This window comes from Meriones unguiculatus, chromosome 9 (assembly GCF_030254825.1).
Source record: "Meriones unguiculatus strain TT.TT164.6M chromosome 9, Bangor_MerUng_6.1, whole genome shotgun sequence".
Taxonomy (NCBI): domain Eukaryota; kingdom Metazoa; phylum Chordata; class Mammalia; order Rodentia; family Muridae; genus Meriones; species Meriones unguiculatus.
Genome location: NC_083357.1, coordinates 101,869,155 through 101,941,243, shown reverse-complemented (window position 1 = coordinate 101,941,243; position 72,089 = coordinate 101,869,155). Strand labels below are relative to the sequence as shown.

The 72,089-nt window shown below is 39.2% G+C and overlaps 1 long non-coding RNA gene across 1 annotated transcript; it reads left to right on the top strand.

The window, feature by feature from the left end:
- Positions 1-37,005: 37,005 nt before the first annotated feature.
- LOC132656653 (uncharacterized) lies at positions 37,006-63,383 on the top strand. Its single transcript, XR_009594373.1, has 3 exons — positions 37,006-37,253; positions 37,623-37,780; positions 61,497-63,383. It is a non-coding gene; the product is annotated as an uncharacterized LOC132656653 (long non-coding RNA).
- Positions 63,384-72,089: the final 8,706 nt, after the last annotated feature.

Below are 72,089 nucleotides of genomic sequence, written 5' to 3'. Positions count from 1 at the left end.
TCTTCTTTTTCCAGCATGTTTTTTCTAGCTCTTCCTCTGCAGCATTCTCTAGAAATACCTTAACATTATAAGGTTTGCACAAAGGAGAAATAGTTAAGAGGCCTGGGATCCAGTTCTGATGTTTTCTAAAAAAATAGTTGCAAACTACTGGGAACTTAAAAGTTAACCTACAACAGTGTAAATGCCACGGCAGCATAGCAGGTAGCTCTAGAGAGCCAAGAACTATTCAGAATGTACTGAGTTCATATTCTTGTATTGTTGAGGCCAAAGGTTCAGGACTACTTGGGCCCAGTATTGAACTCCAATGTACACAAAAACAGAAGGCAACGAAAATTATTTTTCTTTTGATAGTGTCTAAGAAGATGCACACTGTAAAAAGCTAATGGCAATAGGACTAAGGTCTCATACAGGTAGGTAGGTGGTGAATTCCTCTGCCACACTAACTTAAGGAGATATGCTATATGATCAATGAAGAACCAAGTAAACTAAAGAAAATCATTTCACTGTGGCACTAAGGTTGCTCAAATGTTGGAGAGGATATGATATCCCGCATGGTGTTAACATAGTATGACATTGGTAAGTAAGCTCGTTAAGGCCTGCTTAAATATGGATGACAAGTATGAACAAAACCGTACATTTGGCTTTGTGAAGCATGAATAATGTTTCACATCAAGACCTAAAGTGATGAGGTTGTTATCTCAAATGATGGATTTCAGACATGCTTAATTTATTTGACGGAAGCTATAAAAGTCTGGGGGAGGAAATTATTCTTGAGATTCTGGCTGATGTTGTGGGCTAAAAAAATTTTTTTTAACTAAAATACACACTGAGGTTTTAATTTCTTATATTTATGGTTGTGAGCCTAGCCTTTAACGGCTGAGCCATCTCTCCAGCCCTGAGGTTTTAATTTCTAATACCTCAAAATGTGAGTATGAAGTGTTTATAGAAGGAAAAAAAAAAAAACCAAGGAAATAATTAAAATTGAGATCACTATGGCAGACCTTAATCCAGACTGGCCCTGGTAGGAAACACAGCTTAGAGCTCTGATGGCTACAAACGGAAGAGCACATGAAGAGGCAGAGAAAAGATGAGGACTTGCAGGCCAAAGAGTGAGCCCTGGAAATAATCAGCTGTGCCCACACCTTGATCTTGGATTTCCATCCTTCAGAAAGTGGGAAGAGCTGTTTCTATTGTTTAAAGCAGGACTTCTTTTTAAATTTTATTTATTATTTATACAGTATTTCACCTGCATGTGCACCTGCATGCCAGAAGAGGGCAACAAATCTCATTTTACATGGTGATGAGCCTCCATGTGGTTGCTGGGAATTAAACTCAGGACCTTTAGACGTACAGCCAGTGATCTTAACCTCTGAGCCATCTCTCCAGCCCCCAAAGCAGAACTTCTTAAACTTTTACCACTCATGAACCATTTTCCTAAAAAATGTTTACATGAACTCCAGGTATATATACATGTTAAATATACAAATCAACATTTATTAATTATACATTTTTTAAACCAACTCTGTGGTATACATATGACTTCTACAATTTATTAAAGATGAACACCTGCCTATTATGGCTGAGAGAGACATGCTCTTTTCATTTTCTATAAAGAATTAAATGACGGTGGCTGAACATTTGATACTGTAGGGCCCAGGAGACTGATATTTTTATTTTATGATCATCGATGCTGAAAATGCCACCTTGTATAAATACATAGTATAAAACGGCAGATGTATGTGTAAGTTCGCTCTGAAATTTGCAGGAAGTTCTCTACTAATCCCAACCTGAAGTTCATTTGATGATTTTTTTTTTCTGGAATTTAAGTCAACTCAAAAGCACTTATTAAAGCACAACATAGTCATACAATGCACTCCAAAGGTATATCATTTGGAACTTACATGCTGAGAAATGATGATAGGAAAGGCTCAAAGTCTGCCTTCTGTAGTTAAGCCACTACGCTTTATAAGAAGCTGTGGTTTAACCCACCCAGTTTACGGTACTGCATTGAGGAAGTCTAGCAGCCAGTATCCATCCCCTTTCTTTTCATGGTGATTTAAACTGGTAGAGTATGGTGCCCCATTATAAGCCAGTTATTTATTTAGGAATGGTTCTATCTTTCCTATCTCTTCGTCAAGCACTTCACATCCATCCTGACATTCCTGTGGAGATACTGGAAAAACACACTGAGTAAGATACGGTTTTGTCAAAAAGCTTAAATTCCAGGGGAGAAATGCAGCCATCATCAGTGCTCAGAAGACTCATCACAGAAGACAGAGATTCGTGATTTTTTTTCCTGTAAAAAGCAAAACAATCAATATTTTAGGTTTTCATTACTAAAATATGTCACAAGTACTCAAACTTGAACATCGTGACTCCTTATCTCTGGCATTAAATTGTAGGGCAGCTATGGACAATGTGCAAACAGTGACTTGACTATGGGTGCCAAAATTCAGATTTCATCTCCTTTCCACGCCTTGACATGATCTTGCTTGGTTGTCATCTATTTACATCACAAAAATCACTCTTCGCCAGACATTAGAGATCTACAGAATGAGCATCTACACTTAAATAAAACGAATTCAAGCACAGTCAGAGAGGAGATACGTAAGAGAATTCTCGGTGATGGTCACTGAGGAGTGACAGAAACATTTGTATGAAGATAGCGTGCTTTCTGTGAAGCCGGCTAACAGAATAATGGCTGCTGAGGAGAAACATAAGGGGAAGAACTTTGTACAAATGATGGAACACACAAACATACTTTGTCTTTAGCGGAAGAACTGAGTTCTCTCTTCACAAAGCTGTTTGTCAATATCTCTGCATCATTCACCTATGGGGCTACAAAAGCAGCAAGTGAACCCCTTAGCTTTTGATGCCTTAGCAAGTCCACCCTATCGAAGCAAAAGCCTTCAATCAGAACATTGGGTTAATTTAAGAATGATTTGAGAATAGGTCTTTGCTGCTTTTTAGCTCCACTGGTACCCTCATTTTTCCATTTGAATCTGCTAAATACAAATGACAAGCACCACCAAATTGACCATAGTCCTTTCTCATGGCAAACAATGTTTCAGCATGCATATAAAAATGAAATCTTCAACTTTGGAAGAATAAGATGAATATGTGTCCAAAAATAAACATTAATATTGCCGAAGAAGTGATTTAATACCCAAATTCTGGATTGGTAAAAATGATTGAGTGCGGTGTTGTCTGTTTGAAAACGTGATGCTCTCCATCATCGGGCTGCTGCCAGAACAGGTATATTTAGATGATTTTTTGAAAGGAAACTACGGGAATTTTAGTTTTGTTTTGTTTTACCTGCTATGTATAATAAGACAGACTAGTAGCATTTGAGTTTGTTTAATCAGTTTAAAATAACAATGCAACAAAATAAATGGCATGTCTGCAGTTTAATGTTTGAGAGGAGAAGAGCAAGAAGGTTTTGCTGATGAGCTTAGCCCAGACTCTGTGTCCGCAGCACTGAGAACAAGTATGGCCACTAAGGTGTGAAGTGCAATGGGGCTGAATCCTCAAACTGAGAAAAGGAATGAATAAAGCAACCCTCATGTTCATTAGGAATCACCCCCAGCCTAGGAAAGAGGATCAAGTTCCTAATTTATGAGTAGCCACTAGAACAAAGCAAGACAACACAAAGGCAAAGCTGGCATGGTCATTCATGCAGCTTTCTCCAATGTGGATCTTTCTGGAAAGATAAATTCCTGCAGGACTGTTTGATATTCCAACCAATAAGTTCTACTATACAGCCAGGCCTAAACAAATTAGATGGAGGAGCTATGTTTCACTGTGTCCTCCTGCATAGGAGTGAAGAAACGATTAGGGCAAATTGTTCTGAATAATTGAAATGATTTGTAGAGCACATTATGTAACTGAAAATGCAAAGGGGAAAATGTCAGTAATAAAAGATTAATATTCAAGACAAAGAAGATCATAAAACTTAACAATGAGGCCCTGTGAGCACATTCTCCAGCTGAACCATCTATTTAATATTCATTGCTTCCAACATCGTTGACCAATGGATGGAGATTTACTACAAAAGTTTGGAACGCAATAATTAAATTCTACAACACAATTCTCACATTAGATGCCATGCCATTGACCACAAAACAACTTAGAAGACATAATCTATTTTGCTTCTAATTCTCAAAAGCGAGAGCTCATTTTCTAGTATAAAACTCCCCATTGCAATGACTTTCCATCCTGTTCTCATTGTCTGTTTTCCTTCTGGTTTTCACCCCTCCCCTCCCCTTCTGCTAGCTCTAATTCTAAATTACTCTGGTCTCCTGGCATTGTTCTGACATTTGCCTGGCAGAACATAAAATAACAAACATGTTCAATTTGAGCAGTTTCCTGCATTGTTATCCTATCAAACTGGCAATTTCCAAAAGGATTTACAGTGGAGCATACAATTCCTCAGATGCGAGAAGGCCTGACAGTTACTGCCGAAGCGGCCTCTGCTTCTAATGGGCTTAGTTCCTGGAAGTATGCGAGTGCCCCTCTTCTCAGGTTGCTTCTTGGACTTTACATTCAGACTTTAGAGACTTTTTAGGGGCCACAGAACACAGTATTCAGCACTTTGAAATATGATGTTCAGGACATGTTGCTCTGCGTGGTGCATGGAGATAAAAAACGTTTTTCTGCAGCAGACATATAAAGTAACAAAAAGTTAATCAAGATGTGTAAATTGCAGATGATGGATTGGTAGCCTTGCATAAGGATCACATGGAAAATTCATAAATACAGGCTGTATTTATCCCCTGTATAGCTATTTCTTGCTTCATTACCCACATATGACATTTCCAAGATGGTGGCAGCTTTAGAAACTTTCTGATTTGATTGTGGTTTGGCTTGAATTAAAATTATAGGGTCTGAGATTGATCAAATTAGACATCTAATGCCTCAGGCAGGAACAGTATGTGCCAATGGCAATGGTGGCAAGAGGTACTGTAACCCTAATTTAACACAGAGGGCTGTGCACTCTCAGGGTTCCTGACACGCACTTCAGGGCCAGAAAATGGTAAGGTCCTAAAACCGTAATGAGTGAGTGTGCCCTGATGGTATCAGCACCGCTCTTAGAAGGTCAAAATCTCTCAGTGCAGCAGCACGGGCTTCGTGTGAGTCACTATACGCAGAGAGCAACCAAATCCTTCATGTTCACTTGTCTGCACTAGTGCCGTGCTCAAGGAATAGCCGCAGAACACCTGGGTGATCCTGACTTCTCCTGCAGTTATTACACTCATTCTTCTATTTCAGGTCACATTTTAGCACTGGGTTAAAGATGTTTCGATCTTTTGCTCTAAAAATAAGAGAAATGACTTTATGGTTTATGACTAAGATTATTTGAATAAACATTTACTTTTTTTTTAATACAATGATACAAACCTTTTTTGTTAACTTCCCTTACACATGCTGTCGCATATCCTGAAATCCAGCAAGCAGAAGTTACTTCCAAAACAGCCTTTGGGCTTCATGCAGTGTGACAACATGGCCTTTTGGCAAAACAACCTGGCATCAGACAGTGTCCTCAATAATGCATTGTAAACAGTTGTAAAGTCCTCCGCTCTGGACAGCTTCCCATAAGTCTGTCCTCTCCCAAACTTCTGAGACCCACTGGCTGTTAGAGCAAAGAACAAGCTACTTCCTCTCCTAGTCATGATCCTTATGACACTGGCCTCTAATCTGCTTCTCCTGTTTGACTCTAAAATACATCATTTCATGAGATTGCAAATGAGCAAAAAGTGATGATGTTGGAGGAATTTACAGAATAGGACTCAGCTTGCTGGCAATTCCGTCTGCTTGGCAACTAGCAGCATGCCCTTGAACAAGTCATTCTACCTCTAAAGATTTTGGTTTATTCAACCACTCACCTAAGAAACTACAGCCATAATTTAATAACAGCAGCAAGCTTTGAACTCTCATGCCAAATTTTTTTTTTAAAATTTGAGTTAATACTGTAAGTATCATTGAAATTATGGAGTGGGGTGTCTGTAAATCTAACACAAAACAGTTTCCTTGCCTTCTTGATAGTTTTACAGGCATTGCTTTATTATATGCCTGTGAATTAAAAGATTACTTTTGAAGAGGTCAAAGTTTCATTATTTGCAGATAATAGTATACATGAGCGACCCCAAAAATTCAAGCAGAGAACTCCTCAGCTGTTAAACACTTTCAGCAAAGTGGCTGAAGATTAATCTTTCAGCAAAGATTAACTAAAAAAAAAAAAAAAAAAAAATCAGAAGCCCTCCTGTATACCAAAGACAAAAGGGCCAAGAAAGAAATAAGGGAAACAACACCCTTCACAATAGCCACTAATAACATAAAGTACCTTAGGGTGACTCTAACCAAGCAAGTGAAAGACCTGTTTGAGAAAAGGTTCAAGTCTCTAAAGAAAGAAATTGAAGAAGATATCAGAAGATGGAAAGACCTCCCACGCTCATGTATTGGTAGGATTAACATAGTGAAAATGGACATTCTGCCAAAAGCAATATACAGATTCAATGCAATTCCCATCAAAATACCAATATAATTCTTCACAGATCTTGAGAGAAAAATTCTCAACTTCATATGGAGAAACAAAACAATCCAGAATTTCCAAAACAATCCTATGCAACAACAGATCATCTGGACGTATATCCATCCCTGATCTCAAGCTGTACTACAGAACAATAGTAATAAAAACTGCATGGTATTGGCATAGAAACAGAATATGAGTATGAATGGAATCGAATAGAAGACCCAGAAATAAACCCCCATACCTATGAATACTTGATTTTTGACAAAGAAGCCAAAACCATTCAATAGAAAAAAGACAGCATCTTCAACAAATGGTGCTGATCCAACTGGATGTCTACATGCAGAAAAATGAAAATAAATCCATATTTATCACCCTGCACAAAACTAAAGTCCAAGTGGATCAAAGACATAAAACCAGATACTCTAAATCGGTTAGAAGAAAAAGTGGGGAAGACCCTAGAACTCATTGGCACAGGAGACAACTTCCTGAACAGAACACCAACAGCACAGGCTCTAAGAGCAACAATGAATAAATGGGACCTCATGAAACTGAAAAGCTTCTGTAAAGCAAAGGACACTGTCTTCAGAACAAAACTACAGCCTACAGACTGGGAAAGGATCTTCACCAACCCTATATCTGACAGAGGCCTGATATCCAGAATATATAAAGAACTCAAGAAGTTAAAAAGCAACAAATAAAGTAATCCAATTAAAAAAATGGGGTATGGAGCTAAACAGAAAACTCTATGTAGAGGAGTATAGAATGGCAGAAAAACACTTAAAGAGATGCTCAACATCCTTAGCCATCAGAGAGATGCAAATCAAAATGACCCTGAGATTTCACCTTACACCCATCAGAATGGTTAAGATCAAAAACTCAAGTGATATCACATGCTGAAGAGGTTGTGGAGAAAGGGAAACCCTCCTCCATTGCTGGTGGGAATGTAAACTTGCACAACCACTTTGGAAATCAATCTGGCGGTTTCTCAGACAATTAGGAATAGTGCTTCCTCAAGATCCAGCTATACCACTCCTAGGCATATATCCAAAATATGCTCAAGGACACAACAAGGACATTTGCTCAACCATGTTTATAACAGCTTTATTCAAAACATCCAGAACCTGGAAACAACCCAAGTATCCATCAATGGAGGAATGGAAACAGAAATTGTGGTACTTTTACACAATAGAATACTGCTCAGCAATTAAAAACAAGGAAATCATGAAATTTGCAGGCAAATGGTAGGATATAGAAAAGATCATCCTGAGTGAGGTATCCTAGAAGCAGAATGGCACACACGGTATATACTCACTTATAAGTGGATACTAGACCTATAAGATAGGATTAACATACTAAAATCTGTACACCTAAAGAAGATAAAGAAGACAGAGGACACAGGGTAAGAAGATCAATTCTCACTTAGAAAGAAATGGGATGGACATTGGAAGTAGGAGAAAACTAGTGACTGGACAGGAGCCTACCATAGAGGGCCTCTGAAATACTCTACCTATCAGTGTATCAAAGCAGATACTGAGACTCATAACCAAACCTTCAGCAGAGTACAGGGAATCACATGAAAGATGGGGGAGTTAGTATGATCAAGAGAAGACAGGAGTTCCACAAGGACCAAATATATCTGAGTACAGGGGTCTTTCATGAGACTGTATCTTCAACCAAGGACCATGTATGGATATAATCTAGAACCCCTGCTCTGATGTAGCCCATGGTAGCTCAGTATCCAAGTGGGTTTCCTAGTAAGGGGAACGGAGATTATTTCTGACATGAACTCAATGGCTGGCTCTTTGATCTCTCCTCTCCCCTGCTCCGATGGTGGAGCAACCTTGCTAGGCCACAGAGGAGGACATTACAGCCAGTCCTGAAGATACCTGATATGTTAGGGGCTGATGGAAGGGGAGGAGGACCTCCTCTATCAGTGGACTTGGAAAGGGGCAGAGAGGAGATGAGGGAAGGAAGGTGGAATTGGGAGGGAATGAGGGAGCAGGCTACAGCTGGGATACAAAGTTAATAAACTGTAACTAATATTAAAAAAATAAAATAATTAAAAAATTTTACTTTTGGGAGGTTGGTACTTTATATTGGACTTTGGTGTGCACTAGATCTCAAACGCTTGTGTGAATTCAACAATTGCTCTGAGCCTCGTTTTTTAAAATGTGGAACTGAAGAAGAGCCTCACTTGACCATGTTTCACAAATTGTTCTGCAAATAATTTCTCTCTCCAGTTTAGCAACTTTGGGAAAGTCAGTAAAAGTAAATGTAGAAATATTCACAGCTAAATTCTGCCATTTGCATGGCTACATGCTTCCCTTAAACATGGAAATAAAAAAAAAAATAGAAAACCTCAGAATTGGGTAGCAGGGGAAGTGAGTTAATTATTGTAGATTTGACTTCTCCTTAAGGTATAACCATTTTCATTTATCAGTCTCCACACCAGCAGTATCTCAGATGACTTTAATTGTCTAGCATCCTAAAATGTCTGCCTCCCTGCTCCTTGGGAAAAAACCACCAGCTTTCATCAGCACTACCTGAGCTGCCTTGGGTGTGGTAATGATTTCTGGTATGAGTAAGTGTTCTTCTCTGGTGAAAAAAAGAAAAATAAGACTGTAATGCAGTTTAGCTATAACATTCTATATGCTGCGCTGAGTCAAAGGACAACATTTTTTTTTTTTTTTGGCCCAGTGTAGACAGCTATCAAATCAATTGAACCCCCACACCCAGTTCAGAAATCACCATCCTAAAAGGAGGTGGGGGCTTGGTAGATATAGGTTCATTGGGTCTCTAAGCCTGTGCTACTCCAGCTGGCTTGTTTTTTTGTGCGTTTTTAACCCATCCCATAAATTTAATAAGAAAAACATGCTTCTATTGAAACAATATTGAAGTTGTCTTTCTTTTCATAGGTTTTCTCAGTCTCTGAGTTTGTTTAATTTTTGTAACAAATATTTTGTTTTATTTTTGTAAAAAAAAAAAGAAAACTAAAATGCACAGTTAAACATGATCCCTGAAGTATAAAAAAATCCATCTAAATAAATACATTTCAGAAAAGATTTAAAACAGAGCATTGTGACTAAGAATGCTCAGAAAAAATATTGTTAAACTCTGTATTTCAAATATGTGTCTGTCTATGTCTGTCTATCTGTATATTTATCTATCTACACACACAAGTTATATATATTGGTATATCTACTTTTCAATAAATAGTTGAGCTTTTCTAATCACCTTTGAAAATTGGGATTATAGTTGCCATTTTCTCACAAATATTCTTTTACCTAGGAGACTAAACTTTTTTTAAATATTAATTTTTATTTTTATATTAATCACAGGTTATTTACTTTGTATCCCAGCCATAGCCCCCTCTCTCATTACCTCACAACCCCAGAGACTAAACTTTTTAATGTAATATTTTTACTACATTATTATTTTATTATTCTTTAAGAATTCCATGCAATATATTTTGATATATTTGATGTAACTACTCCCAAATGTACCCCCATCTTTCCATTACACATTTAAAAAAAACTTTTTGTTTGTCAAGAGGCTTGGTTAAAATTGAATCTGTGAAGCATAGCATGACAGTTCATGTCCATAATTCCAGAACCCAAGAGGCTGAGGCAAAGAGGATTGCCACAAGTTCAAGGCTACCCTTGGCTACACAGTAAAGTCTTGTCTCAAAAGTCCTTTCCCAATATACAAAAGTTGAATATGTGTAGTACAGTGATTAAACTATAGCTTTTGTATCATAAAATTTGTAAGCAATATAGATGGTGCTAACTCATGAAGTAAATAAATAAAATGAACATTTATTGAATTCTATATATTTTTAAATATTTAGGATAATTGGATAAGTGATGATATATGTTCAGTAGGCACTTGCCAACACTGCCCTTGAACAGATTGTATAGCTCCATATTTTATACACACTATAAACTTCATAGTTTATGCACACTATCTCCTGAAAGAACTAAAAGTCACTAGCATACAAGACATCATTTTTTTTTTAATTATCACTGTTATATGAGCTACTTTGTCTAGAAATGCCATATGACCTTCCAATTCATGTACAGTTTTACTGCTTATCCCATCTCTGGCCACTAAGCTTGCCTTAAAAATCTAATTTTCTAGACTTCTTACCTCCTCAACAGTAATGTGAGTATAAGTACATGACCCATAAGAAAATACAAGGGGGATTACAGAGTTGAGATGCTGCAGCATGATTGGTGTAGAGGCTATGGGTGCAGCTTCGTGGGTAGAATCCTTGCCTAACATGCAGGAACCCTGGTGACACACACGTGTAATCTCAGCATCTGGTAGGGAGAGACCAGAGAATTATAAGTTGAAAGCCAACCACAGCTGCATGGCAAATTCTAGACCAGCCTGCATTATGTGAGACCCTAAGCTGCAGCAGGCTCTGTTCTCTCAAATGAGGCAGTATTACTGTTACCACAGCCCTGTTTCAAACAGGTCAGAGTGCTTACATTTCATTACATAGCTTCTTACGAGCAGAGTGCAGGCAAAACCATCTCCCCAGTACCTTCTATTTCCCGAGCACAATGCTGGATAGTGCAGATACTCTGAAGAGTAAATGAGATTTCCGCCAACAGAGACCTTAGATGAATTCAAATTTGAAAGTAACTGTATAATCAGGAACTAAAACAGAGGCTAACAGAGCGGCATCATGGGAAAATAAAAGGAGCTGTATGTTGTGTTCCAGAGTACACACTTTGGATTCAGCTGTGTCGGTTTGAATCCCAACCCTGTCACTGGTCAGCTGTGCTTTCAACTGTGCTTTTTCTCCATTAAGGAAAATGGAATCCGTGGTCACACTACACAGCTGGTGCTGGTGGTGAGGAAGCATCTCACGATATATAAGGCACTTGGGATTTAGCACATAACAACTAGGTTGCATGCATGTGGTCTTTCTAATAGAGTCAGTTCTAAGCTTGGGAAAATGATTAGATGATTATAAAGAAATAACTTTGGAGGTGCATGACATTTATTTATTTATCTATTGATTTATTTGAAACAAGGTTCCTCTATGCAGCCCTGACTGGCTTAGAACTCACTATGTAGACGGGGCTGGTGATGAACGCACAGAGATTCACCTACCTCTGCTTCCCAAGTGCTGGGATTAGAGCAGTGTCCCACGTGCCCAGCTAACATGACTGATTTTCAGTGATGAAGAAAGCACCATGTTGCTCATTCTATATGCACTGACTCCATTTTGCTAGAGCCTGACCTGTAGGAATTATTCCATTCAACACAGTAGTTCCACACACAGGTGAAGTTTTTGTCCACAAAACTGTCCAGTAGGTCTAATGCCCTCTTCTGACCTCCTCAGGCACCGGGCATACACAGGTCCACACACAAACATGCAGGTAAACACTTGAACACGTAAAATAAGTAATTCTAATAGAAGAATCTAAATTGACTCAGCCGAAGTACTAATTTGTAAGTGATGTGTGACAGACTTGTAGCAGGACCTTCCTTCTCTCTGGAACCCTAGCTTCTATCCATTCTCCACTGCACACACAGCATTCTGCTTCTCTTTCTCTTCCATCTCTCCACGACTTAACTTGTTCAGATTAGTGTTGGTGCCTGGGGTCTCTCCGGGTCTGGGGTTGTCTTGGGTGTGCTCTGCCAGTCTGTTTCATGTGGAGCCAGCAAAATAGGGATTTTGAACAGTTAATTTTCTGTTCCGGGTGTGTGTGTGTGTGTGTGTGTGTGTGTGTGTGTGTGTGTGAAACACTTACCAAAAGCAACATGAGGGTAAAGAGGTTTGTTTTGTCTTGTTTAGCGAACTAAAACATAGCGAGATAAAACAAAACCATTGCCTCAAAGTTGTACAAGGCAAATCAACAGCATGAAAAAAGCAAAATAGAGAGACAAACCCAAAACAAGGCACAAGAATCAGAAGGCCTGGTGCAAACCCATGCTGGCACTTTAGCCTCTTCTTCTGGGGGTAGGGTGGATCCCTGAGCTCTGAGGAGGGAGAATTTGATGAAGACATCTCACTTAGACCTACGTGTTTCATGGTCTCTCTGTGTAGTGTGCGGCTGTAGAAGCTTCTCTGTTGATGAGTAAAGTGTGATACCATTAGGAGTCATTTTGTCATTTTATTGTTACTTTATATTTATTTGTTTGTTTGTTTATTTGTTTATTTATTTTAGGTGACTAGTATTTGGTTTTACCCTAGTTCTCTGGGCTATCTGGTCTCAGGTTCTTGGTCACCCAAGCAGTATCAGGTGTGGATTGTGTCTCATGGAGTGGGCCTTAAGTGGCATCACACATTGGTTGGTTACTAGCACAAACTTTGTTCCCAAATTTCTCTAGCATATTTTGTAGGCAGGACAGCCTGTATATCAAAGGTTTTGTGGTGGGGTTTGGTGTTTACATTTCTCTTTTAGTAGCCTTCAGACTACTTTACTATACCAAATACACTAGAACATAAGAACAAAGGTTCTATGTAGGCACCAGCCCATCTTCCCCATTTCAGTGAGCTGTCAATCGGGCCTTGCTGTCAGTTTGCAGAGAGCAACCTATTGTCTTGGTAACAGCCTGGGTTATTTGGGGATTTCCATGGAACTCCTTTATCCGACAACTCAATCGAATGTAACCCAGTCTCAAGGAAACTTCATTTGGTGCCAAGAGACGACCAGTTGGTTTTGTTTCCGTCATTATTTGGAGACTTCATTAGGATTGCCTTCATATACTTTAGAAAGTTCCCACTGAACTAGGGTTCCACACCACCCCCCAAATGCCTCCCAGCTCTAGCTGTTTCTCTCCAAATTCCCTCCCTCAACTTCATGGCCCCTCTTTCTCCCTACATGATTCTCCCATTCCTGTCCCCCACTGCAGTCCACTTATAAAGTGTATTCTGCCTCTCCCTCTCAGAGAGGTCCATGTGTCCTGCCTAGTCCCTTTCTCTATACCTGTGCTGTACTGCACTATGGATTGTAGCTTGGTTATCATTTACTTAATGGTTCATATCCCCTTATAAGTGAATACATACCATATTTATCTTTCTAAGTCTGGGTTACCTCCTTCAGAATGGTTTTTTCCTAGTTTGAACCATTTGCTTGAAAATTTTATGTCATTTGTTTTAACAGTTGAGTAATACTCCATTGTGTATATGTCTCACATTTTCTATATTCATTCCTCAGCTGAAGAACATCTAGGTTGTTTTTATTTTCTAGCTATTATAAATATTTCCTAATAAACATATTATAAATATTTCCTAACAAACATGATAGAATAAGTGTCCTTGAAGTAGACTCAAGTATCCTTTGGGTAAATGCCCAAGAGTGGTATAGCTGGATCTTGAGGTAGACAGATTATTAATTTTCTGAGGAACCACCATATTGATTTTCATAGTGGTTGCACAAGTTTGTATTCCCACTAGCAATGGAGGAGGGTTCTTCTTTCTTCCATGCCAACATGAACTGCCATTTAAGTTATTGATGTTAGTCATTCTGACAGGTATAAAATGGAATCTCAAAGTAGTTTTGATTTGCATTTCCCTGATGGTGAAAAGGATTTGTTTTGGCTTATAGTTCTATGGGAGGCAGTGAAGACAGGGAAGACATAATAGCCCGAGAAAGAGGTCACATGGCATCCTCAGTTTGGAAGCAGAGAGATGGATGCTTGTACTCACTTTGCTTTCTTTTTATTCATCAAGACCCTAGGCCATGAGACAATGGCACCCAAGTCACAGCGCATACAGAGGTACATTTCCATGGCAATTTTAAACACAGTCATGTTAACAACAAAGATTAACACAAGGCCATCGGAACATTTAGGGAAATTGAATACTCTTGGTAAGTTATGTAACCCCTAAACTATTGATTACCATTCACACATTGCCTCTTACTGGCTCAGATTTCTTTACTGTATTTTCCAGATTCACTGCTCTCCTTTCCATTGTATTTCTCTTTCCTTTGCTTCCAAATTCACAAAACATTTTATTAACTCATGATATTCTATTATTTATTCTCTTGCTAGTCATCTCATTTTTTTTTTTACTATCTCATTCAATTTTTACCTACACTCTGAAGTTGCTAGTACCCCAGGCTCCAGTTTCATCCTAGCCTACTCTCTTGCCTGTCCTGTCACTTAAAGCAGTGTTTCCACAGCAGAAAGCTGATCTTGTCACACTCTAAATCTAAGGATTTAGATTCCACATCTTGTCTGCACAGCTTATAATTGGCTCATGAATAAATGATGCTTCCTACAGATAAAGCATATCTTTAAATGATTTAACAATCTAGATTGTCTGTTAGACACACTGGGGTCTATGAAGTATGAAGCACTCGTTTAAAAATACTTTTTACAACAGAAGAGATTATTCTGAACTATCTGTGTGAGAGGCATAAATAACTATCCATCCAATTAAATATCTGCTTCAAACCCATCTTCTATAATATACAAATGCTTCTGCTAGCAGAGGACTTTGTTGCTGTTTCTTTTTCTCTACTGGGTCAATAACATTTGCTTCATTTTAATTTTTAACATCAATAATCATCTCTCTCAATAAAAAAATGTGGATCTCATGAATGTAGTAAGTGTTCTACAACTTTATGTTTACAGATGCTTTACCAAAGTCTCCGATTTCTGTTCCAAAAATACCCAGGATAAAAAGTGCCAGGGCCTTTACCTTCATGAAGACACAACAAAAAAGACCAATTAATGCCTCACAAATTGATTTTGACATAATATCCTGTTACACTGCTGTGTAAGCATTTCAGAAAAGATTAAGTGGCCAAAATGATATAAAATATGGTCATAGAAGAAATAGAAAAATCAAACTTAAAAGACAAACAAGGTTTTGTTTCCATTAAGGTAAATTTTTACATTTTTGTTTGAAAGCAAATAATTCCATGGCACATAGGCCATGGGTTCTCCTAATGTAACATATAACTTTATTCTAGAATAAATACATTGGTGACAATGTGCCCCAATATGTCAATGCTTTGCCTCATTGGAAAAGTTGTCTTCCAGGAAGGCAAAGCTACATTTTGATGATGTCTTGAGAAAACCTGCCTTACACTAACTCTGACACATGTGCTTTTCCCCTGAGAGTTCTATGCCTCCTTCTTGTGTGGAATAGACTAAAAAGAGACTATCAGGTGCCCAAGGAGAATAGCATCTCCTCATGTGTTTGTCAGTGAAGGGGAGCTCAGCTGAGCTGAACTGAGTTGAATAATACACATTGTATGCAAAATATGCACTCACTAATCGTGCTTTAAGGAATTCAAAGAAAAGATGATGTACCTCCAACCCCAAAATGATTCTACCGCAAGGGAATAGAGAGGCTCAAAGAACAACATTCCAGAGAAGTTCTAGGCCAAGAGACTGCAGGAGTTGCATTCAAAGGAACAGATGGGAGAGATAAGCTAAATAATATCACATAATCTAGATATCATATCTAGATGGAACATATCACAGGAACAAGTTTGAAGGACCACGCCTAGACAGAGGTGACCAACACAAGAGACTTTCTGTGTAGTTTTAGAAAAACCATATTCAGTAGACAGTTAAAAGGTCCCCCTTTCATTCATTTTTTAAACTTTTTAATTTATTTTATTTATTACAATTTATTCACTTTGTATTCCAGCTGTAGCCTCCTCCTTCACCCCCTCCTAATTCCACCATCCCTCCCTCTTCTCCTCTCATACCCCTCCCCCAGTCCACTAATAGGAGAATTTTCCTTCCCTTCCATCTTACCCTAGCCTACCAGGTCTCATCAGGACTGGCTGCATTGTCTTCCTCTGTGGTCTGGTAAGGATGACCCCTCCATCAGGGGAGCCCATGAGTTCATGTCAGAGACAGTCCCTGTACCCCTTACTAGAGAACCCACTTGGAGAATGAGCTGCCATGGGTTACATCTGTGCAGGGATTCTAGGTTAGTTAGATGCATGGTCCTTAGTTCGAATATCAGTCTTAGATTTTTGGTTCTGCCCAGATTTTTTGGTTCTGTTGCTCTCCTTGTGGAGCTCCTATCCCCTCCAGGTCTTATTATCTCCTCCTTCTTTCATAAGATTCCCTGAATTCTGCCCAATGTTTGGCTATGAGTCTCAGCATATGTTTTGATACCCTACTGGGTGGAGTCTTTCAGAGGCCCTCTGTGATAGACTCCTATCCTGTTCCCTGTTTTCTCCCTCTTCTGATGTCCATCCCCTTTGCCTTTCTGAATGAGGATTGATCATCTTACCCAGGGTCCTCCTTCTTGCTTAGCTTCTTTAGGTGTACAGATTTTAGTATTTTATCCTATATTATGTTTCTAATATCCACTTATAAGTGAGTATATACCATGTGTGTCTTTCTGCTTCTGGGATACGTCGCTCAGGATGATCTTTTCTATATCCTACCATTTGCCTGCAAATTTTATGATTTCCTTGTTTTTAATTGCTGAGTAGTATTCCATTGTGTAAATGTACCACAATTGCTGTATCCATTCCTCTGTTAAGGAACATCAGGGCTGTTTCCATGTTCTGGCTATTAAAATAAAGCTGTTAGAAATATGGTTGAGAAAATGTCATGTTCTGTACATGTCTAGGCATGTTTTGGGTATATGTCTAGGAGTGGTATAGCTGGATCTTGAAGTAACAGCTCTTTTCATTCTTATGATTTCAATTTTTATTAAAACTGTATTATAAAGAAATTATAAATGAAAATCACTACATGGTGAAACTAGCCAGGCCAGCAGTCTATAGTCCTTAAGACTTTAAAAGGGCACAGTGAGCTCTCAGGTTCTCTGAAAGCTTGAGCAAAGGGTCTGTATGCTGAATTGAGATGAGCTGGTAAAAAGGCAGCCATGCTCAAGATGGAAGAGGTAGATCCTGCGCTCTCAGTGGGAAGATCCAAAGGGCATATAGAGTATGTGCAGGTTCTTTCAAGCCAATCATATTGGGAAATTAGAAATAAAGTCTGCCAAAACTTGAGCTTCCAAGACCCTTCAGTGAACATGCTCAATCTATATAATATGAAAACTAACAAGCAACCTCACAGACAGACAGACACACATGCACACCATATTTCAGGATTAAATATTAGATTACCTTTCCAGACTTTTTAAGAAGCAATAAAATATGAACGGGAAAAGATGGGGCAATGGGAAATGTTCATAACAGATAGGCAGCTTAATATGAGCCAGTGTTAGAGTTACATCGCACAGGTCAGGTGCTGCTTGTAAGCAGTCATGGAATGCAGAGACACAGTCTTTCAGGCCTTGTACTGGGTGACTGCAGCCAAGCACACAGACCATGCTTGAACTGACCCCAGAGCATACTCAGCTTAAAGGTTAAATGGCAGAAGTAAAAGAGAAGAAAAGAAGGAAGAGAGAGAGAAAGAGGAAGGAAGGAAGGAAGGAGGGAAGGAAGGAAGGAAGGAAGGAAAGAAGGAAGGAAGGAAGGAAGGAAGGCAGAAACAAGTGTCATGTTAGTCTGAGAAGAGAAAGGAGAAGGCTTTTGTTTTAATTCTGCGTCTTTGAGAGAATAAATTAACCTCTGGCACATTTGCAATCACGGAGAGGTTTTTAGGTATTCAGAAAGCAAACAACAGTGTAAGCCAGTTTCTGCCAGGGGATTTTCAGAACAAATAGGAAGAGCAGATGGCGTAAGGTATGTCCTCTCCCTTAAGGCCTCTTCATCTGGTGCCTGCGAAGCTTTGAAAATCTTTAAAAACTTTAATATAAGAAACTGTCTTTGCTAAACCAAAGTCAACGCTTTCCCTCACCCCTCCATGACTAACTACTAATTGCTCTTAATTTGGGGGTGGGGAGTGGGGAGGTAGGAGTAGCTTCTCTGAGACTTTTGTATTATTTTAACTTCACCCCAGAATAAGAGAGATGAAGGTCTGCACAGTATAACTCATCCGTCTCAGGGCCATGTCTAGCATCCCACCGATCTGACCACAAGGAAAGAGGCTGACCATCACGTCTCGCTCCCTGGTCATCTTCCTCTTCTCTTCAAGACAAGAGTTGCTAACTCCTGAGTTTGAAGAGAAAGTTGAACAGACAGTCGTGTCAAGAGGAGGACTGTATTTTTTTTTCTAGAGAAGAGCTCTCTAATTAGCTATCCTAAGTGGTCTGCCATAAGATAAGATACATGCAGGCACATATTATACAGAGGGAGCATTTTGTCTTTATGTATATATATACATATCTATCTGTATATATTTCTCTGTGGCGTGTGTGTGAGTGTGTGTGTGTGAGTGTGTGTGTGCGCGCGCGCACACGCTGACAAAAGAGAAAGAGGCTGTGAATTTGAAAGAGATTAAGAAGAGTGCATGGGAGAGATTGAAGAGAGGAAATGAAAGGGGAAATTCGATGAAATTATCATTTCAAACAATAAAAAATTAATTCTTAAAAAAATGTTTCTTCCAGCCGCTTTGGACCCAGAGAAGAACATGTCTGGTTGCATGCAGGTTGATGCCCCAGGTCCCACCTCTGAGAAAAAGGTATCAGACGGGTCTGATGCTCTTTGGGTGGATGACACCTAAACGAACATCGGTACAAAGTCCCAATTTATTTCTAATATCAGAGATCAGACCTCTACTCTTGCCTGATGCATCTAAAACAAAAAGGGGGAACTGTAGAGAGCTGCGGAATGCTATGCCTTAAAGATGGAGCTGGTTTCTGCCTTCCACCTTCCCGATGGTGAGTGCTCTCTGTCACGAACAATTCCACATTTGGCTAAGGCTGAGGATCTGGCTTGCTTCCATGTATGTGGACCTATCTGCATTGCCCACGTGGCACGCCTGGGTTGGCTACCCAGAGGCTATTTAAGCTGTGGGCTGGCTTTCCCCAGGGTCCGAGGGTTGTTCAAGGTTCCTGAATAAACTGCATTGAAAAATAAAAAATAAAAAATAATACCAAACTGTCTTTTAGTTCTAACTACACACACACACAAAAAAAAATGTTTCTTCAGGGCTCTGTAGCAAGAGAGTCATTTGACTGATCAGTTGTTCATTCTTTCATTCCAAATCCACTCATTTAATCGTGATCTGCTGGGAGAGCAGCGTGGGCTTAGGCACTGGGATCTAGGGAATATGGACCCCATAATATTGTGTGTAGAATAGTTTCTGGGATAAAAACCCATATTATGTACTCTCTATGACCCTCCCATTATCTTCATTGTGAGATAGCTGGAGTTTAAGAAAACAAAACAAAACAAAACAAACAAACAAAAACCACGCCAGAATTGACTCACTGTAGCAACTGAAATTATGGGTGTTCCTCTCCCTAAAAAGTGCCTCCCCAACCACTGATTTTTATGTTGGTCTAACTGCTGCTCTCTGGGTCTATTTGAGCTGCCCTCAGTCATCAGGGTTATTTGAAATCACCCTTCATCGTCAGAACAGGGCCCTGTCTCCGAGGCCCAGATCCACAGGAAATTGATCTCTTGAGTGTGTCATAAAGGTATGAGGCTCGGCAGGTAGAGTGTAGTGTTACAGAGCAGGTGTGCTGCCAGATGACGTGCTGATGGCGAGGGCGGAGAGGAAGCCCTGCTCCTTTTCACAGTTGCAGACAGAAACACCAGAAGGACAAGCGGCATGCCTCACATTCTTCCATGTTGAAAACAATAAAAGGTGGGGGAAGTAGAGAAAAATCAAATTTCTGCAAAGAGATGTCAGCAGTAAATTTAACGCAGGTGCAATGCTCCCCAAACAAAGAAAGATTTGTTCCTACTGCCTGTGGCTCCATCCAGACCTGCTCTAGCCTCCTTGCTGCTATGTGTTTTTCTTTTTATCAGTGTCAGGTAGATTAAAATGTTGATTCCTTCCCATAGCAGAAGCGTTTTAGTGTTCTCTGGACAGCTGTTGAAGAAGTATGAGCTACCCTCCCCTACTTGGATGCAGCCAAAGTTTTTTCAACTTATTTGATAAACGTTACATTTTCCTCATGGCTTCTAAGGCTGTGACATGGTTTCTTCACCGTGTGTACTCTCTTGCATCCAATTTAACAACTAAAATAGCAATGGGAAACCAAACATTGACTTTAGCTAGAATAACACACTAACAAAAAAAATAAAAATAAAAAAATCTCTTCCTTAGTCAAGATAAGATAAAAGAGACTATAAGACATAAAAGATAAAGAAGTAATTTGTCCTCTCCTGAGTCCCTCATAGGCAGAGTGACTGACCCCTGACAAGGAAGATGGCATTAAGATTTTTTTTAATTAACTTATATTTTTATTAATTATAATTCATTCATTTTGTATCCCAGCTGTATCCCCATCACTTGTCCCCTCCCAACCCCACCCTTCTTCCTTTTTCTCCTCCCATGCCCCTCTCCAAGTCCACTGATAGGGGAGGTCCTGCTCCTCTTCCCTCTGACCCTAGCCTATCAGGGTCTCATCAGGACTGGCTGCATTGTCTTCCTCTTTGGCCTACTGAAGCTGCTCCCTCATCAGGGGGAGGTGATCAAAGAACCAGACACTGAATTCATGTCAGAGACAGTCCCTGTGCCCATTACTAGAGAACCCACTTGGAGAATGAGCTGCCATGGCCTACATCTATACAGGGGTTCTAGGTTATCTCCATGCATGGTCCTTGGTTGGAGTAGCAGTCTCAGAAAAGACCCCTGTGCCCAGGTTATTTTGGATCTGTTGCTCTCCTTGTGGAGCTCCTGTCCCCTCCAGGTCTTTCTATCTCCCCCTTCTTTCATAAGATTCCCTTTACTTTGCCCAAAGTTTGACTATGAGTCTCAGCATCTGTTTTAATACCCTGTTTTATGTAGTGACTCATGGACTTTCCTCTCATGACGGTTCCCAGAGAACCATTAATGAATCTGAAGCTCAGGCCTTTCTCCACATTGTGAATCACCTTACCAGGCCATTGGCGAGCCTGCCAATCTCTCTTGGGTAGTGACTCATTTAATTCGGAACAGATAAGTGATATGCTGTGGCTGTCACGCCACTTTTCCTTGGGGTAAACCAGCTCATTGAGAAGTAATGTTTCTCAAACAGGCTAGTTAGCAGTCACTCAGCTAACCATAGCAATGGCTGCAAGCCTGGCACTGCACAGTGTCTGGAAGGGTCACAAGAATCTCAAACGTCTATTTGAATCATGATTGGCAGCTCGTTTCCATTGTACCATCCATTGTCAACCTTGTAGTGTCTATCCCCTCCATATTGGATGTGATATTTTGGTGACAGAACAGACAAGGCGAAGTCGAATTGGGAGTATCATGTCATGGTTTATAAGAAAATAATTAGGACAGAAAAAAAATTAAAACAGTAGATACATATGAGTTAATCTAAAATGTTTGCCTTACAGGACACTATGGGAACACATTTGTTGTGTGACACTCAGGAACACAATGCTGCAAAGATGTGTATCTCTGGAGTGCATTTTTTTTGTTGCTTCTCTGAAACCAAATGGCTGTTTAATAATTCTTTCATGTTGCTAGATTCCCTTTCTGGCTAAACCACCGTCAGACAATCTGGTGAAAGATTTAGAAGTGACAATAAACCCATATAATTTCAGAATATTTTCTAAAGAAATTTAATGAGCAAGTAAATATTTGAATCAGAGGAATAGAACCACCATGACTCAAACCCTCATAAACAGCTAGAATTTTTGGAAAGAGCAAATTTTTTAGATTTTGTGTGTGTGTGGTGTGTGTGTGTATGTGTGTGTGTGTGTGTCTGTGTGTACCTGTGTGTGTCTGTGTGTACCTGTGTGTGTCTGTGTATGTGTCTGTGTGTACCTGTGTGTGTCTGTAAACACATATAAGTTGAAATCAAGCAACTAAAGTAGTATTAGTGAGTTTTAACTTTTCATCATTCACTTCTTTATTCATTACTTATTAAGAGATATTTGTTGAAACCCTGAAAAGTAACAGTTATTGGTTTATGGACGAACACATATAAAGAATGAGGTCCTTTCTCTTGAAATGTGTAGCAAGATGTAGCAAATATTATTTTATTTAGATTTACTTATTTTGTGTGTATGAGTGTTAGCCTATACATAGGTATACATGCCTAATACCCTCAGAGGTCAGAAGAAGGCATCAGATTCCCTGGGACAGTAGTTACAGATGGTCATGCATGAGCATGTGGGTGCTGGGAACCAAACTAGGGTCCACTGAAAGAGCAACACGTGTTCATAATCGCTGAACCATCTTTATATTCCCAACGTGTAGTAAAGTTATTTTAATAGAAATATGTGCTGAAAATCGAGGAAGCAGAAAAACAAACTTCCACCTTTCCAAAAACGGTGCTAAAGGTGCTACATAAAATATGATGGGGACCTTCACCTGAGCCTCAGAGGGGAACAAATAGAAAGTGTAAATATTGCTTAAGAAGATCACTTTACTAGAGGAGTTGGAAAGCCGCTTTGGAGGTGTAATGAGAGAAGATGTTTGTAAACTAGGAACAGAAATTATAAAAGGCCTGAAAGTTTTCCAGAGATTCTGGTTGTGTTCAATGGCAAAGCCCCATTGTTGAGTATTAAAGCTATTAAAAGACAAACTTGCTCATGATGATTTTAGAGCCTGGGCTCTAAGAGGGCATTCTGTCCTCACTAGTTAGAGCCAGGGGAAAGTTGTTGCTTCTACTTAGTTTATAGTCCAGTCCAATGGGAGAAGAAGATATTAGCCAAATAATTCTGCAAGTGAATAGATAGCAGAAAATTGAAGCAAGTACTCTAAAAGCAAGGGGCCAGATTCAATGAGAACTCAAGACAAATTACACACACCTCGAGACAGAGTACAGAAATAGTGAAATTCATGTAGATCCATAAGATGCACAGTGAAAACGGAGGATCAAATTAAAATTTCACTGCTTTGGTTAAGAAAACCCCTATAGGAGGAAGATCCACGATGGTCATGTTGATCGCGCACTGTGTCAGCAGGTAGCAGTGACTCCACAGCAACCAACAGAGTGAACTGGGGGCAGCAAAACACCAGTGTCTGTGTTTCCTAGAAACACCAACCAAACCTCTGGTCTTGCTGACTCCTCAAGATGGCTGCACATCAATCTGAGGAGAGCTCCTGTGGATATATCTAGCTTCCTGCCCTGGGCTTTTCTCACAGAATTCTGTTAGACCTACAAAGAAGAGCTAACACCAATACTCTTCAAATTATTCTACAAAATAGAAACTAAAGGAACATTACCAACCTCATTCTATGAAGCCACAGTCACCTTCATACCTAAACCTCACAAAGACCAACAAAGAAAGAGAACTTCAGGCCAATTTCCTTTATGAACATTGACTCAAAATATTCAATAAAATACTCACAAACTGAATCTCTGAACACATCAAATACATCATCCACTATGACCAAGTATGCTTAATCCTAGGCATGCAGGGGTAGTTCAATATATGGAAATCCTTCAATTGTAATCCACCATATAAACAAACAAGCAAACAATAACATGATTATCTCACTAGATGAGAAAAAAGCATTTGATAAAATCCAACACTCATTCATGTTTAAAATCTTGGAGAGATCAAGGATACAAGGCACATACCTAAACATAGTGAAGGCAATATACAGCAAGCCTATAGCCAACATCAAACTAAATGGAGAGAAACTTAAATCAATCCCACTGAAATCAGGGACAAGACAAGGTTGCCTACTCTCTCCATATCTCTTCAATATAGTACTTGAAGTCCTAGCTAGAGCAATAAGACAACTAAAGGAGATCAAGGGGATACAAATTGGAAGAAAAGAAGCCAAAGTATCACTATTCACAGATGATATGATAGTATGGGTAAGTGACTCCAAAAATTCTACCATGGAACTTATACAGCTGAGAAACACCTTCTGTAAAGTGGCTGGATAGAAAATTAACTAAAAAAAAAAAAAAAAAAATCAGTAGCCCTCCTATATACAAAAGACAAACAGTCAGAAAGAAATTAAGAAAACAACACCCTTCACTTTAGCCACAAAAAGCTTAATGTATCTTGGTTTTACCCCAACCAAGCAAGTGTAGGACTTGTATGAAAAAACCTTCAAGTGTCTGAAGAAAGAAATTAAAGAAGATATCAGAAGATGGAAAGTTCTCTTATGCTCATGGCTCAGTAGGATCAACATAGTAAAAATGGCCATCTTACCAAAAGCAATTTACAGATTTGATGCAGTCTCCATCAAAACACCAACACAATTCTTTATAGAACTTGAAAGAACAATTCTTAACTTCATATGGAAAAAAAAAAAACTCAGAATAGCTAAAACAATCCTATACAATAAAAGAAGTCTGGAGTTATCTCCATCCCTGATTTCAAGCTATACTACAGAGCAACAGTAATAAAAAAACTCCATGGTACTGGCATAGAAACATAATGGTGGATATCTAAATGTAGAAAAATGCAAATGGAGTCATATTTATCACCCTGTATGAAACTAAAGTTCAAGTGGATCAAAGATCTCAACATAAACCAGAAACACTAGATCTGTTAGAAGAAAAAGTGGCACAGGAGACAACTTCCTGAACAGAACACCAACAGCACAGGCTCTAAGATCAACAATGGATGAATAGGATCTCATGAAACTGAAAAACTTCTGTAAAGCAAAAGATACTAAACAGAACAAAACGACAGCCTACAGATTAGGAAAAGATCTTCACCAACCCTATATCTGACAGAGGGCTAATATCCAGAATATATAAAGAACTCAGGAAAGTAAACTCTAACAAACCAAATAATCCAACTTAAAAATGGGGTACAGAACAGAGAATTCTCAATGGAGAAACATTTAAAGAAATGTTCAACATTCTTAGTCATCAGGGAAATGCAAATCAAAATGACCATGAGCTTCCATCATACACCCATCAGAATGGCTAAGATCAAACACTCAAATGACAATACATGCTGAAGAGGATGTAGAAAAAGGGGAACCCTCCTCCATTACTCCATTACTGGTGGGAATGTAAACTTGTACAACCACTTTGAAAATCAATCTGGTGCTTTCTCAGACAAATAGGAATAGTGCTTCTTCAAGATCCAGCCATACCACTCCTAGGCATATACCCAAAAGATTCTCAAGTACACAATAAGGACATTTGTTCAACCATGTTTGTAGCAGCCTTATTTGTAATAGCCAGAAGCTGGAAACAGCCCAGATGTCCCTCAGTGGAGGAATGGATGCACAAATTGTGGTATATCTACACAATAGAATATTACTCAGCAATAAAAAGCAAGGAAATCATGAAATTTGCAGGAAAATGGTGGTATCTGGAAAAGATCATCCTGAGTGAGCTATCCCAGAAGCAGAAAGATGCACACGGTATATACTCACTCACATAGACATATAACATAGGATAAACCTACTAAAATCTGTACACCTAAAGAAACTAATTAAGAGGGAGGACTCTTGCTAAAATGCTCAATTCCTATACAGAAAGGTAAAGAGGATGGACATCAGAAGAAGGAGAAAAGAGGGAACAAATCAGGAGCCTGACACTGAGGACCTCTGAAAGGCTCTGCCCTGCAGACTATCAATGCAGATGCTGAGACTTATGGGAAACCTTTGGGCAGAGTGCAGGGAATCCTATGAAAGAAGTGAGAAACAGTAAGATCTGGAGAGGACAGGAACTCCACAAGGAGAGCAACAGAACCAAAAATCTGAGCACAAGGGTTTTTCCTGAGACTGATACTCCAACCAAGGACTATGCATGGAGATAACTCAAGACCCCTGCACAGATGTAGCCCATGGCAGTTCAGTATCCAAGTGAGTTCCATTGTAATAGGAACAGAGACTGTCTTTGACATGAACTGATTGGCTTGCTCTTTAATTACCTCCCCCTGAGGGGGAAGTAGCATTACCAGGCCACAGAAGAAGACAATGCAGCCACTCCTGATGAGACCTAATTGACTAGGATTAGAAGGAAGGAAAAGAACATCTCCCCTATCAGTGGACTTGGGGAGGTGATTGCATGCAGAGGGTAGAGGAAGGGAGGGATTGGGACAGGAGGAGGGAGGGAACCACAGGGGGGATACAAAGTGAATAAAGTGTAATTAATAAAGAATTTAAAAAAATAAATAAAAAAGAGGATCAGTCGTAAAATAAATGAAGACCCAATTTTCTGGGCCTAACTGAATAGCAGAAATAATTAAGGGATAAAGTAAGAGATAAAGTGTTGGAGCAAAGATTGAGGAACCCAAATGGATGTTGAGGGTCTGCGAAATTTGATAACTAGAAGCAAGCTTACAGCAAAGAATGGTTGAAGGGTTTTATGAAAGAGATGCTGAACATTAAATTGAAAGGTGTTTCCTTTGTTTAGAGTCCTGTCTTAATCATAGGGTATTCAGAGGTATTTCAGGGATTTAGAATTAAAAGAAATGTAGAAATTAGGCCTGCCATGTCTCTAGCAGAAGTGTAAGGCTGTACTAGACAAGTTGGAATTTACACCAGAATTTACTCACCTGCTGGTAGGAGGTCAATTTTAAAAGATGGGTACCAAAGTAGGTTTGCGTGTGCGTGTGTGTGCATGTGTGTGTGTGTGTATGTGTTTCGACTCAATTTAGATCTTACTAAACTCACTTTACAATTAAGAAAATCGAAACCAAAATGGCTAACAGTATATTAGAAGTTACCTAATAAGTAATGAAAATAGAGATGGAACAACCATTTTTATATATGAGGCAACTATTTATTTTTATCTTTTAAAATTGGCTCATAAAGTTCCGGGTTTAGTTATGGCATTTCCATACACACTTTGTTGATCCTCTTCCCCAAACCCCATCCTACCCCCTACCTTCTCCTTGACCCCTTCCTCTTCCCAGTACCCTTCACTTCTCTTTGATAACACATGCATTCAGTGGCTCTCATTTTCCTCTCCTCTTCCCCTAGGTTCAATTTCCCCACTGTCATGTTTTTTTTTTCTAGTTTCTATGTCTCCTCTCTTTCTCTGTCCCTCCCTTTTTCTCTCTTCCTCTCTCTCTCACACATACACACAAACACAATTTATCATAACTACAGAAAGAAAATAGTAGGCATTTGCCTTTCTGAGCCTAGATTACTTCATAATTTCCAGCTCTCTCTATTATTCATCAAAGATAACTTTATTTTTCATTGTAGATGAAATATAGATTTCATTTTTCATCATATGTATGTCTACATATACGTATCACCCCTCTGTTGAAGGGCATCCAGGTGGCTCCCATTTCTCAGCTCTTATGAACAAACAGTGCAATGGGAAACACTAATGTGCAAGTGTCTCTGGAGGACTGAGTGCTTGGATACATTCAAGAGTGATATAATGGAGTCATATGTTAGTTCTGTTTTTAGGGTCTGTGAGTCTCCAAACTGGCTTCCACAGTGGCTGTGAGGGTTTACATTTCCACCAGTAGTGAATTAAGTTTCCTCTTCTCCACATTCTTGCCAGCATTTGTTTTTTTGGTCATAGTCTTTCTGACCGGGCTGAGTGGTGTCAGTTTGCATTTCTTTGATGGAGAAAGATATTAAACACTTTGAAAATATTTATAAGTCATTTCTGTTTTGTCTTGTAGAAGTGTCCATTCAATTTATTATCCTGATTAATGATTGGCAGGGTTCGTGAGTGCGTGTTTATTTAAATTTGGCAGTTCTTTATATTTTCTAAATATTAACTCTTCTGTTCTAAGTACAGCTAGTGAAAATTTTCTTCCACTCTGTAGTCTGTGTTCTTTGCTGATCATTTTCCTTATTGTGAAAACACATTTTAAGTCAGTGTAATCCCATCTGTCAGTCCTTCAGGTTATTTCCCGTGCAGTCTCAGTCCTTTGTCAGAGGTCTTATCTTTTCCTATATTTTAAAGTGTTTTCCCTTTTCTTTCCAAGTTTCACCTTTTTAGGCTTTATATAGAAGTCATTGCTCCATTTGATCTTTTACACAGAGCAAAGGCTAAGGCTCTACTTTCTGCGTGTACAATCTAATTTTCCTAGCATCCTTTATTGAAGAGCATGTCTGTCATTAATGTATGTTTTGACACCATTGGAAAAAATTAAGTAGCTGTGTGGATTTATTTCTGTATGTATATTATGTATTATGTAAATAATATCATGTATATATGTACTATGTATAGAACATAAGGTATATGTTCTATACATACATATATGTATATACATATTATGCATATAACAATATTATTATTAATGATTTGATAATTACTAATAAACAATTGGTTATTAGAATAATGAATAATTACATAATTATAAATATATATTTTATCCCTCTTATATACATATATCATATATAAATATAAAATACATATATATATATGTATACATAAAATATTGACCTACATGTCCGGATTTATACCAATCCAAGGCTACCTTTGTCACTGTGGCTCTGTACTATTACTTAAAGCTGGACATTATGAAGCATGCAGCATTTTTTTTTTCAGGATTGGTATAAAAATATCAGTGAACTTCATATAGTTTGATACTTGTGGGGTTTAACTGGTTAATAGCATTGTCTAGGACAGCTAATCTGTTTAAACAGTGAACAATTTACAGGAGAGTTTTGTATTGTTGCTTGGGCTTTTCCTATAAGCCTACAAAATGTTCTTGCCAGATTCAGGTAGCAGTCATTGGAGAAAAATTCCACATCAAATGTTTATTATAGCACTTCATTTATTTCAAATTATCTCAAGACACTGATTACAAGGAGGTTAACAAAATGGTTATTTCATAGAAGTAATGAAATATTTTAATACATAAAACTTAGTCCATAAAGAATTATTGCCTATCATTACTTGGAGCACTAGCTAAAACAAATAACCCAGAAGTTTGCTAACTTTTGAGAGAACCACATCGTTTGCCCATGTCACCCCACTCCCCCAGAAGATCACAGGGCACAGTATTTGCGAGTGACTATTCAACTCCTAATGCAGTCCTTGAGACTTACGTCACATGCTACCTTGACAATGTACTCTACCCTAATAGTCATGGTGGGGTAGCAAAGGATGAGTAGACTACAGAGCTCTAGGGTCTCCATCCTGGATGCCATGTTGCTCACTTCGATACTCTTACAGCAGGACATGATGAGGTCAGGCAGCCACTAACGTCATCGTTTTCCAAATCCGTTTTTTACTGCAGCTCATGTCCATTGTGCACTGGACATCTTGAAAACCAATAACTAGATTATTGGATTATAAAACATTCCATGTAGTAAAAAGATGCACCGTTCTGGAAACTCATGATTTGGTCAAGAAAAGAAGTGGAGAGGAGTTTAGTATACAGTCTCCTTTCTGAAGGTAAGTCGTGTTCCTTGGTTTGACATGTTTCTCAACGGGAGCCAGCATTAGCATTCTAAATGAGACAATGATTCGTTATTCTAGACAGGACCATCAACATTATGAGCTTCTAGACTCCAAATGACACTGGCGTCACCCTCAAGCATCACAACAAATCAAAATGTCTTGTCTGCTTTAGCGTATTTGCTAAACAGTAAAAAAGTAAACTGAATGTGTGCATGGATATCATGTAGGCTGATGGGAAGGCTATGCAAGTAACAGCTGATTGCCTACCAGATACATTTGCAAGTATTTTAACTCCAGGAACAAACACTCCTTTCATTTCAATGAATAATGATGTCAAGAAAAACTATTCACCCTCCAAGAGTTCTCTTGTGCACACCTGAGCCTAAACAAGGTATGCAGAAATCATCAGACAGGACGTCCCGGAAAAGTTTCAGAAATAGCACAGACTCTTCTGCCATAAGACTTTTGTCTTTCCTCTTTTCTTTGATCATTTCTGGTCTGGAACACGGTGAATGGCATTTCTGAAACTCTCATGTAGCCATGGGTTGAAGGACACCCACTAATCCTCACAGAAAGACACACGGACAGGAGAGTCCTGTGCAGTTCCCTTGGTTACCACCTCAGTGTCACCTGCCTGTCTCTCCATTTTAACATGAGTTAACTAAGCTGCTTGGGTAAGCTTCTGAGAGATTCCATCACTTGAATATTGCACAGTTCTGAGTTAAACTAAAGCAACTCTTTCTGTTCTCTCCTTTCAAAAAGTATTCATAGACCTAGGAAGAGTAAGGAAGAGCAGAAGTAAAGCAAAGTAAATCACAGCTGTGTAGATGATAGAAAGGCACACAAACTCTTTCCACAGCAGTCTGAATCTAAGATGAGGCCTTATTGAGTCCAAAATTCAACAGGGATCAAGAGAAGGAAGCTTTCTCACTGGAGTTTTCTTTTATATGAATGATTTTGTGAATATTGTACATATAATTTACATGAATATTTTGCTATCTAAATGTGTGCATAACAGGATTATTTTGCCAATATTGCATATATAACTCACAGGAATGCCCATCATGGGTGGAAAAAGGCATTCATCTCCATTGTGAATCTTTACTTAAAATAACTGTGAGGTGGAAGTACATTTTTGACATGACTAGAGGACATTTCTGGTGATATCGGAAATACTAGCATCTGTTCAAATAAATGTGAGGTACTGCTTCCTCAGGGAAACAAACAAACAAACACAACAAAAACCAGTACCTTTTCCCTTTCAAAAAGAAGAAAACAGTTCTAAGTGGCGATTACCTAGAAAGTACCGCACAAGAAATTTAAAGTCAAGAAGACACACTGTGTGCCTAACTTTTAAAATGCTCCCATAAGAGTTAAATGAGGTTGAGGCTGCATACTGAAAATCTAATCACAACAGCTGCACCCCGAGACCCTTCTGTAGAAGAGAAAGAAAATAAGTTCTAATTAAATTGTATTAATTGATTTAGCCATTCTGGAAATAGAGTATGGCCTGTGCTCTAATTTTGTTTTTTGGCTCAAGTCAACTTGTCCTTGACATGAGAATAAAGGAATGAAGCAATAAAACACCCAGAAATGCCCTGGTAGAAACTTTTAAACTGTCCAAGGTTAAAGAGTGATGCTATCTCACAGACGGACTTAAAAATAGAGAAGTCAGAAGTACAAGCAAGAAAAGGAGAGTGTGATTAAAAACCCTGCTTCCTTAGAGCTCTGTAAAGCCGCAAAGAAAAGGCCTGCATTCTTCTTGTAATAGTGAACACTTGTTATAGAGAAAAGGAGAAGGTGGCGAAAGCTGCAGGGTATAATGACCTTATTTCAGGCCACTTGGTGTAAGTTTTTGTGTATAAGGTAACTAGCATTTGTAATCAAGTGGCAGCATGTGACAGTTTGACCTTACTATGTGAAAGCAATGTTTTATCACCCTTAAAATGACGTATGAAACCGTCATGGACTGCATGTTGCAACAGTGGTTTTCACAATTAGGAACAAATAAAATATTTTAAAGTCATAATAGTAACATATAACTCATTTCTTTTCTTTTCTTGCTGTCCCTGTAAGCTAAAAGTTTGAATGTAATTATAATCAACAGAAAAATACTGAATGCCAAAATTCCCTGGCACATACAAGGTACCCCATAAGGCATAGCTTGAGCATTGCTCTGTAGAAAAGAAAGATTTAATGTGAAAAAGTATTATGAGGCAATGAGCTTGTTGCGAACTGAGCATCTGTGTCCTTCAAAAATTCATGAGTAAAATACCCACGCCACAGCATGATGAGAGTCAGAAATGGGCATTTTAAGAAGTAATGATGATTATATGAGACCATGAAGGACTTCATGATGGGAATGTAATTTTTTTTAAACACAGATCACAGGCGTGGATGACAGCTCATTCAGTCAAATACTCATCATGCATTCACGAGAACCCGGATTCATATCCCCATATCCATGCAAAAATCCAGATGTGGTGGTCCAGACCTGAAATCTCAAGCACAAGATGGTGGGAGCTGTATCTCATCCCTCATCTCTTGAAAAGAGAAAGGTAGATTACTAGAGCTCATTTGCCCAGCCAACCTAGTAGAACCAGTGAACTCCAAGTTCAGCAAGAAAACTTGTCTCAAAACAAACAAACAAACAAACAACAACAACAACAACAAAAACCCAAGATGGAGAGCAATTGAGGAAGAACCCTGATGTCATTCTCTGGCCTCTACAAGCACATGTAAACATGTATGTATATGCATACATACATGTGCATACAGAGACAGAAAAACAAACAGAAGGTTCTTTCACACACATGCTCTAACTCTTCCCTGCTCTCTCTATGCCATGTGGGGGCACAGTGGGTGTGCTGTCCAGTGCAAGCCAGAGAGCCCTCACCAGAACTCACCCACGCCAGCACCTCACCTCATAGTTTTCACCTCCAGAATTATGAGAAATAAGTTTTTCCTCTTTAAGCTGCCTCATGCATGATGCTTTATTATTGTAATCCATGCTGACTAATACAGAACTAAGGTAGCAAAGCACAAACATGATTTCTAAGTAAACACATGTCACAATTAGCTTGTGTCTGTGGCAGTTGGTTCTAGCTCATGGTTCAGTCCTGACTGTCTGACTACTAATCTCTGACTACTTGTCTTTTATATGGTCTTGCAGGGTGATGCATTCTTCGTGGTGACAACTGATAAAACATGCCAAATGTTGGTGACTCAGGAAGGCTCACTAATAATGTGTGTATCCCATCTGTCTCATGTATTAGAACATACTGTGCCTCTCAGAACTGAAATTGTGTCTTTATTAAAAGCTACATTAGCTTATTCACTCCTACCAAACGGGTCATGAGGCTGTGCTTCTAGAAGCATAGTCAAAGGACAGTTTGGATGTGACCACATTCTTCACTACTCAGCAGACTCAGCCGCAAGGACAGGCACCAGTATTTGGCAGGATGGAGATACTACATGAGGTGGAACCACGGGTCAGAGAAAGAACCTGGAGAATCAGTTCGCAAGAAGAGAGAAGCCACCTCTCTTTCTTTGCTCTTCTGAGTCTTTCTCCATCCCCTGGAGGCCCTGCCAGATATAGTCATGTACACAGTCAATACTAAAATTCACTATTCTCATCCTTAGATAGTTGTGATGTAGAAAATCTTATATTATCTAGTTGGGTGCAATTTCTTATGCTTTCCCTCAACTTTACTTACTTCTCTCCTTTTGGTAAAGGATGGGGAGGTTTTTGTTCACTCTGTCATAATCTGGGGCTCCTAACACCCAACTTCAGGTCAACCCCATATGTAACACTCCACGGGTAGAGGGAGAGAATCACCACTCTTTCTGAAAGACTCCAGTGCACAAACTTCTCAATAGACCTCAGGATCAAGATCAGAGCTTATTCATCCCTTCACTTCTTACTGGGTAGAAAAAGAGATACTTAGTGATACAGTATCTCCTGTTCTCCTTTTCTGGAAGCAAAGTCCTATGAGGGAATGCAGACCTCTTCCAGGTAATACATACATAGTACAAACATACATACATACATACATATGTGTGTGTGTGTGTGAGAGAGAGAGAGAGAGGTTGATAATCCAAGGATGAATGCTGTACTGTTCAGATTAGTCTACATTCTAGGATAGTAGAAAGATAAAATACTAAATATTGAAGTATTCATGACATTATACTCCTGTGAGCCTGAGCAAATATTACATCCCATGCAGTGAAGGCACCTGCATTCTTTCTTTTGCTCTTGTTTTCAAGACAGGGGATTAGATTTTAACAGTAAAATTCCAGGATATGTTTACAAAATCCTTTAGCATTTTAAATTGATTTTATTTTACACCTTTTATGCTATAAATCAAGCCTCCATGTGTTAGCTGGGTGTTGCAGCATAATATTTAAAGTCAAAACTAATAGCACTTTTATTAATTATCTCATGGTTTCTGAGGGTCAGGAGCTCAGGTTCAGTTTAGTTGCTCTTCTGTTTGATGTTCTTCCACAAAGCTCTACTCAAAGAATGCAATGTCATCTGACAGAGGGAAGATCCCTTTCCTAGCTCATTTGTACTTGGAAGCAGCATCAGTTTCCTCATAGCTTACTGGGCTGAAAAGTGCTCATGCTTAATGGCTGTTGGCTGGCATCTGCCCTCAGTTTACTTGCAGCTAAATAGAGAGCTCATGGACAGTTGACATCAAAGCAGGAAGCTGAGAAGGCAAGGAAAAGCCTCCAGTAGTCTAATTACAAAAGTGAGATTTCATCACCTGGGCAATAGGCTGTTGGTTAGAAACAGGTCCAACTCTGGCGAGATTGCAATTAGGTGTGAACTGGAAGATGTGTGAATAAGGGAGCATGTTAGAGGCTATTTATAACACTAATCCTCAGACAAGAGTCAGAAACTGAAGTAAAGGCCTTGTCTGTCTTCATGACAGTCACTCATTCACATTTCAATTACTTTCTTTTCAGTCTTGACTTACTTAATTAAGCTCAATAAACAAAATAAAGGTTACTATTACATGTTATATAGCAAATACTTTTTAAAAAAATACTATAGGAGTATAAAGATTTTTGCACTAACAGCAGATCTTTTTAGAAACATAATTTTCATGATAGCATTAAAGTCTACAAAAATGATTTAGGATTATTTATTTATTTACTTACTTAGTTACTTACTTATTGGGTTTTGTTGTTGTTATTGCTGCTGTTGTTTTGTTTTGTTTTGAGACAGGGTTTCTCTGTATAGCCTTGGTTGTCCTGGACTCACATTGCAGACCAGGCTGGCCTTGAACTGACAGCCATCCACCTACCTCTTCCTGTCCAACACCCCCTGAGTGCTGGGATTACAGGTATGCACCACCAGCAAGATTCTTTATTTATATATTCCACTACTGCTGCACCTATTTTTTTAAGTTATTTTTCTATCATAGACACCTGAACATCTGTAGTACTTGTAGAACACAGTAATATTAAAAATGAAATTGGGTGAGAGGCAGAAATCTAGGCAGATATCAGCTAGCACCAAGATGTCTGCTTGGATGGAAAGAAACAATTGACCTAAGGAAGGGCTAGTAACTTAAAAGAATAGGAGAGAAATCTGAAGAGAAATGAATAAATGAAAGGGGTGAGTACTTTACCCAGGGAGAAACTCAAAGATGGCTAACTGTGTCCAGTTACTGCTAATAAAGGTGGACACTGGTCATCGGGGGAAGGTCAGAAGCCTAGATGTTATGTCAGAGCAAGGCTACACAAGGTTAATTTTATCCTGATTAATCTGAGCTACTAAAATAGTGTTCCCTTATTTTCTTCCAATTACAAAAAGAATTGTTTTCATCCTCTGTAATTTGGTTTAACCTCTTGACAACATTTAAATGGAGAGTTGAAAAATGATAGGTTAGGGAGTGGTGCGGGTGCTTTTAACAAGAATCATTTCATCTGATGAGAATAAAGAAGGTATAATGAGAAAAAAAATGTTCAAAGGAGAATGAAAACCTTATGAATTAGAAATAGCGTCCATAGTTATCTGAACTTAAGAAATTTGATTTATATTGATTTCTATATGTGTGTGTGTGTCTAAGTTGTTTATCATCATCTTACTTTAAGGGATGAAAATAAAGCATCAGAATGTGTACGTGGATTTTGCATAAATTATCATGAACTACTTTTCTAAAGAAAGCAAAGCATTCTACCAAATGTGTTTTAAGATTGAGATGGTTTTAGCTGATACTATGACATAAATCAAAAGTAACTTTGCATACTGGTCTCCACGATCTCGTTAGAATAAAAAATTACTTTTGTTTATGTCTCCTTAATAAGCTGAACATTTGTGAAAACAGTAAATCAGAATTCCAGTCTTCTCTGAATGCATCTTTGGAAATAAAGAAAATAAAGAGAAAAGAGCCTTGCTCCATGTGACAAGGTTCAGAGACGGAAGGCCAATGGCCAGGCAGCCCTGCTTAGGAGGAGCAAGTCCTGTGATACTTGATCTCATCCCAATCATAGACTAAGACTATGAGTTCGGGGCTCCAACAACAATAACAAAGGACCAGATACTTTCATTCTCTGCAGCGGCCTGGAATGTTCTACCACCTCTTACCCAATCCACCTCAAATCTCAGTTTGCTGAACCTCCCCTGACTGTCACATCCCAAAGCCTGAATGTCAGCTTCTCACTTCATGGCAGTGCTGTAGCTAACAGAGGTCTATTTGTATACTTACTTGTCTCAGAAGTAGGACAAAGATGGGCTGAAAAGAAAACTGTCAGCACCTAAAATTACTGTCCTTTCAGAATTTTCATGAGAATAAAATAGTGTTGTCCCTTTTAAAAACAAAGGGGTTAAAAAGTTCTAATGTAATATATATTACATTATACATACATCATACACACATATACTCTTGAACTATTTTGTAAAACATACTAAATTTTACCCCAAGACCTCTTTTCATTCTTAACTTTTCACTATAGAGAATTTTCAAAGCCTAAAAGACAAATGCAAATCATAACTTAGTAGCAGTTACATTAAGTTTTTTAATATCTAACCTTGACTAATTCTCACATGGATTTCAGAAATATGAATAATGCTCCATGCGATTCAGGCAGGCACAGAAAATAGGTGTCATTATTTCTGTTCTAATGACAGATTTTGAGGTTAGGGTGACTCATGAACAGCTGAGCAGCCAGTCAGAAGAATAAACCAAAATAGCACGGAAACGCCTCCATTGCCACCCCACGCTCAAACCTCGAGTGCATCCTCCACAGGGAGATGGAGAGAAGCGTGATGCCTCTGAGCTGGAAGCGCTTCCTGCAAGCTAATGAGCTGGAGCTTTCCCTGGTGGCCATCCCTGAGCGCAGCTCACTCTCAGACAATCTGGCAAGAAGGGACGGGAGGGGCAAAGTGAGAAAAGCAAACCCTTTCCAAGCGGAGCTCATGGATCTTAGAAGGATGTTTCATTTACCTTGAATTGGTTCATTTTCAGAACGCTTAGCTGACTGGAATTAAGGCAACCTCGAAATGAAATCTGTTTGGTAAATCAGAAGGGTTCGATTCAGCCTGTTTGACTCTGTGAAGGGAGAGAACAAAACCAAACAACAGCAACAAAAAGCCAAAATCATTTTATTAGATACGGTTCTATTCACACAAAGAAAGAATAGTAAAGTATGTTTCTCTAGCAAGATCTGTACCTGAACAATTGTTTTGAAAGTAATTAATGTAGAATATAGCACATAGAAGACTTTGAGGGTGCAAAGGGATTAATTGGGAACTTATTCTGGAGCTTCAGAATATTAAAGGAACTTGTTTGAGAAATATTTTAATATTCAAATAAATATTCAAAATAATTTGGGAAATTATTTTAATATGTCAAAGTAAAATCTAACCGTCTTCTTATAACACAGATGAGATGGCCTCGAGTAGACTTGACATCCGTAAGGTGTCCACAAATTCAGATGCTCCTGTTGGTCCTCCATCCAATCCAAACACCAATAACTTCCAGTGCAAATGCCAGTTTCCAGTAACCCAAGCCACGCCCCTGCGTGCCTCGCTGGAGCCCAAGGTAGGTGCCCAGGGGGTCCTTAGTTATTGAGGCTGCTTTTGTGATTCCGGCAGGCTGGATTCTAAGGGTCTGTTAAAAACTGCTTTTCTCTCCACGGGTGCTACTCCTCACAGCAGCCCACACCTCACAAATAAGAGAACAGGACAGACAGAAAACCTTTCTTCACCTTGCTTCCCACCTCACCTTTCCATCACTGTTTCAGCTGGCTCACACATCTGCACAGCACTGATCCAACTCATTTCTGTCTGTCCTGTTATCAGTTCCTGACATTTTAGCACAATGCAGCAGGTCAGAGCTGGATGGTTTCCAGGAGCACTACAGGCTGTGTATTGATGTGCATAAGAGGAACTGGCCCAGTACATTTCCTTATCCTTTGGACTAATCCAACAGAAAAATTTTACTTGGCACATTGCTCTATCTTAAAGCCCCCGAATCCACAGGGTTTGACAACAATTTATTTCTGTTTGAAAACTATAGACAAAAATGTGAATTTTGAACAATTTAAATAATGTTCTTTTGCCAAAAAATCTGGGCCCAGGGGGTCCTGCAGAGGCTGAAACTCCAACCAAGGACCATGCATAGAGAGGACCTAGACCCCCTACTCAGATGTAACCCATAGGCTGCTCAGGTTGCAAGTGGGTTCCCTAGTAAGAGGAACAGGGGTTTTCTCTAATATGAACTCAGTGGCTGGTTCTTTGATCACCTCCCCCTGGGGGGTGCAGCCTTTCCAGGCCACAGAGGAAGAGAATGCAGCCCGTCCTGATGAAACCTGATAGGCTAGGGTCAGATAGAAATGGACTAGGGAAGGGGCATAGAGGGAGAAGAGGGAGGATGGGTAGGATTGGGAGGAGATAAGAGGGGGCCACAGCTGGGATACAAAGTGACTAAATTGTAAAAGTAAACAAACAAACAAACAAATAAATAAATAAATAAATAAATAAAGTTATTTTAAGTGTGGCTAAGTTAAGCCCTAAAAATATCAGTGTAATATGCACTTAGAAGTGAGTATATACCATGTATCTTTCTGCTTCTGGGATACCTCACTCAGGATGATCTTTTCTAGTTCCCATCATCACAGAGGGCCTCTGAATGACTCTACCGAGCAAGGTATCAAAGCAGATGCTGAGACTAAACTTTGGGCAGAGTGCAGGGAATCTAATGAAAGAAGGGGGAGATAGAAAGACCTGGGAAAGACTGGAGCACCACAAGGAGAGCAACAGAACCAAAAAATCTGGACACAGGGTTTTTTTCTGAGACTGATACTCCAACCAAGGACCATGCATGGATATAACCTAGAACCCCTGCTCAGATGTAGCCCATGGCAGCTCATAGTGGGTGGGTTCTCTAGTAAGGGGAACAGGAACTGTCTCTGACAAGAACTCAGTGGCTGAATCTTTGATCACCATCCCGTGAGGGTGGAACAGCCTTACCAGGCCACAGAGAAAGACAGTACAGTCAGTCCTGATGAGACCTGATAGGCTAGGGTCAGAGGGAAGGGGAGGAGGACTTCCTCTATCAGTGGACTTGGTGAGGGGAATGGGAAGAGATGAGGGAGGGGGCTACAGCTGGGATACAAAGTGAATAAACTGTAATTAATAAAAAAATTAAAAAGACAAAAAAATCATCACAAATATTATGTAGAAAAAAAAAAGTCTGTATAAAAGGTGCCTCCCTGGAAGACTACTGTAGATTTTTTTGTTTATTATTGTTTATTTATTTTATATTTGGGACAAATCTCTTTGTGAAGGCCACACAGGTTTTGAATTAAAGTCCTCCTCAACCACCCTTGCCAGTATTATATTATTAATGTGTCTCATAATCTACAACTAATGAAAGGATAAATCCTTAACACAAATTTTTACTTCATATTTTTTTCCTGTGTAGTTTCACCTAGTCTAAAAGTTATTGAGGCTCACACAGCATGAGCTCTCTGGCTTCTGAGCATCTCAAGAGAGTTTGAGGCATTGAAGAATGGTCAAAAGCGTATGTGATAGATGGAAGCCAAATGACATGTGCTTTCTTGGAAAAGAAAGCTGTCACTACTAAATCTCCAGAAATCCATACACTGGTCCTCATGAGACATGATAAGAGGTTGTTCAAGAAGTGTCAGAGTATCCTACAGACACTCTGAAATTCCATGACAAATAACATGTAGCATTTGCAAAAGCTATAAAAGAAACCTATAAAAACCTACCACAGAGTTTTCTTCCATCTTACCTTTTCCCCTTTGCTTTTCTCTTCTTCCCCATTTCTTTTGAAAAAATATGGTCTTAGTTTTCTCATTTCATTCACTTAAATCATCAATTCTCACTTTTGTTTTCCTTTATTTGTCAAGTCCCATCCTAAGTGCTGGAGAAAAGTCCAAAAAAAAAAAAAAATACCTGTTTCCTCAGGAAGCCACTGCTGTTGGAAAGACTAGTGGGGAAAAAAAGCAGAAAACAAATAACCAAACACAGTAAGTTCAGCTAGTGACACACCATTGACCAAGGAGGTGGAAACAGCTAGAGCTACTTTGTATCAGAAGGCATCTCTGACACAGTATCATTTCAATTAAACTGGACTTTAGGGAGATTGACAGAAGGTCATCTCAAGCAACACAGACATCAAGTCTATTCTTGAGAATAAAAAGTGGAACAATATGAACAGAAAAAGAAAAATGTCTCAAACACAATAGATGACAAGAAAGATAGCAAATGACATAGACATAGCAAAGCTTGGATATCCTAAAATAACATTGGCTTTGATTCAATAGGAAGTATTAAAGTATTTTAATTAGCTGCTTATAACAAACACAATTTAACTAGGTAGGTTAAACAATAGAAATAATTCATTACAGTTATAGAGACTGAGAAATTCAAGATCAAGGTTGGTAGGGAGATATCCCTGCAATGGTTGATAAACTAGAGACTATATCCCAGTCTCTGAAAGCAGCACATATAAGAAGAGATGTAATCAGGCCACAGCAGTTGTTTGTGGCTTTTAGTGTGGGCAATAGGACATAACAGAGACCAAGCTATCTGCAAAAATAACTGACCTATGTGAAGGAGAAATTCAATAAGAAAAAGTCATTCAGATGTTATCCCCTGCGCTTGCCCTTTGGCTTGAGGTGAGATGGAGGCTTTGGCTCATTGCTCCTTACAATTATCAGGATAGAAGTGAAAATAACATAAATCAGATCTGCATTGAAGAGGACTTCCTGGGATCCAGAAACTTGGAACTTAAAAGAATCCAACAGTGAGGAGAGGGAAGGCAAGTTGGCAGTCATGGCAGTCACACCTCAGGTCCAACCTGTAAGACAAAAGAAGCTAAACCAGCAGGTTGGGGAAAAAATTGGCAATGACTGTTCTTTCTGATTTATAGTCATTTTGTTTCTCTGATTAGGGCAGAAGATGAAAAAAGACAAAAAGCTGAAAGGTAGAGAGAGAGTTAAGGGGTAAATGGAAGGAGAACAGATAAGGAAGAAAGAGTTGGAAGGAAACAGAAGCTAGAGGTGGGGAGAGAGAGAAGGGGGAGAGCCACACCTCTAGAACAGCCATTTCCAGTTTTTGTAAAGAAGCAGCGTTTCCCAGGGCACATTTTAAATTAGACTTGCTAGAGCAAGAAGGCTTAATTGAATATGCTTGTTTGCTCTCCTTTCCTTGTAATCATTTTAGGAGAGAGTATGGTTTACCAAGGATAAGCATCAAGTCTGATGAAGCAAATGAAAAGAACTGAAAAGTCATTCTTCATCTAAACACTGCAAATCAACGTCAGTCTCCCATACCCTCTCATTGAAGATTCTACCCCATGAATGATTCATGGTGAACCATCAGCTCCATACAGTCACTCCAGGAGAACATCAAGGGTTTGCTTACACATAATTACTCAGAACTGAGTAGGAGGAAATCCCTGTCTTGGATCATGGGAGATAATGGAATTCTAACTAAGGATGCCTTGGCAAAGTACAAGTACTTTCCCTTGGACCTTTGAAATCCTTAATGAGTTGAATCATGTCAAGTAACAAAATAAACACGGATGAGAAACATTAGTTGGGTTTGGTCCAAAGTCTAGTCTGCTTAAAGACCGGGCTTCCCCATCATTGCTTAAACATTATACAGTTTTCTATCAGCCAAGCCTGTGGTTTTATTTCATTTTTTTTTCTTAAATCAGATTTCAAAAGCCAGGCACTAGCTGATGGTAATTAGTAGGCATAGTTGACGTTCATTCTTACCGTTCTTTCCATGCATGCATAATTTTTGTGAAGAGAAAAGAAAATCCAATTACCCCTAAATCCAGCCAGTGTAGATCATCTGCTCTTGTGTCAGATCTTTAGAAATTACTCTTACCAATTGAAAGGAAGACATATGGTATTTGAGAACAGCATCTTGTAATCTTGTTTTTAATATTAAGAAAAAGACAGTCTGCTTCTGTGACCTTTATCTCACTCCACAAAAATCAAACTCCAGGAATGCTGACTCCAATACATGTGACACAGAGAATTGCTTATGTCATAAGGAATTTTTGGTGATTATATTTTCAAGGGCCCAATACATTTAAAAAATTTAAAAGATACTAAAAAAAAAATGCTAAATTTGAAACTTGCCAAGAACACATACACTACATAAAGTAAAACCACCCGATGCAAAGTTGAGATACACAGATTCTTCAAACCGAGAAGGGTAAGGATTTCTAATCTACATTGCAAAAAGGAGCCTATGACAAGATTCCAAAGCACTGGTTTCCTAACTACTTAACTTCTTTCTTGAAACGTTCATTAATTTCAGTTATCTTCTTTGAGTTCTAGAAAATACTTTCAGATTACAAAAGAACATTTTAGAAATAATTTTTTTATTATTTGAAATAGCATTGTTTAGGTCATATGCTTTTCTGCATATGTTTATTTTGGGGAATAAACACGATGTTAAAGGTTGAGCCTACTCAAATTGCTCCCATCACTTTTGGTTAGACTCCAGCAAAACACAAAATCCAGGGTGCTGACATAGCTCTGAAATCCCAGTCCTTGGGAAGCAGAGACACGGAAGATCACACATTCAAGGCCATTCTTGTATGCGTACTGAGTTTTGAGGACTGTAGGAAACCCTTTCTAAATCAATCAATCAATCAATCACAGTAGAAAACCAGAAAAAAATAACTAATTGAAAAAAAAAAACATTTTAAATAAGCCTCCTTTGAACTCTTTTGATAAAAACAGTTTAATAACAGTTTACATTTGTGATAAATTCTATTACCTACTCGTATCTAAATTGATGTATGACTGTGCTCACTGGATCTGTACAAAGAGACAAAGCACAACTCTCAGCACTGCAAGACTCCTGCAGCTCAGGAAATTTTCTGTTAAACATGCAGCAAGGCATTGATTGTGGACAGAATTCTCCAGCTATGAAAACAAAGCGTGTAAGTAAGAGCTTGATCATACCATGCTTTCGCTTCAGGTATCCTAACAGATTCTGACACTATAAAATTTGGTACAAACCTCTTAAGGTCATCCCACCATAATGCCTCTCCAGCGATTCTCTCGTTTCATTTCTCCTGCAGGTCAAAATGCACTTCATGACTAGGCAAAGCAAGCTGTGAGCATGCAGCCAATGTTTGCTTTCAGGGCCCAGGCTGCCTCCTTCCCACCCACCCACCTTTTCATATATCTACTCAGTTTGTCATTCAATAACAAGCACTTTGGAGCAGGTACTGGCGTGGACATTTCACAGAACTGTAAATGAGTTACGTAGATAAATGAACACAATGAGGGCAGGCATTCAATATTAGGGAAGAGGCTTACTGTAAGGAATGCCATACTGATGAGATAACAGTTTATTAATAATCTCTCATGAGTGTGTGGGTCCTGCCTGATAAAATTTATTATTATTTATTATTATTATAGGATGTGTTTATGTAGGTATGGGCATGCTAAGGTCACAGGAAACTTTGAAGAGCCAGTTTTCTGTTTCCACCTTTACACGGGTCCCAGGGATCAAACTCAGGTTGTCAGGACTATGTGACAAGTGTTTTGCCCTCTAGCCATTTTGCCAGTCCACACCTCATAAGTTTTCTGATGTATTGGATAAGGCACCACAGATAAAAGTTGAGCCTTCATATTTCTGGAAGCAGGATGAACTGCTTTCTTGTATGACGACAAAAGCATGCGTGCAAACTTTCAGTTTACAGTATTGCCTATCCTGGAGACTCTTTTTCCTGGGATACAGCCACAAGGGCATTGGGAGGAACCGTAAAGAGGACAAATCCCACGGCCTTTCAGGGCTTTCTTGGAAGCACTTAGCTGTTAGACAAATGACACTAGCTCTTCGGCAAGTCTTCCCTACATCCCTAAGGCCCTCTGGTCATCCAGATAATGCTTTTAGAAGTTCAAAACCACAGCAGGGATCTTGATTTCCAAGAACTCACTAATATAGGTCCTAGAATCACTCACTTCTTCTGGAAAGAAGAATCTGAAGATCTTTCACTCATTGTCAATTTGTCCTAGGACATGCAAGATGGTCTACAGTCATGTTGGGGTAGTGACTGTGGAAAAGCAGTCCACCTCAGACTCTTGCTGTGTCTGTGCGGTGGGGTACACAGTTTTGTCAAGGCTGGAAGTCAACTTCAGGTGTTTCTAAGCAACATCCCACCTTGTTTTCAGAAACAGGGTCTCTCCGGCACAAAACTTGCTGTGGTACTTACTTTTCTGTTGCTGTAAACTTAGAGGAGGAAGAGTTTCAGAGGGGTAAGAGTCCATATGGGCAGGAAGGTACTGCCTCGAGCAGCAGGACGCAGCTGGAGCAGCAAGCTGAGAGCTCTTAGAGAGCAGAGATGGGGGTGGAGGGTGGCCCAAGGTATTAATTCTCAAAGACCTCATGGAATGGCTTACCTCCGCCAACAAAGCCGCACCTTCTAAACCTCCCCAAACACCAATATCAACTAGAAACTAAGTATTCAAACACATGAGGGATATTGCTTATCCAAACCACCATATTTGCCAAGCAAACTAGGCTGTCTAGCCAACAATTTTCAGGGACCTGCCTGTCTACACCTCTCCAGGCCTGGAATTGAAAGCACATGTCACTGTGTTTAACTTTGGTTTTCTTTTCTTTTCTTTTCTTTTCTTTTCTTTTCTTTTCTTTTCTTTTCTTTCCTTCTTTTTTTCTTTCTTTTTTCTTTTTCCCATGGATTTGAGGATTGAACTCAGGGCCTCACACCTGCACAGAAAACACAATGCTGAGTCAGCCATTTCCCCCCTCACAAATTCTTGCTTTTCTTCTGAAAAGAAATATTCCTAGAAATATTCCCATTGACCATTTGTGTCAGCGACAAAAGGTTCTTCATTGGACTGGTGTATTTCACAAGCTTTCTTCTCAGATGCTTTCCAAGAATGACTCAATCAAAGCTAATCTGCAAGAATTCCAGGGCAGGGGATGGGAGAAGGTTGTGATTTGTTTGAGTATGACTGTGCTCATTTGTAACAGGCTGATTGATGATGTACTGCAGGTGACTAGTCCAAGCAGAAGCCAAAGGGTAGGAATCTGGTGCTGTGACTTTGTCAATATTGGTGGGACAAACAAGAGGAAATGAACTAACTTTCCTGAGTCTTAGTTTCTCATCAACGATGCAGGTGAGTTAAGGCCTAATTTTTACTCATTCAACAATAGTGACGGAAAAAGTGATGAACAGAAACAAGTTGGCTGCTGCTTTCTGGACAGTTGATGAGTGGAAATGGGCTGACAATCCTCATAGTCATTATAAAATATGCTTCAAGGGATTGCAGCCTGGTTCAACCAGTGCTTGTTGACAGGTGATAATGTGGGTTCTGTATGGAAGTGATGTTTAAGCAGAACCCAAGACGAAGAGGAAGAAGAAGAACAAGAACAAGAAGAAGAAGAAGAAGAAGAACAAGAACAAGAAGAAGAACAAGAACAAGAACAAGAACAAGAACAAGAACAAGAACAAGAACAAGAGAAGGATACACAGATATGAAGAATGCTGTATCAGAAAAAATGGAGAGATTGCTTATCAAAGTGTGCAAGGCAGGAAACATGGGGCAGGAAGAGAGAACGCTAGGTGGGCTTGGGGCCTAGAGTGCAAAGAATAAGGGGAGAAATAGCAGTGGAAGGGCCTGAGCTTTCCTTATCAGGTGGGAGTAATCTCCTCTAGGCCCGTGTGGGCCAAGCTAGGGATTCCATGGATTTATCTAGATTTTTTTTTGTCCTGCTTGTTCACTTCTTTTCATCGTAGATCTGCATAAGAGTGATTACCCATAGTCATGCAACACAGTCAATATTAAGTTGCTTTGAAATTCCACCGCCAAGGAAATTAGTTCATTGCTTTTTAATTTGGCGTCAGGCAGTCTTAGGGCAAAGGCAGAAAGCATCCACATTCTTTGCTGATGTATCACAAGAATGGTTCTGCAGCCCAGATGCTGTTATTGTTCCCATCTAAAACCTTTTGGGCTGCCCCTCCACAATCCCCATTTCTTTCAGCATGATTGTCTTCCATGTTTCTGTTAGGATAACTCGTTAAACCTGGCTTACCATGTTCAACCTCTTTCCTATCCCAAAGACTTCCAAAAGACATCATAGTCAGGTTTGTCCCAGCAACAGCACTGCTCCCAGCATCAACTTCAGCTTTAGTTACTTGTCTATTGCTGTAACAAAACACCGTGACCAAGGAAATTTATTTTTAAAAAGCATTTACAGTTTCAGAGGGGTAGAGTTTGGAGTGGGCAAAGGCATCCACTGACACATCTGAAATCACACGTCTCAATACACAAACAGGAAGCATCTCCGGAAACCTCAAAGCTCACCTCCAGTGATGTGTCTCCTCTAACAAAGACACATTTCCTAGTCCTTCACAAATACTTCCGCCAACTGGGGAGTGTCAGGCATGTAGGGCTGACCGGTTCCCTGCTCAGTTTTAATTATGTTCTCATGACACCCCAATTCCTCCCTTTTGAAATGATAATGTATATTCTGTAGTATTTTATGTTAAAAAAGTATGTAATTTGATTCTTAATGTTTATTTGTCATTTATTTTTTATGTATATGAGTCATATCTGTCTGCACATACATCTCCATGTCAGAAGAGGACATCAGACCATAGTATACATGGTTGTGAGTCACCATGTGGTTGCTGGGAATTGAACCTGGGTCCTATTGGAAGAGCAGCCAGTGCTCTTAACCTCTAAGCCATCTCTCCAGCCCTGATTCTTAATTTTTATAGGGAGATACAATTAAGAGACTGCACTGAATTTCGGAAAATATTTTAAACTTTGGACTTCTTTTTTTTTTCTCTTTTAAAATTGAAAATAGACTTTTTTATACAATATATTATGATTATGGTTTTTTCCCCTACCAACTCTTCCCAGATCACCCCCACTTTCCTACCAACCTAAAACTTTTTTCTCAGAATACAAACATGCACTTAAAATAATCATAACCATAATATAATAAACTAAAAACAAACCAGAATAGGAAAAAAAGAGCCAAGAAAAAAGGTGTAAGAAACACATATAGATGATATAGATGATAGATGCACAGACACACATGTTCAGACACAGTTTTAAAAGTGTTGAGACTGTGAAAGACTATGCTGACCTTTGAATTTGTACTTAATGCATTTTGCATTATGATATGTTCAGAAGCCTATGAGAGGCGGGGAGTAAAATATGGTGATTTGAATGCTAATTGCCTCCACAGGCTCCTGTGCTTGAATACTTGGTCTCCAGTTGGTGGAACTGTTTGTGAGTAATGAGAAGGCCTGGTCTTGTTGGGGATAGTATGCGTCTTGGGCTCAACTTCAAAGTTTCAAAAGCCTTGACCAATTCCCAGCATGCTCTCTGCTTCCTGTTTGTGACCCCTCAGCTGTCTCTGCCTCCATGCCTTTCCTCCACTATCACAGGCTCGGACACTCTGAAACTGAAAGCCCATTAGATATCTTCTTCTAGCAATTTCCTTGGTCACCGTGTTTTGCCACGGCAATAGAAAAGTAACGAAGACAGATGGTGAGAGGTGCTGAATCTCACCTCAAGACCTGAGGCTCATGACATCCTGTGAGCTTGATGAAATGTCAGTGCCTCAGACTCTATTCAAGACCTGTTGAATCGGAGACCCAGAAATCCTTGTTTCGACAAGGTGAGCCGGCGCTGATGATGCCGTTTAGGACGCACTAACCTGGAGTAAAATGCACACCGACTAGAAAAACAGCAACCTGCGCAGAGCTGAAAACCTAGGCTGGGAGCTGGGAAACTAGACTGGAGCTCAGAAATTTGGCAGACGAATTAAAACACGAGAGTCGAGTATCACTCTAGTAAGGGAGACGTTTTTGCAAGGAAGCGATTAACATGCTTTAAATCACATTGCTTTTCCTATCTGCCAGTAGAATCCACCCCAGCCACAAAAACAAGACAAATGGAGAGAAAGATAAGAAAATGCTCTGAGAACACTCCATGAGGGAAACCTAATAAATAATTTACCGGGAACATTGCCCGGCATGAGAGAGTAAGTTTCAAATCTGGAAAATAGACAGTGAATTCTGGAACATAAGTATGGAAAGGAAATACACGGATGGGCTGGCAGACATGCTCTTTTACTAATCCGGGATGACAATCACAGGTTCTTTCTCTGGGCATTCTCAGAATACTGATCAAAGAACTTGACGCAGCTGCAAACTGCCAGCAAATAAATCAGTGCGGAGGTTTCTATTATAACTGGGGAACACGTCTGTGAATTTGGATTGTAGGGTGGAAGATAAAAGTTTGCTTGGTGTTTGTGTGTTTGTGTGTGTGTGTGTGTGTGTGTGTGTGTGTGGTGTACACATGTGGAAAAAGCCAAACACCTGCAACAGGTGTTACTCAAAGGAACAGCATGAAAAGACCTGTGCAGGGAATAGAACAGCCCTGTCTACAAAGAAGATTCCCATGGAGCCATGAAGAGAAGGAGATGGAGTGACACCCCCTGCCTCAGCACCCAGCTGACAGTGCAAGAAACCAGCCATGCAAGGCCTGCTTTAAAAAGTGGGAGGGGAAGGAACTCAGACTCTTAATGAGATTTGAGGGGGAAAAAAGGGGGGGGGCTAATACGTCTAAGGAAAAATAGAAAACAAGTCTGTGTTCAAGTAGTAAGAATAGAGTAATTATTTCCAAAACACAAAAAGTACCCAGATGCCTTCAGCCGCTTGGAATATACGATACACAATTAACTTGAATATGACTCTGAGGTTGCCCTTCCCTGCTCATCTTCCTCATCCCCCTTTTCTTCTTTCTCTTACCCACCATGTCTCAAATGTTAGCAAGTTAGAGGTTAGTGTATTTAACAAGGGAAAACAGACTCTATTACTTTAGAATTAGTGCTCTTTGAAGTTAAGTGTTGTGTAAAATGCACATAAAAATGAAGGTGAAGCCCATGGCTTCAGAGTGGCTATTGAAACTCTGTAGAAGTTTCTTGAGACTTTGGGTCCAGTTGGTTTGGGTGTGTTATTATTTTTCATTTATAAGTTTTTAACAATAAGGTTTGTAAAATTAAAAAAATAACATTTAAAATGTATTTTGTATTTTGATAATTAGTTTTACAAAACTTAACTTTATAAAAGGTGATGGGTTTTGTCTTGGCATTTTAACATATCCATGCCACTATGACTTTTTATTAACCCCTCCCCCACTGTCTTCCCTAACCCCTCCTGTCTTTTCTTGTTGGCTCTATTCCCCTTCAAGTAGTGGCCCGTTCTGTGTTTTCTCGTCCTTTACGCACTTGCTCACTTTGTTAAGACTTCTTTCCCCTCATGGTTCTCTTTGTGGACACACCCATCCCTAACCCCAGCCTGTGCAAATGTATGTACACTTTTAAGTCTAGATTCTATACATGAAGGAAAAAGATGCTTTATTTGTCTTTCTGTGGCTTATTTCTTTTAGCATAATGATTCTGGTTCTATTCACTTTCCAGAAAAATATCATGATTTTATTTTTTTATGACTAAAAGTTTCAATTGTGTATACATATCACATTTTCTTTATCCATTCTTCTATTAATGGACATTTATGCTGACTTTTTAATGTCATAGCTATTGTGAAGACAGCAGCAATAAACATGGATATACAAAGTATCTCTTTGGTAGCTTGACTTAGAGTCCTTTGGATTTATTGTAGTTGGTCATGTAGCCATTATTTATTTTTTGTGGTAACTCTGCATTGACCTACATAGGGGCCGCAGCAGTTGGCATTTCCTCCTGCAGTAAGGAATCCTCTTTTCCTACATCCTAGCCAGCATTTGTCGTTTGTTTTTCTGATAATAGCCCTTCGCATTGGTACCAGACTGACTCTCAAAACAGTTTTAATTAACATTTTTCTTCAAAGAATAATTGTCCAGTTATATTTCTCTTGAGATTTTCATTAAGATGTTTATTGGTCTGGAGAATTTTTACAGCTTAAGCTTTGCTCTCAGAGTAGGCTAGATGTGAATCCCCTGTCTGATGTACACTTGGCTCCTTCGTATTTCCTACCTCCCATTTTTGCAGATGTCCAACACATCCCCCAATCCCAGTCCGCGCACACAATGAGTGTGTGCATAGTCCAGCGACTGTGTGATTGCTGGGGACTGGAGTCGACTAGGGTGAGCATTCAGGTACCTCTCATAATGACCACCCAGCACTAGTACCCTGTCACAAGGTAGAGAAAGAAGGGCCACGGGTATAATGTTCCCTTTCTGTTTACCAAACAGAGAAATGAAAGCTTCTGGAAATTCTAGCTAAGCGGTGGGAACACTAGAAAGCACATGATGAGAGAAGCAAAAAACCAGCAGTGAAATCAATTGGCTGGTTATTTTGGAGGCTGAGACTGACAGGTAAGACTGACTATAACACATCCATGAAATTAAGCTGAATGATGTCATGAGAATCAGCTGCGAGACAAGCTTATCATCATTCACTGGGTTGGTGAAGTTAGATTAACTGAGAAAGTGGTGTGCTTAAGACCTGTGGCCATAGTGATTTCATGTTTGAAAGAAAAACATTACTCGTCCAAGCGCCAGACACATAAAGATTATGCTACAGACTAATCGTTTTTAAGCGTTCTCATGTCTTTGCACATGAGCCTTTTTTATTTCTGGTATAGAAGAAAAAAGGCAAATGTAGAATTTTTAGAACATTTGACCTAAAAATACTCATGTTTTTACTATCAGAAATACTGCTTTCCTATTGGTTAGCCTTTTTTTAAGCATTCTTTTATTTGGGTACATAATTTATAATTTATAATTTGGTGCTGTTCTTACTACATATTATAACATGAGGAAATTTTCATTGTTCCAATAATTAGCATATTTAAAGCAAACATATGCATTCCTAGAGTGAATAGACCTGCAAGTTATTGAAATTTTATTTTTATTGGTCAACATTGTTTCCTCCTTTCCCTTCTATTCTATATAATAAGACAATGAACACCTTTGTACACAAAATCTTTCTGTATGTAAGATGATTTTCTTTGGATAAATTCCCAGACTTTCAATTATCTTCCTCATACTTGGAAATTTGAAACACCCTTTCTTCACATTGTCAGATTGTTTCCCAATGAATCTATAACATTTTTTTTCTTCTGGGAGTAATATGTCATCTCCAATATCATGTATCTTAACATTTTTATCTTTGTCAGTTTGATAAGCAAAAATTTATATCCTGATTTTGATCTAATTTTTATCTAGCAATGAACTAATAAAATTATTTCATCATATTTGTAAATGAAACATTTTCTTAAACATATTTCCTGAAGATTTACAAAAACATGACCATGAATTTTTGAGAATTAAATGAAACAAAATAAATTCTGAACACATATAAACATTTTAGTTGTTATAAGAGAGCCAAGTGTTACATACAGACTAACAGGTTCAAATATCTACCTTTGGGACACTGACATCAATCAGAACGGTGTTTGAAAAAAAAATAAGAATTTCAAAATAAAACAATCAACCTTTTATTTTACTGAATGCTATCCAGCATCAACAAAACACTACAGATATGACAGATAGACCATCACATTCAAATAAAAGAAATATGCTCAACATCCAAAGGCTTAAATTCTTGGAGCAGTTAAGTGTTGACTGACAAACACCCTAATACCTGCGCCATCATTTCCCAGCTGTTCACTGGCCACTGGAATGAACACATCTGTCAGGTCATTGCTTAGTAAACATTAACTGAAAGAAAGCAACTTTAGTGATCTTTGCAGACTTTCAAATTTCCTTTGCCTGAAGAAAGGCAACTGACAAGTGTCAAAAAGGCCAGCATAACACCTGGATATAAATTGTGGTTGAAACCTCTTTTCTCTAAGTTCATTCAGTGAAGGAAATACTTGGTCTTGGTCAAGAGGGCAATCGATCTCCTGGGCTATTGACAAAGACCATAAATGTATGCTCATTATTCTTGCTCTGTCAACAGCCTGACATTTCTCTTTGACTGATCACAGATCAGTCATGGAAAAATACAAGGCGAGTGACTCCCTTTTGCTAAAGTTCAGAGACCTGAGATGTTTCAGAAATTGAATTATCTGCAATGTACTGCTTTTTCTGTTTTTCTAGAATCATGCTTGAGTTTGATACTACACATATACATTTGTATTTGGTGTTTCTGTGTATGTGCAATAAAATATCCTGTTATATTCTACATGACATTCCACATGGGATTCTCTGATCAACATTTACTGTAGAAAATCAGATCTTTTAGAAAGAACGCAACTTAAAACAATTAATCATGTACAATTTTAGAGCCCATGTTTCTGAAACCTATTCGATTTTCATTCCTTTCCACCTCTTTATTTGCATCGGTAGTGAAGTTTGGCTTAGAAATGTAAGTAAACACTGTGCTTTCAAAGAGAAAACAATCCTTTCATGAAAAAGGAAAGACACAAAGACAGAGCTCTGTTAACATGAAGAGACATCCAACATTAGAGTGTTTATTGATGATTAACTTAACATTTCTACCTCATTTTTCTGTATGTCAAATAGCAGGTATATTTATAATACAACCACTGGCCCAAGTCTCAACTTTGGCCAGTTCTTTGTCCAAGTCATCTGTCCAAAATTTTTCTGTTCTCCAGAGGCTTATGCATTTAAAAGCAAAGGTTCTTCTCAATGAGCAAGTTTTTATGGGCTATTTGTTAAGCTCTGAGGACAAATTCCTGTGGTCACAACTCAAACTGTGACTGTTATCAAGGTCTAGGCCTGAGTTGTGCAGTGCACAGGACAGTCCATACCAAATTACCTGGGCCAAAATATTTCGACTTAGCCTTGTGTAGAAATAACAAGGCAAAAAAGACTAGAATCAGATAAATGGTCACAATCACCACCTTCAATTACAAGACTGACCATCATTGCCTTGCCACGGTCTAGACCAGGGATCTTAAGCCTCTTTTACTCACAACTCTTTTTACCCAGGTAATTTGCATATATCCCTGACGGGATATATACTTAAACACATATATAAATCAAACATAAATCATAAAATATTTTAAAACAATTCTTTAGTACATGTATCATTTTACCACATATTAAAGATCATATAAATATATCTAAAAGCACTTCTCTTTCTCATTTCATCACATATTGAATTAAAACTTGCATTATTACATTTATACTGATACTGTATTTAATTTTGTAACTTCCCAAAACTTTCATTGCCAAAAGCATATTTTAATTTTGGTCTGGATAAAATGCCGTGGTGACACCATGTAAGACAATGCTGAGGAAGTTAAACAAGATTAATTAAGTGTAAACTATCTGGCTAAAAATCATTACAAATATTTAAATGTGTTAAATAGACCTTGGTTAAAAAGCATTATCTAGTATAGTAATATAGTTCCAATGTGTTTTGTTTAGATTGATTTAAAAAATTAAACAATAAGAGATTATTTAGCATCTTTCATAGATGTCTGTGTTAACTGAAGCCAGTACTGTCAGGGTATCCCAGGCCTATTGATTCGTGTCTGTACCCAGAAACCCAGGACACTTATCCAACTATTCATTAAGAATTCTGAACACTATTATCAAAGGAAAAAGACACGTGTTGGCAGAGGACACGCCACCACCTGCCACTGGTCCAGCAACAATACACTGTTTGTGTCCCCATGCCAAGGCAGAGAAGTAGTTCCCATGGGACATCTACTGTGTAGTCTGCTGTGGATGCGTGCTGCTCCCTGGACTGAGAGCGGATCTCTTTCACCTTTCTTTCCAATAACAGTCTGTTCAAATCATGTGGCATCTTTTAGTCTCACTGAGACTACATGCTAATAAGAGACTCCAAATGAGCTGTGTCCTTTCCCTGGTGAGCCCAACAGTTTATTACGCTGTCCTTGTTGCTTCATCCACTCCAAAGCTGTGGACTTGGGGATAAGCAACTTTCACTTTCTTCCAACAAACCTATATGGGGACTGGGTATCTGTTTTAGTTACTTTTCTATTGCGATGAAGAGACACCATGACCAAAGCAATTTTTACAAAAGAAAGGCTTTAACCAGGGTCTTGCATACAGTTCAGAGAGTTAGTCCACAAAAATTGTGGTGGGAAGCAGGCAGGCACAATGCTGGTGCAGTGGCTGAGAGCTCTAAATGGCAGCAAGCAGAGACTGAGCTTGGCATGGGCTTTTGAAAAGCCACCTCCAGTGACACTGCCTCCAACAAGGACACGCCTTCTAATCCTTCCTAACTGTTTCCGATTTAGGGACAAGCAGTTAAGCATATGAGCCTCTGGGAGCCATTCTCATTCAAACCTCCACAGTCTCCGTCACCAAAGCATCATTGTTTAGAAATGATTCTTATTTACATTAGTAACATTCATCTTACAACCTTAAAGAACACAATACAATTAAGTAAATAAAACCATTCTCCAGATATAAACACATTTCTCAGAGTCCACAAACAAGTTAACCAGCGCTCAAAACTAAAGAAAATTTCTAACCAACAAGTCAACTGCCTCTTCAATGATTATATTTTCTTCCTTCACAGTCAGGGATGACCAGAAATGACACATCATGTCTTTTTCTTTTTCTGTGATGTGTAGAAGTTTTCTCTTTATTCTGGAATCTTCATCTTTGGTTAAAGAGATATGATTTCTAATCTTCATAGACTTTACCTAGTGACTTTTACCAAAATTTGCTGACTACTTGGAAATCACCATTACTCTAGGAAAATGTTACTGCAGAATGTCACTCATAGAAAAAAGAAATCTATAAAGATCTTTTGCAGTTTTTTTCTTCATTGAGGATATGCACTCATACTGAGTTAAGAAGACAACTTTGTGGAATTGGTTCTCCTTCCACCTTTCTGCAGGTTCCAGGGATAAAACCCTAAGGTCAGTTGACAGGCTCGCATGGCCAGCACCTATTCTGAGCCATCTTGCCAGCCCAGAAATATCTTTCATAGAGGCCACGGGAAGTGTTATAGCATAGAGGAACTGTGGACCAGAAGCTCTACCCTTGTCTTTATATTCCAGAAGGCTTATCAGATAGGATACAGATAGCATCCTTTCCCTACAAAGATAATACCAGGAGAAAAAAAGAAAAATAGTTCCGGAAGGATGAATGGTTTATTATTGGCATGATATAATGGAAGGCATACAGAATTTAATACAACATGCACATTAATTAAAATACTTAATATATAAATAATAATTACTTGATATTAGATGAGACATTTGTTTCATATTTCTTTTGTAATACTGAAGACTGTGGTAGGAGGTTTTTGTGTGGCTTAAATGAGGTAAGCTGTTAATACAAACATATAACTAGAAAGCAAGAAAATCTCAGTATTATAGCTTTCTCTTCTACATTCTCCTTCTTGGGTCTATTTTAATGTCTTTCTGAACTTCCGACTAAGTTCTTGGCAATCACCTGAATCTGATCATGGCCTCAGGCCTGCAAAGTATTAGTGTTTGAGATGGGACAGACACTTTTGGAATTCTGCAGTTGTGTAAAGAGAAATCTCTACAAATACATTAAAGGGCTTCTAGCCTTTGGTAGGTATATATAGCTACAGAACTTTTCAAAGTATCATCTTGTAATTACAAACTCATATTTATTGGTTCTTTATTTGATACCAATCATATGAATTACCATAGCTAATATTACTTTCCAGTGAGTAAAGTCTTTTTTTTTTTTTTTTTTTAGGAAGGGAAAATATGGTCAAATTATATTTAAATTTAAAATTGTTTTTAACAACAATAATAAAGAAAGCTGAAAAAGAGCGTCACGGTAACAGTGCAGTCCAAGCGTGAGCACTGCTGACGTTTCGATTAGTGTCTTCTTTAAGCTCCCTCAGCACCCTGGGCTTTGTAGATTTCAACATATTGGCATTTTGTTCCTTGATTACATTTTTTTTAATTTTATTTTTTTTTATCAGTTACATTTTATTAACTCTGTATCCCAGCCGTGTCCCGATCCCTCATTCCCTCCCAGTCCCTCCCTCCCTCCCTCATCTCCACCGTGCCCCTTTCCAAGTCCACTGATGGGGGGGACCTCCTCCCCATTCATCTGATCCTGTTTTATCAGGTATCTTCAGGACTGGCTGCAAAGCCCTCCTCTGTGAGTAAAGTCTTAACCTATGGCAGACATGCTATGATGATCTTGTCACATCGATCGGGGACCCTAGGAAGAAGCCTTATCTCACAGATGAGGAGACAGAAACCTAAAGAGATTACATAACTTGTTCCAGATGGGGAACCTTGGATTTGTAATAAAGGCAAATCCTGTGCAAACAAACAGAATGGACAATTGACAATGAAATAATAAGCAACAGAAAAAAAGATATCAGTCAAAAACTGGGTGATTTTCATTTACCTTCCAACGTACTCAGACACTCTCCAAATTCCCATTTTCTATAAAACATGTAGTGAATAGTATCATGCTTACTTCCACACCACTGAAAACATCTCTTTGACTTATATAGCCTTTGCAGTAAAAATAGTATTTCCACGTATCTGGAGTCTAGTCATGGAAACAAGCAAGTGGTGCCAAGCTCAGATGAAAAGCGTTCTGTACCTACCTACTTCCTATGACGGTATGGAAAAAGTGATACTAAATTTTATTACTAGGGTATACATCTATTTGTTCTGTATGATTTAGTTATATTTTGGCTTGGAAACAGAAAGCTAAATGACATAATTCCTGCTTGTTCTTTGGTTTGCCTACTTATAGCAGAAACTGCAAATCATTGTGACTGAGAGAAGCCAGAAGCTTATCATTTTCTCACCCTGAAAAGCTGGATGAAGGAAGTTCAAGGCTGGGAAGGAGCCTTCACAGTCATATGGCAACTTAACCAAGTTTCCCTGCCCCCTACCTTTCCCATGATGCTATTTTTCTGGAGCTAATGTGACAAATGCCACAAATGTGCTGAGTTGAAGGAACAGTGATTTATTTTTTTCGTACTTCAAAGGAATAGAAATCTGTCATCAGTTTCACTGGACCTGAAGCAAGAATATTGCCCTCCCCCACAGCTTCTGGAGAAAACTTGCTTCTCAACCCTGGTGGTTGTGGTGCTATTAGCCTTCCTTACCGTGTGGACACATTCTCTATGCCTACTTTGCTTTGTTTCTGTCTATGCTAAGGTTCCCTCTTAAGAGAACACATGTGGTTATTAATATTTAGGATCTGCTATGTTTTCAATGTCCTCTCCAAACTCATGGTGAAATTTAAATGTCATTGAGACAACACCAAGACAAGAAAATGATTTAAGAAATGGTTTCGTTACAGAGGGACCACCCTTATGAAGGGATCACATCCACTATCTTGGGAGGTTAGCTACGTGAGAGTGAGCTTATCCTTAGAATGCTCCCTTGCCGCTTTGCTTTCTAGCATGAAACACTAGGTCTCATGAAAGACCTAGCCAGTATCATATTCTTGGAATTCCCGGTCTTTGGAACTACAGTCCACATGAACTTCTATTGTAATAATTTACCTAATTTGTGGAACTCTGTTTTAGTAGTAGCAAATGGGCAAAGACAGGCCCTCTGAATAGTGCGCACAGACTACTAAAATGGTTCATGGTACATTACTTGCACCATATAGGTGGAGGTATGCAGTATATATAACTCATTACTTTAAGACTGTTAGATTCTTGACGACTTTTGTTGCAAGCACGCTCAGGTATCAACTTAATTGCCTAGATTTATTCCTTTTGTAGATTCATCTAAAATACCAAGTAACCAACATAAGACAATATTTTGCCTCATCCCTGAAAATCTTTAATCTGTAATTGGAGTGTGCATTCCGTCCTGAGGTCACAGTACCAGTGTAACCATACATTTTAGCACAGCATACCAAGAAGTTTTGCATCTGAGCCTTGTATTACCCGAGTCATCAGGACCCATGTCTTAAGGTTTGTCATAGACAATGCTCCATTTCTAGGCATGGAGCTTTGGTTTGTCTTCTCATAATCCATATCCTATGTAACTGAAGCATAGACGTAATGAATTCTCATTTCTTTTTTGCACGGAAATCTGAAGTAAGGTGGTTATGGAATGGTATACTGATCATCTAGTCAAACTGGGGCATGCATTGCCGGTGGATTCCTGTGCTACCATCAGCAAAGTGCACGCTCTGTCATACAGGTTAGGCTGATCGGCGGCAACAGTGCTTACCTCTGAGCTGCAGAAAGGAGGGGGGAGAAGCAGCACGTGTGCTGGAAACACATGTGTAGGACTTGTTGCAAGACCACACCTTGCAAGGGAGTTTGGGAAATGTGGTCTTGAGCTGGTGGCACTGTGCCAAACCCCAAATCAAACTCTCTGTTATCATAGAAGAAAATGAGAACAAGCCTCACAGAGACAACCAGAAGCCTCTGGTACATTCACTGAAAATGATTCTTTCTCTAATGGAACACAATGTCTGTTAAAAATAATGCAGTGTATGTAACCTATTCAATCTCTACCTCTTTCCCTACCGCAAGGAAAAGTAAAACCAGTGGGTCCATATGCATTCAATAAAGAATAAAATAAAACCCAATAGCATATATCAAATGACAACTCTGTCTCTACAGAGTTCACGGTTTTTCCTTACAATATAATTGTATTTCCTAAAATTGGAATTAATTTGCATGTGCAGTTGTTGAAAATAAAGGCCAAAATATTTGCATATTTGTGTAACGTGGGGTCTATACAGACTAGTTGTATTCGTAGACATGCCTGTTTTAACCCTTCCCTGCTTCTCCAACTTGCACACAAAAAACCCGACTCTTTAAAAAGTAAAATACTTAATTTAAAACAAACCCAATCTTTTCTATTACTTTTGAATATGTACAAAAAGTACAGAAATTCAGTTTTTCTTTCCATTTTTTAGTTTTTCTTCGTAAGGCAGAGTAAGAATTGAAGAAACAAAACCTCAGTGATCAGGGTTTTACAGATGTCACAAAATTTCAAACTTAATAATTCTACGAAATGTTTAAGAAGGAAGGAAAAGCAATAAATGGCTTGCTCTGTTTCTTTATAAAACAACTTGCTGCCTTTGTGCCTAAGCTTTTTGGGAATTTGGGGAGGTGCTTTTGTTTGTTTTGTTTTGGGTAATGTTCAGCATTTTATGGCCTGATAAGAATTTTAATGAACGTAAAACAAAAGCACTAGTACCAAGCTGAGCCCCGTGGATGAATCAGGTAGGCGTGTGTATTTATTTCACCAATTGCAGATAATTCTCTTGTGCCACTGTGGCCCAAATGTCAGTCAACCCAACATGTCATCAGAGAGGTAAGTTTTTAAAAGATACGAGACACTTTTTACATGCATTTCTTTACAGGATTAGAAATAAAGCTAATTCTGCAGACAAACATTCTACATAGTCCCTTGGGGACTCAGTAGAGGAGGAAGCCGGACCAAGCCAAGCCGGCTAAGGCAGTACCTCTGGGCAGTGCCTCCCAGAGACTTCAGCTGTGATCAAGAGCTTTGCTGCAGCTCTAAGGAGCCAGCCACGTCCTTATGCCGTCAGCCCAGTTCATAAATACAAAAGCAGCTCGTCTAGTCCCCCTTTTATTTTCAGCATGTTAACGTGGGCAACTTGTATTTTTTTTTATGGTGATATATTTGACTCACAGTGGGGGTTCCTGTAGGTCAGAGAGCACTCTATTCATTTGTGTGATTACTCATTGTTTCTTTCTCCACATTCTTGTGCTTAACCATGTCCTGGACAGATTCTGCCTGACTTACTGGCTTCTTACCTAACTCACAGGCCTTTCCCCAACCCAAGGTGATTTCATTAACACTAGGAAATCTCCGAGATTTAAAACGAGGGTGAGCCTGCTCTACCTTTACTCTAAGCGTCCTCAGTCTCACAACCCCTCAGTCTCACAGCCTTCATGCTGCTGCCTTTTCCAATGTAGCACCACAGTTTCCCACCCACCATAGCAGCACAGGATTTGGCCAGAATCAATTTCATTTCAATAAAGTAATTCTGAAATAATTTTAAGCAAGGGAAGTCAGGCCCGCGTGAAAAGGTGGCCTCAGCCGTAAGCACATAGGCTTGCTGAGGTGTCATCAGGAATGCAGCCGGCACTCTTTACCCATCGCCTGTTTCTGTCCATATTTACAACCATGAATACTCTCCAATCCAAGCTTTGTTTCCAGTGTAGTATTCACTGCCAACTAACCAAAACCTGGAGAAAAATAAATGCCTACCAAATGGTTGTCTAAATTAATTATAGGAAGTTATACAAGACATGACCTCATTTTAGGAAAAAGAAAATCAATGCTATGTGAGAATACTACAGTCACAATATTACACATGATTGCATATTTTTAATAATTCAAAAGGATATAGGAAATATCCCAAGAGATGTCAATAGCATTTACCTTTGAATGGAAATGAACTTGCTGTTTGGTGTGCACTCTCCTTTTCCCTGTACTAACTCCTCGCCCATTTTTTAAAATAAGAAAAGGCAGGAGAAGGTAACAAATTTTAATGAGTGAGGGCTCAGTGTGTGTTGTGTTCTGTAGCAAGTTTAAATTTTAATCATCAATAATTCTGTGAGGTGGCTAACATATGACATTTTACCGACACATACAAATGACAGAAACTTGGAGACATACAGAAATGTCCAAGAGCATATCTATTGTATCTTTTTCAAACACAAGATTCAGAAATATGCACTGGGCAGGCTCCTAAGGAATTATTTGGTGTTCTGTTGCTGCTGAATATTCTAACAGTACAAGCAACATAGGCAAGAAACAATCACTAAGCAAATAGCGCAAAGCTTAAACAAGCAAAATAAAAACCAAAGAGCAATTTTATCAATCAGCAGTGTTTAAAGCCCCCTGGAAGACTATGTTTTAAAATTTCTTTTTCTTTCTTTTTTTTTTTTTAGTGCCAGACCTCTGATATTCTATTTCACGGTACACCTCCCCGCTCCCCAGAGCAACCTCCAGGGTTAGAAATGAGTGAATCTAGTCATTCGTTTCTTTCACTAACAGAGAGTTATGTTAACTAGCATTTTCTAAATTTTGTGACCCGATTGCTTTAGTGACAAATGATCTTGGTGTCTTTTGGATATCTAAAACTCTTCCTTAGAATTCTCAGCACTTGTGTTACCTCATACTCTCTACACACAACCAAAAACAACTTGAATCTTGGCGTTGTCCACACTCTGGAATTCGTTTTCCACTGCATACTACAGTTCGAGGTAAAATTTCCAAGACTCTCCACCTTTTTTATTTTACCAGGTTCTGCTTCTACCCTGGAAGCAAGGTAGACTTAAACCCAGCTTCACTGTTGTTTTAGGTTCAACAGCCGAGAAGCCAACCATATCAGGAGTCCTGACCTACCAGAAAGAGTCTCATATGGAGAATGGCTGTGCATAGCTGACTACTTCCTGCTGGGAAGACCAAGACCATAGGTACCTAAGCAACCTGAGACACCCAAGGACTACAAGGGCAAGCTGATCTGTATTTTCATGTCACTGCGCATGGGAGATACGCTAGCTCTGAGTGACAACAGCATATGGGGCAATGCTAAGCATTTCTTAGTTTTAGGAGGAAGAGGTGAAAATTCACATTTAAGCTAGGCATGGATTGGACTTGGAGATACGGAGGGAAAGGTGAAAATCTGAAATTTTCCAACTTGATTTCCTGGTCAGTGTAATGTTAAATTTTAAAGTAGTTTCTCAAGAAAAATCTTTTAATTGAACATAAAATGATGAAGTATAGATCTGGGTCAAATATATTTTCTCCCTTCTTCCTTTATAGATAGATAGATAGATAGATAGATAGATAGATAGATAGATAGATAGATAGATAGATAGATAGATAGATAACAGAAACATACAGTTCTCTGAAGACTGAAAATTCTGCTGGATTTATGGCTGTGCCAGTCCTCCTTGTAAGTTGTCGCTGTTTTTGTTTTGTCATTTTGTTTTATTTTTCTATTTGTGAGGCTGGGTCTTTCTAGGTAGCCCTGGCTGGCCTGATAACTTGCTATGCAGTCTGAATTGGCCTCGAGCTCCTGGCAATCTTCCTGAGTTGATGTCGCGTGTGCTGGGATTACAGGCACGTGCTACCACACCTGTGTTACTTTGCTCTTATTTTCCAGACCTCGTACCTGCATTCTAATTTATTTATTTATTTCTGACACTCTGTCAAAGTAGCTGGCAGGAACCACTCAAGAGGAAAGGGCTTATTTTGGCTCAGAGTTTCTGAGGACTCCATCCACAGTCGTGGAGGAGACACGGAGGCAGAAGTGGCTGAGTCCACGTAAGGTCTCAGACGGTGACGGTTTGAGTCCCTAGGCGATGCTCGCTCTGTGGGGCCTGTCCTGGAAACAAGGAGCTGGACTGGATCCGGAGGTCTGTATAGTAAACTTCTTCTGTTTGCCAGGCCACACAGTCCCGCGGTCCACAGCCTCCCAAAACAGCTCCCCGAGTTGGTGAGCTTTGAAATACATGCACTTCCAGGGACGTAATGTATGGAAATGATCTTGCACCTCCCCATGGGTAATCTTTGTCCAGGTGAATTGAAAGGGCCCTTCTTGCGGGAGTGAGCTGAATTGCTAAGTAGAGTTCCGTTAGTCTACTGGCAGATTAATAAGTGATCACTTGTCCGGAAGTACTTTATGGATTAAGAGAATGCCCACCGGAACATCTACAGAGAAGCTATTTTTATAATACAGAATATTTATTTGACTCACACAGAATATTTCTTTGTCTTTCTGGGCCACATTGTTGAATTTAAGGAATAAAATTACTGTTTTAAATTACTTTACATTAAAAAATGTATTCAACTGTTGGGCAGAGGACATGGAATCTTATGTAAGAAGTGGGAAATAGTAAGAGCTGGAGAGGACGGAAACCACGCAAGGAGAGCAGCAGAACCAGAAAATTTGAACACAGGGAACTTCCCAGAGACTCATTCTCCAACCAAGGACTATTCATGGAGATAACCTAGAACCCCTGCACAGATGTAGCCCATGGCAGTTTAGTGTCCAAGTGGGTTACATAGTAATGGGAAGAGACACTGCCTCTGACATAATCTGATTGGCCTGCTCTTTGATCACCTCCTTCTGAGGGGGGAGCAGCCTTACCAGGCCACAGATGATGACAATGCAGCCACTCCTGATCAGATCTGATAGACTAAGATCAGAAAGAAGGAGAAGAGGACTTCCCCTATCAGTGGACTTGGGGAGGGGCATGCGTGAAGAAGGGGGAGGAAGGGTGGGACTGAGAGGGGAGATGGGAGGGGCTGATGAGGGGATACAAACTGAATAAAGTGTAATTAATAATAAAAAATAAATTAAAAAATGTATTCAGAGCATGCAAGTTAAAAGTCTGCTTTCAAATTAACTTTGCTCTCCCATCTACCTATTTTCAAGTAGAACCATGAGATTTGATAGTAAGAAAGCCATCAATGGGAAGCTCAGTCTGAGGTTTGGGTCCAGGTCCACTTTCTTCTGAAAAGCAGCGTGCACTTGCCTGTCTTTTCTCTCTCACAGGAATGGGGTGAAGAACAACTTCAACGATACGATTATTCCTAACGGCAAGAAAGCCTTCAAGTCAGTTAACTGGAAGATGGTACAATAAAATGCTTTTCAGTGGGGACTAAAGTTTTTTCTAACCTTTCTGAAAATTATTTTTATCTTTTGATGAATGATATAATTATATCATTTCTCCTTTCCTTTTTTTCCTTTACATTCTCCATGTATCCACATTGTTCTCTTTCAAACTCATGGCCCATGGCCTTTTTTTCTTAGTTGTTGTTGTTGTTGTTGGTGGTGGTGGTGGTGTGTGAATGTGTGTATGTGTTTGAGAGAGAGAGACAAACGGAGAGGGAGAGAGAGAATTCCTAAATACATAAACACAACCTGCTAATTCTGTGTAATTAGCAGATTATGTAATGTTACTTGCGTGTATATGTTGTCAGGACTGCCGATTTTGTTTGACCATTTTGTTATTGGCTAGCCAAATGGTGTGCTCTACCTGCGGAAGAGTGCTTCACGCTCTTTCAGTAGTTCTTTGGTAGGACTGAGTGCTTAGGAGCTTCCCATCATCCACATTCACATGTCTAACGTAGCCATCCTTTGTTCAGCTCATGTTCCGGCAGCCATGCTCCTGAGACTTGGCGGGTGTGGCTGGTGACATTTCTAGGAGCTACAATCTTACAGGAATGTCCCTGATCCTCTTCTAAAATGCCCTCTTCTAAAATGACTTGTTGTGGTTCTCTGATGGCCCCTGCCCACTGCAAAGAGAAGCATCCTTGATGAAAGGTAGAGAGCACACATATATCTGAAGATTTGGAGCACAGAAACTCAGATGAGAGAGAATATATGATGTTTGACTTTCTGGGTCTGCTTTACCTTTCTCAATATGCTCTCTCCTAGTCCCATCGTTTATCCTGCTAGATGTTAGAGAAGGATCTCTTTTTCTCCGTTAAAACATTACTTTTCCACAGTTATGAATAAATATATTGCCTAATTCAATCAAAATCAAGATGACTATCTAGTAGTTGGCTTTGGTGAATTTCTTTTAATAGATTACAAATTAACATACTAAAATCTCTGTATGAAATGAATGATAGTTCATAATTTATAGTCTTCAAAATTTTAGACCACAGATGTAGCTTAACAGTTGAGTGTTTTGGCTAGTGTGAATGAGGCCTTGGCTCCAGTTCCAAAAACCGTGTAGAAAAGGGAGAGCTGGGCTGCAGACACAGCTTATATGGTAGAATGCTTGCCCAACACGTACAAATCCCTTAGTTCAGTCCCTAGAACCACAGAAAATAGGTGTGGTGGTTCCGGAGAAGGAAGCAAGAGGGTCAACATCAGGAGGTCCAGACCAGCCTCAGCTACCTGGCAAATCTGATGCTAGACTAAATGAGAGACGGATTCAGGCATAATGAAAATTAAAAATATATATATATATTAAGTTGATTCATCTCTTTCTGCTTCTTATGCCAGTGAACCCATTAACATATTTGTCTAACAGATATGGTTGAAGTTAGCCTGTGACAGCGTTTAAGAATATACAGAAGAAGAGGTCACCATTCCTTGCCTTCTCCTCCGTTTCAAAGGCTGATGGAAACCTGACATTGTACTGAAAGAAACATAAGGAATGAGATATCTGGAGGTTACACAGTGGATATGATTGTGGTTTACTATGACGTGTGGCTGGGCCACATCATCATGAATCAAAATGTAGATACAGCTACGTGTCACTAGGGAGGGGAAAGGCCTCAGAGGAAGGTGAGGATGCAGATGAGAAGAAGAGAGAGAAAGAGCATCGTGATGCTTCAGTAGCAGAATTTCATTCTGGTCACAAGAAGACTCAAGGCTTGTCTTCCAAGTGATATAATGTCTCTAAGCTTCAGTGTCTTTTGCCCTCCACAGAGGGCATTAACAGTAGCTCCTTGCAGGTTTAATATCAGGAAGCATGATTTGCTGCATGTACAGGGCCTGACACTGAGAAAATTACCAGTGACAACTAACCATCCTTTAAAAACAATGCTAGTATAGGGCTTTCAGCAGGAAAAGAAAGAAGGCCAGCAGCTCAGGAAGGAGGAAGGTGCAGGAAAGACATTGTTGTTTGTTGTTTGTTTGTTTTGTTTTGCCTAGACAATATGCTTTCAAATATCGAGGCTGCCAAGTCTCACGGAGATTTGATACTAGGAAAACAAGGATGTTGTGTCCACTAAGAATGCTGAAGTAAATGTCAGGGATGACAGTGACCTGGGGAATCTCCTGGACACGCTGAGCCCCAGGCAGAAATCAAGCTGCCATGAAGGAAAACACAAAGAGGGATTCAGGAGCCTGGGGTGGTAGGTACCCCACAGGCCACCTCTTAACCAGCAGCAGGATAATCTGGAAAACTGTCTCAGTATTGAATATTCAGTCTACATTGTCCTGAGTTTGGTGTGAGGGTCTGACTCACCTTGCAAGATGGCAAACAGGCAAACTTCAAGGACACAAGAGACTGTAGGAAACCTAAATGTGCAGAACGGAACAGTGCAGTCTATAAAAGAAGCAGGCACTACTTCTTTTTACTGAGTGTGTGTGGAGCCACACAGCTGAGCGGGGCTGCTGACCAATGCTGGCCTAGGATAGAGGAAGCTTGGAAGGGGGCTGGGCCAGACTCTGCCTGATAAATTTACCAGGAGGCCAAGGGAGGGAAGGTAGATTATAAGTCTGTTTTGTGAAGTATCCTTCTGTGTTATATGTATCTATAAATAAGATTTAAAATACATTTGAGGAGGCACCCACTGGAGAGAAGGCTCAGCAGTTAAAAGCACTTGTTGCTCTTCTGGTAAAACCTTGCTTGGTTTCTAGCACCCATGTCTGGCTACCCATAAACACCTGTTACTACAACTGCGGGGAATCTGAGGAGGACCTCTTCTGGTCTCTCAGAGAACCTGCATCCATATGCACTTACCTACACACACACACACACACACACACAGAGAGAGAGAGAGAGAGAGAGAGAGAGAAAGAGACATACACACACACATAGACACATACACACATAAAAACTTCTAAAAATAAATCTTTCTTTGTTGTGCAATGGGTCTTGATAATTACACTTTCTTACTAGCATATAAGTTTACGGAGCATGCCAGTATCTTTTTTTAATTTTTATAACACACAAGAAGACAGTGATTGTTTTTTGTTGTTGTTTTTGTTTTTGTTTTTTTCTTTCTTTCCTGATTTTGCAAATGAGGACAAAGTCTCAAAAGACTTTAACTTGCCTGCCCAGGGTGGCTCTGCTGTTACTGAAACCAGCTGCCTCTGTATTCATTCATATTCAGAAAACATGTAGTGGGTTCCTCTCCTCTGCCAGGCGCTTGGCTAGAGGCTGAGAATACAAAGACAATGCTCAAATGAATTCACAGAAAGCTGGGGAAACACATCCAAAAACAGGATTCAAATATAATGAAGTAAAAATGCTACAAGGTTGCATGTGACATTGTTACTGAGAGGATGCACAGGGGAAGCTGGAACCCCAGGTTCTTAGAACAAGTGTCACTTGAATCCCTTCTAGAAGGAGTGAGTAGGCGTTTAGGGGACGGAAGAGAAAAAGCTATTCTAGGCATGGGCACTGCACACAAAACCACAGAAGCTCGAGAGCACGTTATACGATGCCAGACTGAGAAATTAACAGAGGATGGCCTTGAGTTGCAGGTGGAAGGTGCAGAAGCCAAATTAAAAACCGTCTTTGTAGGCTGAGCTCAGGAGCCTGAATTTCCATGCTGTAAGTGGCTGAGATCCACTGGAGGATTTTAATTGTGTGAATGACAAGATCAGATTTGCTATTCAGAAAGCACACCCTGGCACAGATCAGTGGGTGGAATAGAAAGTGGTTACCCTGGAGACAGGCAGACCCATTAGGAAGCTCTGACAAAGATCCAGGAGAGAGAAAATGAGGATAGTGGTTGGAGGAACAAGCAGATTCAAAGACATTTTAGAGGTGGAACGGATGGTCAGGAGACGTTGATTGAGTATAAACACCGGAGGAAAGAAGAATTAAGAGGAATGCTGTGGTTTCTAGCTTGCATTTCTGTACGGATAGTGAATAATGAATGAAGATGGGCAGAGTGGGGTGCTGGGGATTTAAGAGGGAGGTAGTGGTAGATGGAGAGGATCAATATACATTTGTTTAAATGCATAGAACTTTTAAAAACTAAAATATTATTTTAATAGGTCAAGGTGTGAAATACCAGAAGAATATCAAGTTTGAGGAGAACGAGAATGAACTCATATGTGAGCTGTGGAATTTGATGCGTCTTTAGGACTTCTAGGCGAAGAAGTCAAATGTGAACATATTATCACCAGAATTCAGAACAATGAAATGTAAACAGATCGGAGTAATCGTTAAATTACATTTAGCCATTTCCAACAATAGCATCTGGGTGCCATGGCTTTTACACAACCCGTTTGCACCATTTCTGTAAGTCCCAGCTCAAGCCTTGCTCCAAAGTACAAATTAGCATAGCAGCTCAGTAAACAATGCCTCTGAGCTTCTGGAAAGAAAGATGTTCAGTCACCATAGGCCCAGAATTAATGAAAAGTCACAGAAATAATAGCTCCATTCTCTAGTTGCTTTTGAACCTCAAATCACTGGTTGGCAACAAGGTAAGGGTTTACAGAAACTGCTGAAAAGAGTTTCTGGTAAATAGAGCACCAAAAAGAGTTTGCTTTTGATATCTGTTCTAGCTAAACCATATATGTGCTTGTGCCACAAATCCACTAGTTCACATACTTGACCTGAGCTCCTTCTCTAGTTAGAAAGTCTATTTTAATTCTGATTACAGGATATAATGTCTTGAGAAAAATCTTCTGTGGGAATTTCTTGCTTCTCTTTCTACTTTTTTTTTTTTTTACCAGATCAATTACAGGAATTGGATGATGCATACTTATATTGGATATAATTCTTAGAAGTGTGTGTATATATATATATATAAATATATATATATGCTTAATTGTGAGCAAATGCCAACAATGTAAATTTCAGACCTCACAAATAAAAATTTTTCTTTCAGTAGAAATGGCCAGAGTGCAAGAACATATAATTATCACTATCAATACTTGCCCGAGCCACTAAAAAGCCATTATTTGTTCCAAAATTGTGATAGGTACGAAACAATATCATTACTTTTTCATTTTTATCCCCTCACATGAAAGGAGCAAGGGGGCTCTTTGGCCTTAAGGGTACTTCTTGACAACATGAATGTCATACTTAATTCTAATCACCAAGGGGAAGGATGAAGATGCTGAAAATGCCTTTACAGATTTTTGAGTTTCCAAAAAGTTTTGATAATGTTCCTGTTCAGGGATTTGATGAGCTAATAAATATAAAAATTTTAAAGTGATACAGAAACCTTTAAAACAGTATCTATCATGTGACAAATGCTCATAAACTGCATGAGGATTGATTAGATCAATGAGGTTACTTAATTCCTCAAGGGTTCCTAAAAAATAAATTATAGGATCCTAAGAACAGCATCTTTAATTTCTAGTACAGTTTCTTCTTCACTGAACCAAGCCACACATCTGGTCTGGGCAGATACATTAATAATGCTTGATGTGTGTGATAATTTTACTTCTAAGATTGTTGCTTTGGCTGTTGGATAGACTGTGACACTTAAAAGCAATTAGCATCAATAATTGCTGAACTGAGATTTGAGTAGGGTTAGTGGCCTGCCCCAGGGAAACAGGTAGCACTTTTGACATGGCTAGCACTAAAGTGATGCTAAACACCACATGACCAACCAACCAAAAGGCTCAAGGTGTTGGCAACCCACTTGTAGAACATGGAGTTTGGTGTTAAGTAAGCATCTGGGAGTTTCTGGCATAAGAAGAATACATGAAGGTTCAGCAATTACCTTTGATATCACCGCACAGATGTCACTCAATATTTAAACTGGGGGAGAAATAATAAAATCCCTGATTTCTCAAATTCAGAACCTCAAACTGTCAAAGTTGTTTGGTCCTTGGAGGCTACCCCAACTTAATTACCTTATTTCTCAAATGAAGAAATGTGCCATTACTCATGAAGACAGAAGAAGAAAAAAACCATGAAGCTTTAGAACTCTTACTGGCTCTCTTGTTTGGGAGGCTTATAGATGTAGATAGACACCAAAGGAACACCACTATGCAAGAGGCACAATGCAAGATAAATAAATAGAAATAAATAAATAGGCACACTGTGCCGGCTAAGTACAGGCTTAAACTTGCCCATATAAATCCAAGCTCTTCCTGTTCCATGTCATGTGCAGATGTTGGAAAGGGACAGGGAGGTAATGAAAGGCAGCAGCCAGCCCCTCCTTGCTGTTCTTGCTCTAACCACATCCTGGTCAGGTGCCATTATTCACCGGCTCCCCTGACTCATTCTTCACACTGTCATCACTGACTGCGACCTTCCTAAAGCACCGTTTCTCTTCCAAAAACACTCCAACAAGGCAATTTATAACTGACCTATGTTTTTCTAATAATGTTTTCTCTCCTCTCTCCATCCCAGTAATCTATGTGTGTCAGTTGCTCTCAATCACTGCCACCAGCTTGGTGATCAGCTTAGCTCGGCACAGGAATCCAAGGGCTTTGAAGTACCTGATCTGCCCTCTACAAGGTCTGTTTTAAATAGATGTTAGATCAATAATGATGATTTTAGAGAACAAAATGATGTTTTGATTGAAACAGGGAGAGCTGCTGTATATGTCATGCCTCTCCTCAGTTTACACGCCTTTTCCAATGAGTCCCAAGTGCACACTGATCCTCCGGTCTTTCCTCTTTTATAGCCTCAAATGGACAGAATATAATGAGAAGGAACTAGCTGGGACACAGAGCCAAACTTCCAAAATGAATGAGACAGTAACCCTGATCTTACTTCCTGAAGGAGGACTGTTTGGTGTTCTAGCATATGATTTTCCCAAGGGAGCTGTTTAATAAGTCCTATGTCTCTGGACTTTCAACTTACATAGCCAGGATATAAATCCTCTCCCTGCCCTAAGACAAACTGCTAGGATAGCCTGCTTCTCTTGCCCCTTCAGACTGCAAGATGCTTTCACAGCAGCCCTGGGTGTTCAGCACAATTTAGTCTCATCTGACTTTAAAAAAAAGGGGGGAGGGGGGAGTTGGGAAATATACTTAGGGCTTCCTAGAAAAAAAAAAAAAAAAACCAGGCCATGAAACTTAACATATTTTAATAGACCAATGTTATAACAAAGAAAACAGAAAAAAAAATATGAGCACACTACTTCACAGTGGGTACATAAAACACCTGCAGGAGAGGCCTTATCTTCTAGTTAATGAATTAAGTGAATTATTTCTTTATCCTGTTACATGTGTATGTCGGAGGTCAGAGGAAAACCTGTAGAAACTGATCTTCTCATTCCTTGTGTGTTTGGGAATTGAACGCAGACGATCAGGCTTGGTGGCAAAGAAACAGTCATAAACAGACCCACACCCAAGTGACCACATTGTAACTCATTGATTTGGGCATGGTGACCACATTATCGGAGATTGGCCTATTCCACAGACTAATGCTGAAGTGGTGTCATTTCTTGAGGATGATACACCTCGTGGAAATGATGCACTGACCCATTGGGATGCATTCAGCATCAAGACAAGGTTTGCTGTCTAACAAGTGAAGAACAATTTTAAAAGCGTGCCCATATAGGAGAGCTCTGTCCAAACATCCATATGTACTACTGTAGTATATAGATAGACATACACGCACACATAAATACGTAGATATTTCTGTAATATTCACAGCAGTCAAAATAGGGAATTAGCCCAGATGTCTATCAACAAACGAATCCTTAAAAAAATAATATAAACACACAGTAAAGTTTTATGCAGTTACAAGGAAAAATAAAATTGTGTCATTTTCAGGAAAAATAGAGACTCTTATGTTTGGTGAGATAAGACAGAATCAGAATGACAATAAATTAATTGAATATAATGTTCCAGAAACAGCCACATAGGTAAAATGGTTGTAATAAAGATGTTATCACTGAAAATGGAAAGAGTATTTTGTTTTTCATCCTCATCCACAACCCTGTGAGTTCATGTGAAGTATTTATAAAGAAAAAAATAATAATAAACATTGAATCGCACCTCATTACTTCATTTAAAGAAAGCTGTGAGGTTGCTGCTGGCCCCTTCCAAGACTTAGAAGTTAGAAGTGAAAGTTTTGTGTAAAATACTGAACTTTACAAATGCAGTTGCTGGGGTATATGGATGTGGCTCAGTGTTAGAGCACTTGTCCACACACACAGGGATGTAGGTTGAGTCTCTCTTTCATTCTCTCTCTCTCTCTCACACACAGAATCATAACTATCTCAATTTTCAAAAATCAACATATAGGTAAAACAATCAAGCTAATTATCAGAAAACTCA